The 61,350-nt window shown below is 49.2% G+C and overlaps 16 protein-coding genes across 16 annotated transcripts; 10 read left to right on the top strand and 6 right to left on the bottom strand.

The window, feature by feature from the left end:
* Positions 1-7,050: 7,050 nt before the first annotated feature.
* Positions 7,051-7,798, top strand: BKA55DRAFT_199660 (uncharacterized protein). The gene has a single exon (XM_046185109.1). It carries the CDS (start codon positions 7,292-7,294, stop codon positions 7,679-7,681), a length of 390 nt encoding a protein of 129 aa, XP_046043521.1. The 5' UTR covers positions 7,051-7,291; the 3' UTR covers positions 7,682-7,798.
* A 607-nt stretch (positions 7,799-8,405) lies between these two features.
* Positions 8,406-12,188, top strand: BKA55DRAFT_696332 (p-type copper atpase; the record flags this gene model as incomplete). Its single annotated transcript, XM_046200250.1, has 2 exons — positions 8,406-8,766; positions 8,818-12,188. 2 exons carry the CDS (start codon positions 8,406-8,408, stop codon positions 12,186-12,188), a joined length of 3,732 nt encoding a protein of 1,243 aa, XP_046043520.1.
* Positions 12,189-18,200: 6,012 nt separating this feature from the next.
* BKA55DRAFT_199610 (uncharacterized protein) lies at positions 18,201-18,828 on the top strand. The gene has a single exon (XM_046185108.1). The coding sequence runs from the start codon at positions 18,257-18,259 to the stop codon at positions 18,452-18,454; it is 198 nt and encodes a 65-aa protein (XP_046043519.1). The 5' UTR covers positions 18,201-18,256; the 3' UTR covers positions 18,455-18,828.
* Positions 18,829-19,413: 585 nt separating this feature from the next.
* On the top strand, positions 19,414-22,764 carry BKA55DRAFT_696328 (uncharacterized protein; the record flags this gene model as incomplete). The annotated part of the gene is made up of 2 exons (XM_046200249.1): positions 19,414-22,622; positions 22,680-22,764. 2 exons carry the CDS (start codon positions 19,414-19,416, stop codon positions 22,762-22,764), a joined length of 3,294 nt encoding a protein of 1,097 aa, XP_046043518.1.
* Positions 22,765-23,804: 1,040 nt separating this feature from the next.
* BKA55DRAFT_696327 (uncharacterized protein) lies at positions 23,805-24,420 on the bottom strand (the record flags this gene model as incomplete). The annotated part of the gene is made up of 3 exons (XM_046200248.1): positions 23,805-23,843; positions 23,904-24,130; positions 24,180-24,420. The coding sequence occupies 3 exons, from the start codon at positions 24,418-24,420 to the stop codon at positions 23,805-23,807; spliced, it is 507 nt and encodes a 168-aa protein (XP_046043517.1).
* Positions 24,421-24,564: 144 nt separating this feature from the next.
* Positions 24,565-26,277, bottom strand: BKA55DRAFT_667571 (long-chain specific acyl-CoA dehydrogenase; the record flags this gene model as incomplete). Its single annotated transcript, XM_046197844.1, has 7 exons — positions 24,565-24,874; positions 24,932-25,190; positions 25,240-25,561; positions 25,598-25,675; positions 25,725-25,888; positions 25,945-25,995; positions 26,041-26,277. The coding sequence occupies 7 exons, from the start codon at positions 26,275-26,277 to the stop codon at positions 24,741-24,743; spliced, it is 1,245 nt and encodes a 414-aa protein (XP_046043516.1). The 3' UTR covers positions 24,565-24,740.
* A 904-nt stretch (positions 26,278-27,181) lies between these two features.
* BKA55DRAFT_715073 (uncharacterized protein) lies at positions 27,182-28,419 on the bottom strand (the record flags this gene model as incomplete). Its single annotated transcript, XM_046200871.1, has 3 exons — positions 27,182-27,357; positions 27,411-27,845; positions 27,900-28,419. Coding segments are annotated over 3 exons (1,131 nt in total), but the record flags the coding sequence as incomplete, so codon positions are not given.
* Positions 28,420-31,112: 2,693 nt separating this feature from the next.
* Positions 31,113-32,045, top strand: BKA55DRAFT_582701 (uncharacterized protein). Its single transcript, XM_046194140.1, has one exon. It carries the CDS (start codon positions 31,434-31,436, stop codon positions 31,857-31,859), a length of 426 nt encoding a protein of 141 aa, XP_046043514.1. The 5' UTR covers positions 31,113-31,433; the 3' UTR covers positions 31,860-32,045.
* An 887-nt stretch (positions 32,046-32,932) lies between these two features.
* Positions 32,933-34,366, bottom strand: BKA55DRAFT_582700 (uncharacterized protein). Its single transcript, XM_046194139.1, has one exon. The coding sequence runs from the start codon at positions 34,338-34,340 to the stop codon at positions 33,279-33,281; it is 1,062 nt and encodes a 353-aa protein (XP_046043513.1). The 5' UTR covers positions 34,341-34,366; the 3' UTR covers positions 32,933-33,278.
* Positions 34,367-36,673: 2,307 nt separating this feature from the next.
* On the top strand, positions 36,674-37,152 carry BKA55DRAFT_582699 (uncharacterized protein). The gene has a single exon (XM_046194138.1). The coding sequence runs from the start codon at positions 36,775-36,777 to the stop codon at positions 37,117-37,119; it is 345 nt and encodes a 114-aa protein (XP_046043512.1). The 5' UTR covers positions 36,674-36,774; the 3' UTR covers positions 37,120-37,152.
* A 114-nt stretch (positions 37,153-37,266) lies between these two features.
* Positions 37,267-37,578, top strand: BKA55DRAFT_696320 (uncharacterized protein; the record flags this gene model as incomplete). Its single annotated transcript, XM_046200247.1, has 1 exon — positions 37,267-37,578. One exon carries the CDS (start codon positions 37,267-37,269, stop codon positions 37,576-37,578), a length of 312 nt encoding a protein of 103 aa, XP_046043511.1.
* A 4,773-nt stretch (positions 37,579-42,351) lies between these two features.
* Positions 42,352-43,455, top strand: BKA55DRAFT_582691 (uncharacterized protein). The gene has a single exon (XM_046194137.1). It carries the CDS (start codon positions 42,444-42,446, stop codon positions 43,359-43,361), a length of 918 nt encoding a protein of 305 aa, XP_046043510.1. The 5' UTR covers positions 42,352-42,443; the 3' UTR covers positions 43,362-43,455.
* Positions 43,456-43,757: 302 nt separating this feature from the next.
* Positions 43,758-44,879, bottom strand: BKA55DRAFT_582690 (uncharacterized protein). The gene has a single exon (XM_046194136.1). It carries the CDS (start codon positions 44,787-44,789, stop codon positions 44,082-44,084), a length of 708 nt encoding a protein of 235 aa, XP_046043509.1. The 5' UTR covers positions 44,790-44,879; the 3' UTR covers positions 43,758-44,081.
* A 426-nt stretch (positions 44,880-45,305) lies between these two features.
* BKA55DRAFT_199486 (uncharacterized protein) lies at positions 45,306-45,979 on the top strand. The gene is made up of 2 exons (XM_046185107.1): positions 45,306-45,341; positions 45,391-45,979. Exon 2 carries the CDS (start codon positions 45,427-45,429, stop codon positions 45,739-45,741), a length of 315 nt encoding a protein of 104 aa, XP_046043508.1. The 5' UTR covers positions 45,306-45,341; positions 45,391-45,426; the 3' UTR covers positions 45,742-45,979.
* Positions 45,980-48,577: 2,598 nt separating this feature from the next.
* BKA55DRAFT_582678 (uncharacterized protein) lies at positions 48,578-49,339 on the top strand. The gene is made up of 2 exons (XM_046194135.1): positions 48,578-49,054; positions 49,107-49,339. The coding sequence occupies exons 1-2, from the start codon at positions 48,909-48,911 to the stop codon at positions 49,330-49,332; spliced, it is 372 nt and encodes a 123-aa protein (XP_046043507.1). The 5' UTR covers positions 48,578-48,908; the 3' UTR covers positions 49,333-49,339.
* A 906-nt stretch (positions 49,340-50,245) lies between these two features.
* Positions 50,246-51,074, bottom strand: BKA55DRAFT_582676 (uncharacterized protein). The gene is made up of 2 exons (XM_046194134.1): positions 50,871-51,074; positions 50,246-50,815 (listed from the first exon to the last, which is right to left on the bottom strand). The coding sequence occupies exons 1-2, from the start codon at positions 50,928-50,930 to the stop codon at positions 50,330-50,332; spliced, it is 546 nt and encodes a 181-aa protein (XP_046043506.1). The 5' UTR covers positions 50,931-51,074; the 3' UTR covers positions 50,246-50,329.
* Positions 51,075-61,350: the final 10,276 nt, after the last annotated feature.

The raw sequence follows: 61,350 nt of genomic DNA, 5'->3' as shown, positions 1-61,350 counted from the left end.
TCTTACTGCAGTACAAAGATGGATTAATGCGGTGACTGGAAAACCTAACATTTCACGGTTTACCTCGTACAACCTTGAACAACGCACTGTTGCGGCTGTTGAGCTCTTTAGGGAAGGATTTTACACTTCTCTCGCCATAGCAAGCAGAGAATGGAGAGTTCCATATAAAAGACTATGGTCACGACATAGAGGAAGCCATCCAGTTACTCAGAATGGTGGGAATTATACCTTATTCTCTAAGGAAGAAGAACAAGCTATTCTTACTTGGTGCTGGCGCCGCGTCACTCAGGGACATCATATACAACAACGTACGCTTCGTCAGTATGCCAATTCCGCACTCAAGGCTACAGATCGTGATGCCACAGCTTCACGATACTGGGCACGACGTTTTCTACGACGTTATTTACAGTTCTTTCATAAAAGGAAGTCTCAGACTCTCTCAGCACAACGTAAAGCTATGTCAGACCGAGGAAATATCCAAGAATGGCTCAGGAAGTGGAATATTGTCAGATATTAAGGTGAATCGTGTATATTTTTTTGATTCTGTCGCAATCGAAGGACTATTGAGACCTTATATCTTCGACTAGTTCCTTCTAGGACTTGAGTCCTAGAAAGTCCTAGATGAAAGTCCTACGATCTAAGTTTAGGGCTTCAAACTTTAATCCTGAACCTTAATCCTGAAGTTGAGGGTGAACCCTCCAACATTCAACAAATATCATTACTGAGAACGAAGAAAATGACGTAGACTTTGAAAATGTATGGAATGGCGATGAGACAGGCTTCCAGATCGGTTATCTAAAGAACGGTATCTTCCTATGGACTTTTGGGGAAGTTGAGGAGCCCGTTTTGACCGACGCACACGAGACAATAAGTGTCACGATCGTCGAGTCAATATCTGCAAAAGGACAGGTTATTCCACCGTTTATCATCATGCCCGGTGTACAGATTCCGTCCCGGTGGGTTGACAACGGCCTCGAAGGAGAGGCAACGATCGCCACAACACCAAAAGGCTATATCGACGATGTCACCGCGCAGGATTACTTCGACCACTTTGAACGACATACACGTCCAACTCAAGAATTATCAGCAGAAACGCATTGCGTTTCCTGTTTTTGGCCAATCATCGTCTAGCATTTTCGCCCCATATTTTTCCCGACGGAAACGCACTGCGTTTCTCGTACGGCACTCATGAAATTAGAAAACCTAAAACACGAAACGCGTCGCGTTTCCGTCGGCTGACCCCTGTAGAGTTTAACAACTTGGCTACCCTAGACCTAAGCAACAACATTCATTACTATCGTCTACTCACCTTCCTTTGTCATCACACTTTCTTGGCATACAAGTGTTAAGAAAGTGGCCCTGTCTACACCTAAATCCTTAACAAGTGCACAACAAACATTCCAATCTGCGCTTTGCGCAGTCGCAAACCGCGGCGATGGCCTCGTCTACGACGATCCCGCCCGCTGCCTTGGATCCCTTCGATCTGGGGATCCACACTCCCGTCAACCTGAACCGGGGAGCCCGTGCAGCCCTCTTGCAGAACAGTCCGGCAGCCGTCAACGGCACCATTGGTGTTTCAACCGGTCCCGGCCGGATGGCCCAGACACCATCCTCACCACTCAACCCCGCCACCATCGCCGCAGTTACGGAAGGAGCTGAGCGTGCCAGTCCCGCATCCATTTTTGAACAACGACCAATCTCTATCGTTGAATCAGCCAACGATCTCGCGCGAGAACACGTGGAAGAGTACAACATCAAGCTGGGGGTTTTCCAGGCCTTTTGTGCCAAATTTGAAGAAGCGGCCCAGCAATTCGTCACCGGACCGCAACGACGTTTCGCCCAGCAATTTGCCGATGATTTCCTCGGTTTTTGGAAACGAGAGCTCTCCTGCTCCGGACCTGCGATCCCAAAGCCTACATACAGCAGCGTGGCCGCTGCCGCGCCTCCCACTGACCATGACCGTCTGACCCACAGACAACAACAACAACAACATGGACGCCGACAAACAGATCCACCTCATCGCCAAGGGCAACAGACGACTATCGCCCCACCCCGACAAGACCTCCGTGTCTTCATCCGTCTAAAAGCCGGAGCTCCGGCCAGGGCCCACAGTAGCTATGCCATCCGGACTCTGATCCGGGAAAAACTCGGCGCCGTCTCGGACAAAATTCGACAGGTGTTCCCGGTCAGATCGGGATGGGCCGTTCTGGCCGCCGACTCTGTCACACGCGACTTTCTGGTAGATAAGCAAGCTGAGTGGGCCGCTGAACTGGGAGCTACAGCAGTAGAAACGAACAAGGAATGGTTCACCTATGTGGTCTCAGACGTTCCTGCAAGGCTGACTGACTTTTACGGTAATGAGGTGGATAGTGACACCGTCGTTAGCGACGAGATAGAAATCCAGACTGGGCTCAAGCCCATTGACGTACGTACCGGAAGACAATTATCGGATGACCCCTTGACCAAGGCCCTACTTGTGTCCTTTCTGAAGCCCACAAAAAGATTCTGGTCTCTTTTCGGCAGTAGCGCAGCTAGACTTGTTGACAAAACCGACCGACCTAGACAATGTGAGAAGTGCTGGGGCCACCATTTTGCCCGCAACTGTCACAGACAGCCAGTTTGCCGACGCTGTGGTGAGACCGGCCACCTCGTAGACGATTGCATCGCACCAGAACAGTGCGTCAACTGCTTGGGCCCCCACCAGGCCAACTTTCGTAGGTGCCCAGCTCGGCCAAAGACAGTGCACGGCGTGCTCCGCCGACTGACTAAAGAGCAACGAAAACATGTCAGGGCCGTTGGTGCGGAGACATACCGACAACGACACCAAGAACCACAGTCGGGATCGCATCAGGAAGCCCAGCAGGGCATGGCTGAGCGACAAAACGAGGATGTCCCATCACAAGAACGACCGAACGCTCGTGCTCCAAGCCCAGCTGTATCAGGAGCACGTTCGTGCATCATGGTGGCCACGACCCCTCATGCTAGCTATGAAGCAGAAGAAGAACCCGAACAGCCCAGACCAGGCTCACCGCGAAAGCGCCGAATAGTTCTCATTAATCGCTCGCATGGCCAGGAATAGATATTCTCAAACACGAAAGAACGACAGGAAGCCGCTCAGGATCTTCCAGGCCAACGTCGGCAAGATCCCTCCGGCCCACGACTGCGCCCTGGCGCTGGCCGACTCGGAACAATATGACGTTGTGCTCTTGCAAGAGCCGTGGACGGCTCACACAGAGACCCGCACTTTAACTAAGACTCACCCTGCATACGACACATTTACGCCGGTCGACATGTGGAACAGCAACGACACTCGGCCTAGAGTGATGACATATGTCCGACGAGACCCAAGACATCTTGCTGACCAGATTCGGCCTTTTCAGACTCGTGATATCCTTTGGCTCACAATCAACGACCTGACGATCGTCAACTTCTATCGTCAGAACGACGAGAGGGACGCCCTAGACACGCTATTTCAATGGTCTGTCCCGGAACGTTGCCTCGTAGCTGGCGATTTCAATGCCAGACATCGTAGCTGGCAACCAGGCCAAACTACGAACCGGGGCCAAGAGATAGCAGGATGGGTGTCTGAGAATGACCTCAGCCTTCTCAACACTTTAGATATCCCAACAAACCCGTACGGCAACACAATCGATCTTGCCTTTACTAACCTACCACTTGCTGAAGCTATCGTCGAGGACCATCTCGCCACCAGCTCTGACCACTTCACGCTCAGCCTGACTTTCCCAGACGTCAGATCGACTCCGGTGCAGCCAGGCAAGATTCGAGTGACGACGGAAGACGAGCTTAAACGATTCGTCGAGATCGTGGAGCTTGGCGCTACAGGAATACCCCTGACAGATTCGACCCCCGAGGAGCTGGACGAGCTTGCCTCTTCACTTGTGAGTCTACTAACATCAGCAGCAAAAGCGTCTGGGAGGCCCGCACGGAAAGGCGGACGTCCGGCTCCCTGGTGGACGGAGGAGTGCGCCGACGCCGCGGCTGCTTTTCGAGCCATCAGAAGAAGCTACCTGCTCGGCTTCAACCAGGACGTTCAGATCGCCAAAAGAGGCTTTCATCGTGTGGTCCGTCGGGCCAAGAGGCGCTATTGGCGTAACCTCATCGATGGCTTCTCCAGCAGTAGTGATGTTTTCAAAGCTGTCCGGTGGCTAAAGTCCCCAGGAGCCTTCCAGCCGCCACCTCTACAGGTCGATAACGTCGTGTACGAAAGCCAGATGGATAAAGCCAACGCACTCCGACAGGCCACGCTTGAACGAAGAACTGCGGAGGACGACATCGCAAACGCATGGACGCCAGTATTCCCACCTAGATCGATCCCATTCTCTCCCGAAATCTCTCTGGAAGAGGCGCAATATGCGACTTGTCACACAGGCAATACATCCCCAGGGTCAGACAACATCACAGTCAAACTTCTTGAAGCAGTATGGCATACCATCGGTACACACGTCCGTCGTCTCTTCGAAAGATGCCTTACCATAGGCCATCATCCAAAACCATTCAAGGAGGCGGAGGTGGTCATGATCGCGAAACCGGGACGGAGAGACCTCACAGAGCCACGAGCATGGCGACCCATCTCACTGCTCTCCTGTCTTGGTAAGGGACTAGAACGACTGATCGCGCGCCGCCTAGCCTGGGCAGCCGTTCACTACAGCGTCCTTCATCCGCAGCAAGCTGGGGCGCTCCCCAAGAGGTCGGCAACAGACTTGGTAACTGCTCTGGTCCATGATATTGAAGAAGCGTTTGCACGCAAGAAGGTGGCAACTCTAGTCACAATGGACGTCCAAGGTGCTTTCGACACCGTTATGCGCAACAGGCTCATCCTGCGTCTTCGTGAGCAAGGCTGGCCTAATCATCTGACTCGCTGGGCCGGCTCCTTCATGGGCGGCCGGTCGGCGCGTGTCAGGTACCAAGATACAGTCACGCCCTCTTCTCCCCTTCAGTGCGGCCTCCCTCAGGGGTCGCCGGTATCGCCAATCCTCTTTCTGCTTTACACTGAGCCAATCTATCGATTAGGGAAACCTCAGGGTCGCTTCGGCTATGCAGACGACACGGCCATCCTGTCCATAGGCGACACAGTAGACGAGACTTCTGCCATGGCATCTAGTTCCATCGCCGAGATGGTGCGATGGGGCGCGGAGAATGGCGTGTCCTTCGACACGAAGAAGACCGAAGTCATGTATTTCTCCCGCAGCAAACTCAGGACTGCGCCGGCAGTACGCCACGGCGATGTCGAGAAATACCCTGAACCAGCTCTACGCTGGCTTGGTGTCTGGTTGGATAGCAGACTATCTTTTCGACTTCATGTCGAAAAGTGGGCGGCCAAAGCAAAGGCAGTGGCTTATCATTTGCGGGGGCTCACCAACACGGTACACGGCCCTCTACCGAGCGCCGTGCGAGGCGCCGTCAGAGCATGTGTCGAGCCAGTGCTGCTCCACGGCTCAGAGGCGTGGTACCCGGGCAAGACCAGGCCGCGGTGGACCCATCCTACGAAAGATCTACCATCGAGTAACCAGCATCTCGTGCAAATAATGACAAAAGCCATGAAACAGGCTATGAAGGCCATTCTTCCCGTCTGGAAGACGACACCCATCACCGTCCTCCACAGAGAAAGCGGGATACCACCAGTCGATCAATTGCTTGACGCGAGGCGACTTAGGTTCTCCGCACGACTCAAATCGCTGGATGAGGCTCATCCTCTGGCGATCCGAACGCGCCCGCCCCGACAGCCTACTTACCACGACCTCATCAAACGAAGATATCAAATACAGGCAGAGAGCAGCTTCAGGACGCGCCTTCGACGTGCAAACGAACTCTTTGCACCCTGCACGTGGCCGAAACTCGTCTATCGATGCTTCCATCAAGAACAGATGCCTCCACTGCAGACAGCGTCTAAAGAGAAATCGGCTGACGCCTTTTCCCGTTGGGTCGAGTCTCTCGACCCGCTCACCTTGGTCGTATACTCGGATGGCTCTCTTTCCTCAGAAGGGGCTGCCAGCTATGGCTTCACCATCCATCAGAACAATATCCCCATCTTTGACGGATCAGGTCGCCTCGGACCTGCTGAGGTTTTCGATGATGAAGCTACCGGGGCCTTAGAGGGCCTGAAGGCTGCTCTAAACCTGCGAGAATTAGCAACACAGAATATATTCATCTGCCTAGATAACCTGGCAGCCGCCACGTGTCTACGAGGCACTCCTTCTGAATCCTCTCAAAAAGTCTTTCTCGAGTTCCAAGCTCTGACGACATCGCATGGAGCCATCCAAGTTCGCTGGGTGCCAGGGCACTCCAACATCCCTGGCAACGAACAGGCCGACAAGCTGGCAAAGGCAGCGTCATCGCTCCCCGAGCCCGAAGGTGCTCAACCGACGCTGGCTTACCTACGAAGAATCGCAAGACAGAAGCCGAAAGAAGCGTTCCAGGCGTGGTGGTCCGCCTCCGCTCCTGAGCAGTACAAAAGACTCAATCTCAAGGCGACTACAGGCTGTTCGCCGGAGCTGTCGCTCCCGCGTGCAGCGTTGCACCACCTCCTGGCAGCGAGATCCCTCCACGGGGACTTCGCCGCGTACCACGAGAGATTCGACCACGACGATGCACGCCTACTTTGCTCATGTGGCCGACGCAAAGCACCGGATCACATCTTCTACTGCAGAAAGGTACCGCCACGTCATCGGATGAGGCTGACACCCTCACCGAACGCAGCAGTCAATCTAGCAGTAGGAAAAGACTTCACCAGATTCATCGACCTGTCCAAGAACAGCGCGTTCTTTGGAAAGATCTGCCCTCGTCATTAGGCGACGACGACCAGAGAAGCACTTGCGACTCTCATTCCTTCTCTTCTCACATCTCTTTTGTAGACCTTTTCTTTCTCTCTTTATCTTTCTCTTACCTGTTCTCGACCAGATGAAGGGCGTTACCACGCCCTCCATCTGGTCGTGACCACCTTGAGGCAGTCTCGGGCTGCCGCATGCACAGGCTGATCCCAGCCCTCCTAACACCAGGCTCCATAAGCGACTGCGATATGCCAGCCGCGCCTTGTCATCCCGCTGACGGGTAACAGGCTCGATAAAATGCGCCATTTGTGCCGATGATATGCTGGATCGAGTGCGGTTCACTGACGCGTTTGCAGAAATTGTATTCTGAGGGGAAGACTAATTTCGCGTCGCGAATGACTAAACCTTTATGTCCAATAGCATCTCTGTAATTAGCGTGTAGATAGATTCCGACTTCTCTAGCCCAGCACATCCTGTGCCCCAGTAGGGGACTTTCGGGGCCGATGGCCCCCCGGACGAAAAATACACATAACGTTTGCTTCTATCCGCTCGTATTGTACATAGGCTTGCCGCTGCTCTTCCAGAGTCGGGCTTGCGCCGGCATAGACCAGGAGAGGTTGCTCCCTCAGCGCAAAGCACAGGTCCCACGCATTTTGAAGGTCCGCAAGAGTCCTCCCTCTTTGAATGACCTCTCGCAGGCTAGGTGGCAACCAAGACAGCTCAGTCGGCTGCTGTGTGTAATCCGAGTCGACCTTATTCGACCTTGTTCGCCTCAGACGAGGAACATCGCGCTGCAGGTCATGCTTATCCCCTACCTATTCTTGCGCTTGAAGGGGTGGGCTATTGGGTTCGGTAGTCGGTCGATAGCAAGGCGTTTGCTCGCGCGACGATAATGGCCTCGGATCGATGGCTTCGGGTGGTGTTGGCGCTGGGGTCGAGTAACCGACTGGTACTGATGCTGGCTGGAATGTCGGGGCTAGGTCAGTGCGGATTCGAGGATCAGTCTTGTTAGCGTGCGATATTTCGGAAATCATGCACATACGACACGCAATCTAGTTTCGTGTTAGATGTAAACGAGTCCCAGAGAAGTAAAGAGGGGCTGGAATTTGGACCTCGTTGGTATCCGATGAAACCGCAATCTCGCGTTGCAACCACTCGATGTCAAGATGCATCATTACAGCGGAGAGCTAGGAAGGTAGCGGGGGGAAAAGGAGATTTGGGGGAGCGCGAGGACCCGGACAAGCAACCTGTTCGACCTTCTGCATCTGTGTGTGTTGCGTCATTCCTGAGTAGGACACGGTGGCATGAACCTGAACGGGACTCTGGGAGATAATTTTAGAAGTATTGGATCTTGCTGGCAATCAAATTAGCGCCTGTTAGTCCCTCGGAGGACCCACATGCCGACTCGGGCACGGACGTAGGAAAGGGCCACGGTGCTCCGGGCCACCACTGACCAGGGGGGTAGTCGAGCCATTCACGTGACAGCGCGGCGCTGACTAGGTATCCCGAGACCGGTCTCGACAGGCGAACAGAATTCTTGAACCTTCAACAATTTCCAACACCATCTCAACCCCAACTCACGAAATTCGACCTGAAAAGCAAAAAATTACTTCAACAATGGGATGCGACTGTTGCGGTCCACCGGCTCCAGCCACTGAGCCGGTTGCTGCACCAATCGCGGCTCCAATTGAGGAGACGAGCAGTTGTCAGGATTCTTGCTGCGATAGCGGTGACAGCGACGTCGAGCCTCTCGAGACCAAGGACCCGGGTCAGGGAGAGCCCAACCAGGAGAAACCGGACGATTGCTGCTCCTCTGGCAAATGCGCGGACGAGAAAGCCAAGGATGATACCGACGCGCCTGATTGCTGCCGTGGCAAGGTAGGCCCATGTTGCGACACGTCTTGCCTTGACCGCTTGGCTATGCGGGAATGCGAGATGAGTGCTGTCGCTGCCCCCGGAGCAAACGCCCAGATAAAGAGTGAGTAGTCACGCTTACAGAAAGACATTCGAGATTGCTAACTCGTCTCAGCTTGCAGTGGAGCTGCCGACGGCAAGGCATGCAGCCAGCATAGCAACTCCGCCCTCGACCGCTATGGCGCCACTCTCCAGGCTCTGGGATGCATCTGCCGTGCTCTCATTTCTCTCGGCCAGGAAACGTGCTGTGAAATTCGCGAGCGCCATTCGCTGGACGGGAAGCAGTGCTCCAAGAAGTCGTCTGCTCGCTCCCTTCTTCGCACTTCGCTGGATTCCTGCAGCAGCAGCGGCTCCGTCACACAGGACCAGGCTGCGCAGAACCGCCTTCGTCTGTACAAGGGCTCTGGCGAAAGCGTCAAATCTATCAAGAAGTCACCTACGGTTGCCTGCGCACGCTCTTGTTGCTCCAAGGACAAGCCCGCCAAAGAGCCTTCCATCAAGGGCAAATGCTTCAAGTCTTGCTGCTCAGAGGGGAAACTTGCCAAGGCTCCATCCATCAAGCACAATTGTGCCAAATCGTGCTGCTCCCCTGACAAGCCTACCAAGCCGCCTGTCGCCGACACTGGACGCCTTGACTCTTGCTGCTCCGAGACTGAGCGTTTCGAAGAATCCCCTCCCAAGGTCGGCTGCCCCGGATCTTGTTGCCCCGGAGACAAGCGTGTCAACGACAATGATACCAAGAGCATCTCTGCGAATTCATGCTATTCGAAAGTCAAGCCCGTTGTTGAACCTCCACCTAGTGGATGTACAGGATCTTGTTGCGGGACAGACAAGATTGCGGTTGTCAAAGAGACCCTCGATGCCGCTTGCGCTGGTTCTTGCTGCAAGCCACCCAAGCAGGATATCGTCAAGGCACCAAAGACTAGTTGTGCGGACTCTTGCTGCTCGGAAAAGCGACCGGTCAGCTCTCAGGGCTCTTGCGCTGATGCCTGCTGCTCCTCTGCTGCGCCTGATCACAGGTTGGAGGTTGAGAAGGCCCCGATTCAGGCTATCACCGACATAGAGAACCAGGGTACCGGCAAGGAGCATGTTGTTCTCAGCATTTCCGGCATGACTTGTACTGGCTGCGAGACAAAGCTCAATCGAACTCTCGCTACAGTTCCCGCTGTCAAAGACCTGAAGACGAGCCTAGTTCTCTCACGAGCTGAGTTCAACATCGACCTTCGCCTGGGCTCGGTGGAAGAAGTCGTGAAACATCTGGAGCGAACCACCGAATTCAAGTGCGAAAGAGTACAGAACCAGGGATCAAGCCTGGATCTTATCGTCCCCCATGAGCCCTCAAAATTCATGAGTCAGACATGGCCGGAAGGTGTCATTGATATGGCGCTTGTGGACAAGCAGACCGTACGAGTCGCGTTTGATTCGAAGATTGTGGGAGCCCGAGACCTCACCGAGAAGATCTGGGGTCCACCCATTGAACTTGCTCCCCCTCGTGGCGATCCTTCGCTGGAGGCTGGCAGCAAGCATGTTCGTCATGTTGGATACATGACGCTTCTCTCCGCTGTCTTGGCGATTCCTGTTCTTGTCATGGCATGGGCTCCTCTTCCCGAGCGGGAGTTGGCCTATTCCTCGGCTTCACTCGCGTTGGCAACCATCGTTCAATTTGTTATCGCAGGACCTTTCTACCCTAAGGCTCTGAAGGCGCTTGTTTTCTCCAGAGTTATCGAGATGGATCTCTTGATCGTCTTGAGCACCAGTGCTGCCTACATCTTCTCTGTGGTCTCTTTTGGGTACTTCATCGCAGGGAAACCCCTTTCGACTGGACAATTCTTCGAAACGAGCACTCTCTTGGTCACTCTAATCATGGTCGGCCGATGGGTTGCAGCTCTCGCTCGTCAGAGAGCTGTTGAGTCCATTTCTATCCGGTCACTCCAGGCATCGACAGCCATCCTTGTCGACAAAGAAAGTGGAACGGAACGTGAGATCGACGCCCGACTTCTTCAATATGGCGACACATTCAAGGTTCTTCCAGACACGAGGATTCCGACCGATGGCACCGTTGTCACCGGGTCTTCTGAGGTCGACGAGTCTATGCTCACGGGTGAATCCAGGCCGGTGGAGAAGTATCCCAAATCGGTGGTGATTGCTGGATCTATCAATGGACCTGGAGTCATGACTGTTCGGCTGAACCGTCTGCCTGGTGACAATACCATCCACGCCATTGCTGCGATGGTTGACGAGGCCAAGCTGTCGAAGCCCAAGTTACAGGACCTGGCAGATCGGGTAGCATCCTACTTTGTCCCTGTGGTGGTGGCATTGACGATCATTACGTTCGTCATCTGGGTCGCAGTGGGCATGACTGTCCGTGGTTATGGAGGATCTGAAGCTACCATTCAGGCCATCACCTACGCCATCACTGTTCTCATTGTCTCTTGCCCATGTGCAATTGGATTGGCTGTTCCGATGGTCATTGTGATTGCCAGCGGAGTTGCGGCGGAACGGGGTATCATCTTCAAGTCCGCGGACGCTATTGAAGTCGCCCATAAGACTTCGCACGTCGTGTTTGACAAGACGGGAACTTTGACTCGAGGAAAGCTCTCCGTTGTTGGAAACGAGTGCGTCGACGAGGACAAACTTCCGCTTCTTCTGGGTCTGGTTGAAAACAGTCGACACCCGGTTTCGGTTGCTGTAGCTGCCCACCTCAAGGACATCGGAATCATGACTTCGACTGTTCCCGAGCCGAAGAGTTTGACTGGTAAAGGTGTCGAAACCACCCTAGGCGATCAGAAACTTCGAGCTGGCAACTCTCGCTGGCTGAATCTGTCGGACCATGAACTCGTCCAGCCGATGCTTGTTCAAGGCTGCACTGTGTTCTGCTTCACGATCGACAATGAGCTAAAGGCGGTCTATGGACTTGAGGACGAACTTCGACCTGATGCTGCGGAAACGGTTGAAACCTTGCAGAAGCGTGGTGTCTCGGTACATGTGGTTTCTGGCGACGATGACGGAGCCGTTCGCACCTTGGCATCCAAGCTTAGCATTCCTGGTGACAATGTGCGCTCTCGAAGCTCGCCTGCCGACAAGAAGGATTACATCCAGACTCTCCTCGGTACTGCCACAGAACGCAAGAAGCCGGTTGTCGTTTTCTGCGGCGACGGCACGAATGATGCCGTTGCTCTCGCGCAGGCTACTATCGGCGTCCATATGAACGAAGGCACAGATGTCGCGCAATCCGCTGCGGATGTTGTTCTCATGCGTCCTTCCCTGGCTGGTATTCTGACCATGATGAACGCGAGTCGGAAATCCGTCAACCGCATCAAGTTCAACTTTGGGTGGAGTTTCGTGTACAACACCTTCGCAGTTCTTCTTGCTGCCGGTGCCTTTGTCAACGCGAGGATTCCTCCAGAGTTTGCGGGACTGGGAGAGTTGGTAAGCGTGCTGCCAGTCATTGCTGCCGCGGTGCTTCTGCGCTGGTCGAAGATCTAGACTCAGAGCGCCATCATTGCACGAGTGACGACAGCTGAAGTTCCAAACTCTCATTGATGTCCGACTGGAATTGTTGTCACCAAAGACGGGATGCGACAGCTCCTATCGTGGTCGAATTTTGAATCGCATCGCAGAATGCTGCAGTCCTGTCGCTATCGATCGTTCCATGGCTTGCTTCCGTATCAGAGAAGGCCCCGTTTGACACCAATCGTACCGTTCTACACATGTCCTATCCTATAGGACGTACTCTTAAACAACCACGACTCCTCGATAGATTGAGTTGCAGAGGGGATTCTGTGAAGGGACTCACAGTTTCTCATCTTGGCTTCATTCTCATCGTTGAAGTTTTTATACAACTATCTATAGCTGCCTTTCATGATTGGTTTGGAATCCGGTGAAATCTCCAGCTAAGATACAGGCATCAAATATTACACTCGCTTACAGGCGAAGCTTTTGATACCTCCGCTCATTATCTCCAGAAGTGACTCCAAAGTTATCCGTACCATACCATGCAGGACCACCTAATGCATAGCCCCACCTAGTGCATCACCAAAATTCCGATGCCCTCATACAAAATCTAGATTTTCAGCAACGCCGCATTCGCTCTGGAATGAAGTTACTTACAGACTGAGACATGTTCCGTATTAATATCTTCGTGGAATTCATGTGTCGAATCTCCGAGCTCCCGTACCGATGCGTGACGTAGTTGTCTGGCCCTTTGAAAATTTTCCATTTCAACCACATCTGCCCTACGCAACTCGGTACATCCAAGTGGGCATATCCCCTACTCGGGTAGGGCCTTGAGACCGGCCCCCCTTAGCCTGACCCATTCCACCTGTGGTGCCAGAGGGTCAGGCACGGGGGGTACGTTGACTAGGCACAGGGGCGGTTGACTGAGGAAATCTAAGATACCTCTTTTTCTTAGGTCTTTCCTTATTATCAGAAGTATCCTTCATCTCCAAATTTCCCCGCATATATCACGTGACTTTGACATATTAACGGTACTTCTTTTTCCTAGGCCTTGCCTTACTATTAGAGGTATCTTAAATTTCCTCAGTCAACCGAACCTTTTCCTAGTCACCGTAACCCCCCGTGCTTGAGGCACGGTCACTGGTGACTGAATGAAAAGCACGGGGGGCCGGTCTCTAGGCCCTACCCGAGTAGTCTACACACTTGGACTCCTACTCAAGTATTCACGACAGGAACGGGGCCCGTTCCTGTTTTTGACTCTTAACAGCAAACGCGAAACGGGGCCCGTTCTCGCGTCGCTTTGGACCGTGCCACCCTTGCTAAGTCCATTGAAACTACTTTCCATTTCCCGTTTCCCATTTGGCCCATGTCAACCCATATGAACAACTAACCTATACTATATATACAATGAATGGATCTCGTCAAACTCACACCTTCCTTTGTCATCACACTTTCTTGGCATACAAGTGTTAAGAAAGTGGCCCTGTCTACCCCTAAATCCTTAACAAGTGCACAACAAACGCCTCAATCTGCGCTTTGCGCAGTCGCAAGCCGCGGCGATGGCCCAGACACCATCCTCACCACTCATCGCCGCCACCACTGCTGCAGCTACGGAAGGAGCTTCGCGCGCCAGCCCCTCATCGACTTTTGAACAGCAACTAGTCTCTATCATCGAATCAGCCAATGATCTCGCGCGCGAACACGTAGAGGAGTACAATGCCAAACTCATGGTATTCCAGGCCTTCTGCGCCAAGTTCGAAGAAGCCGCACAACAATTCACCACCGGACCGCATCGACGTTTCGCTCAACAGTTTGCCGACAGCTTCCTCGACTCCTGGAAACGAGAGCTCTCCAGTGCCGGACCTACCATCCCAAAGCCTACCTACAGCAGCGTAGCCGCTGCCTCGCCTCGCACTGACCGTGGCCGTCTAACCCACAGACAACAACAACAACATGCACGCCGCCAAACAGATCCACCTCATCGCCAAGGGCAACCAAGGACCATCGCCCCATCCCGACAAGACCTCCGTGTCTTCATCCGTCTAGAAGCCGGGGCTCCGACCAGAGCCCACAGTAGCTATGCAATCCGAACCCTGATCCAGGAAAAACTCGGCGCCGTCTCAAACAAGATTCGACAGGTATTCCAGGTCAGATCGGGATGGGCCGTCCTGACTGCCGACTCTGAGACACGCGACTTTCTCGTAGAGAAGCAGGCCGAGTGGGCGGCTGAACTGGGAGCTACGACAGTCGAAACGAACAAGGAATGGTTCACCTATGTGGTCTCAGACTTCCCCACAAGACTGACCGACTTTCACGGTAAAGAAGTGGATAGTGACAGCATCGTCAGCGACGAGATAGAAATCCAGACGGGGCTCAAGCCTGTTGATATACGTCCTACGCGACAATTCTCGGACAACCCCTTGACCAAGACTCTACTTGTGTCGTTTCTGAAGCCCACAAAGAGATTCTGGTCGCTCTTTGGCAGCAGCGCGGCGAGACTGATTGACAAAACCGACCGACCCAGACAATGTGAGACGTGTTGGGGCTACCACTTTGCCCGCAACTGTCATAGACAGCCAGTTTGCCAACGTTGTGGTAAGACTGGCCACATCATAGACAATTGCACTGCACCGGAACAGTGCATCAACTGCTTAGGCCCTCACCAGGCCAACTTTCATAAGTGCCCAGCTCGGCCAAAGAGAGTGCACGGCGTGCTCCGCCGACTCACCAAAGAGCAACGAGGACATGTCCGGACCGTTGGCGCAGAGGCATACCGACAACGACACCTGGCACAACAACTAGAGTCGCATTTGGAAGCCCAATAATGCGACGATATCGCATCACACGAACAGCCGAGCATTCGTGGTCCAAGTCCAGCGGCATCAGGAGCACCCTCGTGCATCATGGTGGCCACAAGCCCTCAGGCGGGCTACGAAGCGGAGGAGGAGCCCGAGCATCCCCGACCAGGCTCACCGCGAAAACGGCGTATAGTTCTTATCACTCGTCCTCTTGACCAGGAATAGATACTCGCAGACACGAAAGAACAACAAGAAGCCGCTCAGGATCTTTCAGGCCAACGTCGGCAAGATCCCCCCGGCCCACGACTGCGCCCTGGCGCTGGCCGACTCGGAACGATATGACATTGTGCTCTTGCAGGAGCCGTGGACGTCTCATACCGAGTCCCGCTTTCTGACCAAAACTCACCCGGCATACGACACATTCACGCCAGTCGACATGTGGAGCAGCAACGACACTCGGCCTCGAGTCATGACATACGTCCGACGAGACTCAAGACTTGTTGTCCAGTGATCGGAATGGTCTGGTCTGGTCTGGTCTGGACCCCCAGACCAGACCAGACCAGCTGCTTACATAATAACCGGTCTGGTAGACCGGTTAGACCAACAAGACCGCCAAGAATGAGGCTGTCAGGGTTCCACCTGACAGGTCACGTGGACGCTCGGATAAATACGGTATTGTCGCTCAAGGGCAGAACGTTTTCTGCTCCCTGAGCCGACCTCTTCGTCAATACACGCTATGCTTGCTGCAAAGCCTCTGGCCCCGTGACAGTTGAAGTAGTGGAAGGAAGAAAGGAAATGTGTTTTACGAATAGCTATCAACCCATTCATTATCATTCTCACTATCCTCGCTATCACTGTCATCCTCAACCTGGGGCTTTCCATACCAAGCCCGGAGACACTCACAAGCTTCTATGATATCTGCTTTCAGCCTACCACGGCGATCAACTATAGTAAGCTTTGCGCTACTAAAAAGGCGTTCGCACTCATCTGACATGGGTGAGATCGCAAACAGATCCAGAGCGAAGCGAGCGAGATCTCTCTGGGAGTCATAACGAGATAGCCAGTACGCAATGGCGTCATCGTAACCTGCCTCGTCGTCATGGAGCCTGTCGGTAGAAATATATTGTTCATACAAATCTGTTGTGGAGACCGGAGCGTCTGTTCGAATACGCTTATGTTCCCGCTGGCGATCAAATGCTGGGCCAGGAGCTCTCTCCTTCCTGGCCGGTGGTGGCAGCATCTCAACAGGGTGTCTTCCCTTATACTCTGTCTCCCAGAGATGCTTCACCGCTGATTGTGCGTTATCAAACCACCTCTTCTTCTCTTCGTCGCCGTGAAGAACCCACTCTTGCCTGAACCACGCCCACTTGCGATATGGATCGAGGATTTGAGCCGCATAGTATGCCGGTGGAAGGTCAGTATCTTCAGGGAATCGATTCTGCCAATTTAGCTGCTGGTTGTTGTAGTACTCGGCGCATTTTGACCACGCGGCATCTGCGCAGCTTTGAAGGTACTTCCATGTAAAGTTATTATCGTCCTCAGTGTGGATGTCGTGGTAGTGATCCTTCGTCTCGCTTACCTCTCGAAGAAGGCAGTCCAAAGTTGAAAACCAGTCAGCAAGTGACGTCTTCTTACCTTCAGAAAGCAAAGTTGCAGCGTAGAAGTCTTTTAGAGCGAGTTCAATCTTTTCAAGCTCGAACCAGTGCTGTCCATCAAGTTTAAAGTTCGCAATCCCTTGAGAGCCTTTCCCAGGTACATGGCGAGCTGAGAAGATCTCTAAGCGTTCCCGAACATTCAATGCCCGTGTAATTGAATGAAACCATGAATTCCAGCGTGTCGAGTTGTTCTGGATAAGCTCGAGCCCGTCGAATTCAGAGAGATCTCCGCCGATAATGATTGCAGCAAACTCCTCACGGCGTTGTGGAGTAAGCCTAATGTATCGTACGAGGTTGTGAAGCCGACCTAAACATCCAAATTTTTTCCAGAGCTCTTCCACCTTCACATAGTCTCCGCGTTGATAGTGCTTTTCAAGCTTTGCTAGATACTTCTCACAGTTCCGACCCATGAGAAACGCCTGGCAGCAGAGGTTGACAATGTGGCCCAAGCAGCGAAGTCGGCGATGGCGACGTTGTTTCGAGTCCATCCATGGGCAGAGCTCCTTGAGTATGAATCCAACAGCGGTATCATTTGACGAGGCATTATCCAGCATGAAATATCCAATCTCATCTCCGCCAATATCATATTCTTTTAGCAATTCAAGAACAACTGATCCAAGATTCTCGCCAGTGTGTTCGCCGTACACACGTCGTATACCCAAAACGGTAGTTCGTCGCTTGCCAGTAGTGTCAATCCACATGGCGATGACACCTAGAATAGCGTAAGGGTTTGGCGAGGTCCAGAGATCAAAGGAGATGGAGATTCTACTCCGCGAGCGCTGGGGGTCCTCTCTGAGCCGTTGCTTCTTCGACAGAAAGGCGTCAATAACCCAACTTCGAATAGTTTTCGCTGCCTTTGGAAGGTGGTTGAGAAGTGCCGGATTCAAAAGAAGAGTAGTTCTCGGAAATACCGATTTTCTAGTTGAAAGAAAGCAATATGACAGTACACAATCCAACGAATTAGAAGCTCTTTGAACTTCTCCATTGAGTCTTTCCAGAAGAAGGTATTAGTAGCAGCCGCGCTCTTCTGCTGATCTAGTACAGACTTCCGTGTCGAACTATGTTTCTTGATACCACTCTGGGGATCAATCTGGTGCTTTTGTTCTAGGTGATTTCTGACCTTAGAAGTGCCATTGATAACGAACAATTCTTGCTTGTTCTTTCCAGCCGTGCACTCGTGACAGTAATACACCTCTTTCTTATCGCTACCTCGAATGTATTGGAGGCCATACTTCCAGATGTGTGATGAACCTAGACGAAATCCCTTCTTTGTAATTGTCGCGCGTTTCACGTAGGTGATACGGTCCTGTACGAACTCATCCGGAGGTTCGTGATATCGAATAGGGGCTGGTGATAGAGTAGGGGTGGGTGACGACGTAGGGACAGGAGATGGTGTAAGAGACGTTGAATTTGGTACCATTATAGTCAATGGAGACGGTAAGGGTGGAGCTGATGACTCCATAACAATAGCATACAAGCAGGTTGTTATGGACTTGATTGTTTTATGTGAGTGGAAAACTCAAGCTGTTCTCAGGGGCTCATAATTTCATTCCGTACTCAATGTTCTAACTGCATTAGTCTAAGATTCAGCCACCCCGATCTATTTATAGCCAGACCGGTCCAGACCATTAAGACCGGTCCGACCATGGTCTTGAGAAATCCTCAGACCAGACCAAGTCTTGGCGGTCTAGACCAGACCAAGACCAAGTCAGACCAGACCATTCCGATCACTGGGCTCCATTTCGGGCTTTTGTTCTTAGCTGCACTTGCTGACATTCTAGTCCTACGTACCAAAAGCAATTATCTCCTAAGGGCCCACCAGGCCGGAATTAGGTCACGATGACGGGTAATAGTCAATTAAAATGCAAAGAACAAGAGGTACTTCTACCGCCACCTAAATTATGTGGTGGTATAAGTACCAGCAGGTCTCATCATTACAAATCGGTACATCGCGCACCTTGCACCTATCCCATCGAGTGCTAACTGACGCCAGATACAATGTGAGATACGCAGCTATACGATGGGGTGAGTGTATTAAGATGTGGACCCGAATGCGGTGATGTTATTGATTGTCGACTTGATATTTCTGATCAGTCTGTCAGGGAGGGGTTGGTACTATTCCCCCTCCTTTTCTGGATACAAGAATAATATTGTGATAAAGGAAAGTGGAGCCCATTCCTGCTGGATTAATGATAGCGCCTCGATAAAAGAAACGTGTATTTTGTGGGTCCCTGGATATATCAATACCGGGTGGCGGGGAAAAACACTTGGAAGAAAAAGAACAGAGACAAAAAAGAAGGGCGAGCTCCTGGGGACTAGATTGATCCTCAAGTGTGAAAATTAACCTCATTTTAGTTGGACATCAACCCCACTCGCGTATTTAACAATTCCCGTCCGCCAATCTAACATCTTTCAACCCCACTTGGCGTGTCCTGAACGCGCTTTAACTCAGATGCATTCCACATCAGACGCGTAGCACGTAACAGTTCAAATGACTGCGGACGTTCCGCGTCGGCACCAGACATCTCCGTCAGAAATGGCACTTGGGACGTTTAATGCTTCTTATGCCCGAGCCACCGCCTAAACATCCACAGCTATCATAGTCCAAGCCTTGTCACTACATCCCCTCGGCATTCAAACTCCTTCATTCGACGCATTCTTTCGTCTAATCTTACTCCTGGCTGACCCTTCCCCCTAGCTCTCTATATCAACTTCTCTCCTTGCTTCATTTTGAGCAAGCTATCTTCTGAGCACTGTTCCTACGCTACAAGAACGCATCGAGAGCTGTGAGCTCCTCGAAAGATGGCCACAGGGGAAGATGTCTGGGACTCTCTCCCAAAGGGGGAGCAAAAGGCTATCTGGGATGAGACTGAACGCAATTTCTGGGTTAACCTCCGCAGCAAGAAGGATGCCGAGAACAAAAAGATCGAGAAAGATTTCCAGCTCTCAATTAATGAAGTTCGGTTGAAGTTCAGTGATCTCACAGGGCAGCGAAGTCAACTGGAAGAATCTCAATCCCGATTAGCCAGAGAACTCGCCAAAGTCGAGGCGGAACTGGCACGCACCACTGAGGAGTGTGAGGAGAAGGCCAACCGACTTGAGCGCATTGAGCAAGACTACCGCGCGTCGCGTCAGAAGAGAGAGGAAACGCTGCATGATATTTGGTTCAAGATGCGCCGATTCTTCAGACAAAAGAGAGGGGAGGATCCTGGTGCACCAGACCATCTCGGACCCGAATCAGAAGGCATTGTTCTGCCTGAACTGTTGCCAGAGCTATCCTCAGCTTATAACGGGCCGATCCCACGAATAGAGCCTACAAATGGCACTGCAACGGGAGCGGACAGACCCGACGAAGTAGATGATGAGGATCGTATGGAAGGCATTGAGCACCACGACAATGAGGCAGCCGAGACCCTCGTTGATGTTGTTGATGCTGATGGCAATGTGATCGGACCCGTGGAACAAATTGAACCTTGGAACCAATGGGTTGAGGGAATCCAAGCATTGGAGATACGAAGACCTGTCAAGATCCGCCGAGGACGACGCTTCAACGCCACACATCTTGCAGGCATTTACGAACGAATTGAGGCGAAGGGGGTCAAATGGCTCTCTTGTATGATTCAAGCTACAGGAGAAATTCAGACCAAGAGATGTCAGTCATGCGACAAGAACCAAGGCGCCTTTGATGACTGCATTATTGTCGGCGGAGATCTCTTTCAGAAATGCGGCAACTGTGAATGGAATCGTCAGGGATGCCACGGTGCTTCAGGGGACACAATTGATATACTGGCCTCGAGGGAGAGAGCACGGCGGAAGAAACAGCTGGAAGAAGGAGTTCAACAGACTCCCGCAGGCCGTCCTTCGGAAACAATACATCCGACAGTTGAAGTTCAGCCAAGGCCTGAGCCAGCATGTCAACCAGAACCACAGCAAGTCGAGCAGGAGATCCCTGTGCCCTCTCGACCGCCTTCACCACAGCCCGTTCTACAGCGTACACTTGAAAGATTCCCTGAACGACAGCCTGAGAGACAACCGGATAGACAGATTGAGCCACAGCCCGAGCGACAACACGAACAGCAACCTGAGCGACGGCCTGAACGATCAATTGAGCCTCACCCTGTACGAGTGACTGAGTGTCAGGCAGAATGGACTACAACACGACAGCCAGAACGGCGCCCTGAGCCCCAAACCGAGCGAATTCTGGACCGATCCAATGACCGGTTCCATGATGTGATTGCTGCAAGGGCCCCAGAACGAACTGCCGAAGTAGCACCAGTGCAAATCGCTGAACGTCCTCGTGAAATGCCCCATAGACCAATTTATGGTTCACCTCACGGATCTCCAAGCCGTCTGACAACGGCTCCCAGGTCGGATTATGCTCCGGAACGTATGATTGACCCCGTGGACTCGCCCTTACCGACACCAATCTATCCTCAACCCAGGTCCTTGGAGACACCACGCTCTGTGCTTCCTTCGAGTGCCCCCCGCCACTCCCCTCATGACATTCTCCACCCATCAACAGAGCTCGATGGCTCTACCAAAGACCATCGCGGTTCTGTTCAGGTCCACACACCACGAGAACCTGAACGGATGAATACTCCACAAGAGTATCGTATAACTCCTGGGTTTACGCCGGCCAATATTAGAAGTCGACCTCCATCCAGCGAACGAGGAAGACCAACTCCACCATCGTTGCCCATTGATCCTTCATCACAGCCTCCTGAGTCTCCTCCTGCTCTACTATTGGAAGAGATCACCCGAGAGAACATGGTCCTCAAGAATGATGGAGTTGTTTACACTTATCCTGAATGCGTTGCGGGGGTGCCATTGGTCAAGATTAACGAGGAACACCCCTATTGGGAAGCCAACTGGCCAAACGTCAAAACACTTATTGAGCCACAGCTTGCTCAATGGCGCGAGAAGCATCAGGCTGCTATTGAAGCAGGTCCTAAGCAGGATAAGGGAGGCTCTTCAAAGTATCAAATTGGCAGACAGGTCAACCGTGGTATAAAAATTCTCGAATTCCACGAGAAGGGCCCCATCAGCCCTTATCAGTTGTTAGGTAAAAGATATATTCAGGCTGGCAAGGGTGGAATAACCTCATATGACACCCTATTTCGCCTGTCAGAGACAATATCGGAGCTCGAAAAATTCAATCTTGACATATCGCCGGCTGACTGGATGCGACAGCGTCTCCACGAACTGATTCAAACTCAGGGTCGCAATTTCAACCTGCCACGAACAATTCACGACTTCTATCATGACTCAAAACTCACAAGTCTTCGTTATAAGCATGGCTTCAAAAACATAGGACGCCCTTCTGGAGCCATGAAGGCTCGCTTGAGCCATGGCAGCCCTAGCACTATACCCAAACCTCCCCAAAAGCGCAAGTCTATGCACTCGGTTCCTACTACGCCTCGTAAAGATTCCTTCGTCAACCACTCTCCTCTGCCTGGTCAAATATCCTCAGGCTACAGAACTCCAGCCTCGGTCCCGGCCCCTGCTCCTCAGCCAGTCTTCAGCACCCACCTCAACAAGAAGCCCAAATACATGCCACCTGCATATTGTCGCCCCGATCACGACGAATTTCATTTTGAGGCTTGGTCCGATACAGATTCATGCAGTGGTGGCAGCATTACTAAATATGATTGGCGTCTTGCTGTAGTCAAGACTCGATTATATACCAGCCACATCAATGTTACACAGTATTGGACCTGGGTAGGTCAGATACAATGCTTTCAACATCAGGTACTCAAAGACGTGAAACCTGCGAAGTGGGGCCTGTTTAGGGACGAGATCGATTTCCATGTCCACATCGCAGAGATTGAGGAGATGGAGTGGAGTATCGAAGCACTTCGCGTTCACATCATTATGAAAAAGGGTGTCGGAGAGCTTGCTCCAGATGGCATGCCTCGAGGCGATGTCATGGCATCTTTCCCACGAGCACGTACAATGCGTCGCTTTCTGTTCTTTTGCAGAGAAAGGGGTATGAAAATGGCTAAGAAAGAGCCGTAAGTGTAGCCCCAGTGATGGAACTGTGGCAAGCAGAGAACTAACCTGGACGATAGTGAGGAACTTAATAACCTGTGGGATTCCATGATTTCTGAACAGTTGCCTGGTCGAGGCGATTCTAATCAACAGTTGGTGGAATGAGTTCGTTGACCACGAGCGGTGTTCATCGAGGGGTAAAGATGGCCCTGTTCTGTATGCCTATGTTTAATCATAATGCGATTTCTTACAGTTCTCTATTATTTTCTTCTTTCTATCGATCAAGCAGATCAATCCGCATATATCAGCACAGGAATTTGTGTGTTTAATGGAAATCGTATATGTCGACGCTTTAGCTTCAAGTGGTCGCAATGCGATGGCTTAACTGAGCGTAGGAGACGAGTAAGGAGACCGAACCCAAGTCTATAGCGTTTGACACGCCGGCGTTTGCGCTCCTCGGGGAGGGCCTGGTAATTTTCGGTGTCGATGGTGTTGCCAGCAAGAAGTTTGCCCAAGATGATATCGTGCTCCATTTACCGGTCAATAAGAGGATGAGTGATGTTAGTTTCAGGGGCGGAGTACATCGACTTGACAGTCGCGAGACTTTGGGAAGGCTGGGTCTTGATCCTTACCCACGGAATAGACACATCCGAGTTCATCGTCTACACTAGATATATAACAAAGGAATTTTTAGAAACGTTCACGATCCCCTTCAAAGCCCCGCTCGACAATGTGTTGGAAATTCCGGGAATCCCCCTTCCTTTCAGGGTTTAGACTGTTAGACTGAAAGTCCTAGATTTAGAGTTCAAAGTCCTAGATGAAATCATCTAGAGATATAAACCCGAGAAGAACTCTCATCTCAATAATTAACAATCAAGTTTTACAAAAAAAATTTTTTTTTCACCCAGCACTACTGCGCAATATAAACAACACTATAACGCAAAGGACTTTGCTGTAAATCCACAGCGCTCTACAAAACTGTAGCAGGGCAATAGCTTAGATTCTTAAGCTAATAAGTGAGGTTGACCATAACGGTCTTGGTCTTAGTAAATGCTTCCAAAGCATACTTGACCCCTTCTCTGCCGATGCCACTTTCAGTGTCAAAGTCTTAGGATAAAAGTCTTTGTGATTCTAGAAGCTCTATGTGACTTATTTAGTGAAACTCCAATTGTGGTCTTTGCGTCTTGGTTGCACAACCTGTTTACTCATATCACATCGTCGTCATTGCCTTGGCCCAAGGAGCACTATCATATTACCCAAGTGTCAGCACAGTACCTTGAAAAGACGGGAAATAAATCACGTACACCCCAGACCTGGTACAGAGACGCTTTCGGGTTATTCTCACTGGCCTCTTCAAATAAAATACGTGCAATAAACTCTGCCGTAGCCGAGTTGCAATTTTTGAAGCCCATAGTAAGCTTTCCCACCTGGAGTACATCGCTATAGTTGCTGCTGGCAGTGTAGACTCTGAGTACCTTATGATTACGACTCTCGACGTAATCCCATGCTGTTTGTCGGCTTTTGATGATAGCTTTACTTGTAAGCTAAATATCCATCTGAGTTCTATAGGCATGGCAAACCTTCAGTTCCTTCGGACTTTCCGTGCAGACCATAGACAACGACATCCGAGGTATACAAGTTAGCAAGTTTAGCCCCCGAGTCAGGTTCTTTTGCACCCACTGTGGCAAAGAGAGTGGCAAGCCAGGTCTTGATCCCCTTGGGAGCGGGTAAGTCAAGAGGCCAGATGCTGTTTTGCAGTGCCATTCTCGTTGTAGTCTTGGTAGATTGTGATGGTGTGTTATCTGATGGTTCCGGAGCCATTGAGTTCTGGCCACTAAATAGATACTTCCTGCCATACCATCCACTGGCGCTGGGCTTAGTTTGATCCGGCTACTTATGGATAGCTGGCACGGTTCGGGCCGAATTGCCAGGCGGAGCAGCCATGCTCCGGACGATTTATAATCTCTTTTGTTTATATTCTGGACCTCATTTGTAGTATCTACCTCTCTCTTAATGGGATACTTAATATGCAAGGTTGTGTAACATTTTCTTTAATAAAAATATCCAACGCAAGAGCGAGATCCTTCTACTTTAGTATCTATAAACAGAAGGGGTTCATAACCCGATTATGGAGAGCAGGTTTAAATCTTGGCTTGGGTTGTCTCCTTGGCCAGTTGTGCACGGAACTGCTTAGTTAGTTGCCTAATCGCCAAGTCCAACAGAACATCCTCGCTTCCACCAGGAATCCTGGCCCCAGGAACTTCTCGATAAATCTCTATATCGTCGTATCAGCTCTCTGTCTCGGTATAAAAGTATCTGCTGAATAGCTTACTCTCGGCAATCTCGCCCTTGCTCGTATGCATATAACCGTTGCCGCCGAACAATAGAACAGCGCATCTCGCACACTCGTCAAGAACAATGCCAGCGTTGGCTTTGCACAGAGCGGTCAGACCACCGAGTTCTTGGTCTGCTGTTTCCTTGGGCATCTTGGAGAGCTGGTATGCGAATGATTCTACCCAGGACCATTGCGCTTCCAGGATTGCACCACATTTAGCCAGTCGGTGACGTACCACGGGTTGTTCCATGAGAGTCTTGACAAAGTCAGCTGTGAATCACATCCACTCCATCTTCTGAACCCACCTTATTGAATGCCTTACGCTGAAGACAATATGCGAAGGCGCTGCTCAGGGCAACTCGAGCCTGACGGGTGACACCAACAGAGATGAACATACGCTCGTGGTTAAAGTTGTGTATGATGTACTTCATTCCCTCGTTCTCACGCCCGATTAGGTTTTCCCGTGGGACTCTTATATCATCAAGTTCGATAAAGGAAGTTCCAGCTACAATCTGCCCCGTAACTTTAAGTCGTCTCCTTATCACGCCAGGATGGTCCTTGAGCGGGACTAAGATTAAAGAAATGCCTTTTCCTCTAGAGTTTTCCCCACCAGTTCGGACTGCCATGCTAGCATAGTCTGCCATCATTCCATTGGTAATTCACTTTTTGGTCCCGTTAATGATATATTCGTTGCCACTCAGAGTAGCCGTCGTGGTGATGTTGGCGACGTCAGAGCCAGCACTAGAGATGAGATCAGTAAAGCTCTCATTGAGTGATATCTTGAACCCACTCTGGCTCCGTAATAGCAATACAGATTCTCTTTCGCCCGACTAAGAGATCTGGGAGAAATCTTTCTTGTAGCTGAGGCTCTGCATAATGCAACAGAGGGGGGATACCAAAAGCAACGCCAGTGGTGATGGAGCCAGGTGGTCCAGCAAGGCCGGAGCGGCTCATCTAGTGTTCAATACAGTCAGAATCGCGATTGATAATGCACCCGTGTGGTGCCATACCTCATCTGCATATATCATCGTATGCAAAGTGTCCCATTCCTCCACAGGTACCTAGCCGGGTATGTGAGTTATGCCTAGCTTTCGAAGCCATTCTACAGGTAAAGGCGCTGGCAAAGACGGCAGGATAAAGTTACCCTTTGCAAAGACCTCGAATAAGTTAGATAGTACCTCCTCTGCTGTTTCCCAGTCCAGGGCATTCTTGTTGAGGTTCTCATCGACGAATTGGCGACAAGCAGCCTGGAATCTGCGATGCGACGCGTTGAAGTACGGCGACGGGGCGCCTCTAAGCCACGGGGGGTCTGCGAAGGGGACTTGGTGAATGGCAGGGGGCATTTTGGAGGTGGTTTTGGAGACAGCAAGAGTTTTACAACAGTTAGGTTAAGGTATATTTAATGAATTGTAAGCTTGCATATATAAACAGTATTCCAAGGCTTCCAACCTCAGCGGCGGGCTTTTCCTATTGAGGAAACATGCCTCGGCATAACTATCTGGACTACCCCAAGCCAGCCGAGGCTGATTTTCGAATTGAGTTGCACTATTTGGCACAACAAGGCCACGTGACTGCAAAATTCTCTTCAAACTTTGAGGGAAATTCGACTTTTTCCCTTCTACACATACAAATTAGCATATAAATCAAAGAGTTATGATAATCGAAAATAAAGGCTGAAAAGTCAAAAAGTCGGTCTATTTAATTGATCTAAATTGCCGGCTGATAAATCGCAGCTCCTTTGGTGTTGAGGCCACCGTGGCTGCAACACCCCTGCCGCCAGATCGACTGACGGTTCCCTGTGACGCTGTATTGCCACCAAAACCCGAACCTTGTGATGATCGTGATGAAGATCGTAGCAAGACCTCGTCTTGCGAGAGGATTTGTCGGGCTCGGCTTTGCGGTCGGTCGGTCGGTCGGTCAGTTGGGCAGGCGGCTTTGATGAAGCTATCGCGAAAGGGGCTCTAGCTGTATAGGCATAAGCTGCTTGGTGTTGATGAATAATGTGTAAAATCGCGTTATTGAGGTTATCGCGAAGTTGATCCTTGGAAATTGAAAATCATCCGGAAGAATGTTATTGCAGGCGGCGCTAAACCCCTTTTGGACTTATTGTGCCAAATAGAGATATTTGTTGTGCCAAATAGTACAACTCTTCGAATTTTCCTACCCACTCAAGTGTCTCATTCCGGGTCTAATCAACATGGACGCGCCAAACGTCAAAGCTTGGACCAGGACTGAGAGTCATTTCAATTAATTGCTGGCATTAAGAAGTTTAAATGGCGTTTTAGCATTTGTCAGTGTCTCGAATCCAATAAATAGTGGATGTCCACTAATACCCGCTGGACGCTGACTCAATAATACGTTCTTAGTAAAAGGCATTCTGTGACCCAAATTAAAGGCCAGTGCATTATAAGCTGGCTCTAACACTGCTGAAGTTAGCGGGCTAGTTAATATTCTCAATGATAGTATAGACACTAACTTGGATTCATAGTGTCTGGAATAGTGCCATTGCACAGCCACTTAGGAATGGGTTTCTCTTTTGAATCCAATGCAGCATGTAACTCGAGGGCCGCCTTAACACGCGCACCAACGTCTGTGGATCTCCACACGTCCATACCTTGGATACGCAGCGTCTCGGCGATGTGAGAGATGGATGAGATGCCAAAGCTGGTGTGGGCAAAATCTCGGCAGGTCTCCTGCGTGATGCCACTAATTGGGAAGGTTTTTTGATTGTGCCAGAATTTGATAATCTCCGCGGTGGTATTGATCCGACCACGGCCTTGCACGGGATACTTCCCATCAGAGGTCAGGTAGATGTACGCGGGAACCCGGCCGGAGAACAACCCCAAGGACTTTTCGTACAGAGCTGCATCTTCAAGGAAGACGGCAGCCCCTATGGTAGACTCAATCATCACTACGAGCGTCAGCAGATCCGCTAGTGACAGTAATACAGAAGAAGTGGACCCACCTAGTTCCCAGTTTCCATTCTTCTGCGGGGCGCCGTCCTCGATGATGGGGATGTAGGCGTGTCGTAGCATGTCAGAGAACGTCTTGATACTCTTCTTGGACCAGTGTTCATAGCTCGAGCGCATGATTTCACCTGCACGTACCCAATTAGCGGACGACCAGGCCGCCTGCAGTGGTGCGTTGCTGTTGTTGTGACCTTGGATCGTGCTAGACCAGGCATCCATATAATGGATGGATTTCTCAGCATAGTGCTTGTCCTTCGTAATCCACCATGCCAATGCGTTCATGTATGCCGCCATGGAATCCTCGCGCTCCTGATAACACCCAATGTTGGGCGTCGATGTCGGTCCGCACTCGACCGTCTCATATGGCTCGGCCGTTCGCGTAGGCGAGATGTACGACATGTTAAGCATGGAATCCAATGCCTCCGTCCAAGGATTCTCCCTAGCCTCGATCCTCTTGGCAATGTGGTCGAGCTGCGGCCCGGAAACGAAAACTCCTGGATGAACCCATGTCTTGGGCGTAGTGATGTTGTACAGTATGTACAACCGTGTTGTACGTACGTACGTACAGAAAGAAAAAGTACGTACACGTACTATGTACGTACAATGGGATCCATAATACTCCTAATAGGGGAATTTGTGGGTCATATTGTACAAATACGGGGGGCTGTACAAAAACTCCGTTGGCTGAGCAGCTCAACACACTCTGCCATTCTCTCCCGATTGAAGGTGTTGAATGTTGGAGGGTTCACCCTCAACTTCAGGATTAAGGTTTAGGATTAAAGTTTGAAGCCCTAAACTTAGATCGTAGGACTTTCATCTAGGACTTTCTAGGACTCAAGTCCTAGAAGGAACCAGTCGAAGATATAAGGTCTCAATAGTCCTTCGATTGCGACAGAATCAAGAAATATACACGATTCACCTTAATATCTGACAGAAGGTATCGCCAAAAAGATGGCGCCCACCCAAGCTAACGCTGCCTTCGTTTGGCGACAGTTTATCGACCTCGGCCGCTCTAACTCCAAGAAAAGCAAGCGATACAGATGCCGTCACTGCCAAAAGGATTTTGCAGCGACCTCTGTTGGGAGGCCGAAAGAGCATCTCGCTGCGTGTGAGAAATGGCAAGCCAAGCAGCGACAAGAGCGTCAAGCTCAAGATAACGCTGGCTATCTTCCCTCATATTCAGAAGCTATACAAAAGAAGATAACCGAGGTCGGAATTCAGCATATCTCGCAGGACGAGAGTCACAGTTACGCCTATGATGCCGCCGCTGCTGTAATCGCCGGCGGTCGGCCCTTCAGCCTCTTCGAGAGCCGCCGTTTGCGTTATTTCTTCACTCGCATTAAGCCTGGCTGGAAGCCTCCTAGCCGCGCCTCCATCACGAGAATTCTTCCCGACTTCTATCAGGAACTCTATGACGAGGTTTTCAAACGCATTACCAGCTCAGAATGGTTCAACATCATATTTGACGCTTCCGATAATATCTCGGTACAGCTACCAGACGGCCCAGCCTTCTACTGGAAAACGTTTGACACGGGAGACGAACAGCACACAGCGGAGAACTGGGTGAAGCTGATATGGGGAGAAATGCAGCAACTGTGCGGCGGTGATCTCTCCAGAATCAATTCTATCTGTAAAGATACCGAAAACACGATGCGCTCTGTACACGGCTTGCTAGGGAGATTCCCAGAGCTCTCACATATCAACTTCTCTCTATGCGATTCTCACGGCCTTCAGCTTCTAATTAAAGATATCCTTCTTCTTCCATTCTTTGAGGATCTCTGTAATAACGTCAGCACCCTTCTCAAGTTCTTCTCACGGTCTAAATTACAATTGCAAAGATTGAGAATGTGCCAACGCACAAGGTGGAACGGAGTAACTCGCGCGCTGATCAGAAGGTACCGGTAAATCGTTAGCTGTGACTGAGAAATCGATATACTAACTCGCTCGTTCCGAATAGTATAATTGCACGCTGGGGTTCTCAGTACAATTCTTTCGTCTCCCTCCTCCGTTCTCGAGACCCTGCCAGAGACTGGTCTATTCGAAAAGATGTACGGGATGAGCTGCGATCTCAAGATTGCCCCGTTCTCCTACCCGAAGCGGTTCGAATCATCAAAGACAACAGCTTCTAGCTAAAACTAGAGGCTGCGATCGCTGTGCTAAAACCCGTGAACGAATTTCAACACGCTTCCGAGGCTGATGGGGCGGGAATCGCACACGTTATAAATCGCTGGCTGCAAATCAAAAGCAGATGGTCTGAGATGGGAGAGGCTGATCAGTTTCCTGATATTCCGTGGGACGACATTGACGCTATATTCAAAGCCCGGCTCGATAAGCAAACGTACGATATACATTGGATCGCCGATGCCCTCCGGCCTGATACAACAGGTCCAAATTCGAAACTGCCGCCTAGCGTCTTTGCGCGCGTACAAGAGTATTTGCAGAAACAGCTGAAAAACGACGACGAATATCACCGTGCCCTTTCCGAATTCACACACTTCCGAATGCGTACAGGCGGCCCAGACGGCTTGTTTAATAAGCACAGCGCTGTATACGATGATGGCTTCAAGCCAGCAATGGCGTGGCAGTGCCTCCTCAACCAGGGCTCGATTCTGGCTAGGGTAGCCGTGAAGGTAATGAACACGCTTGCGCCCTCAGAACGAAGTTTCTCTGCTATTAGTTTCATACACACGAAAGCTCGAAATCGCCTTACGCCCATGCACGCTGACATGCAGGCCTTCATTTTTATGAACGACCGCGTATTAGATCGCCTTAAGGATCAGAAGTACGCCCATAAAAAGCGCTGGGCGGATCTTGAGGAGAAGGACTGGCTAGAACTCGAAGATTCATATCTCGAGTTATTTGTGAATGCGCAGGGCAAGAAGGTCTGGATGGATGGTGTGATGGCCTCCACCAGTGGAGATTTTGAGTGGGAGGGTGTATTACAGTCGACGGGTGATATATTGGGGGTTGGCACTGAGGTGGAATCAGAGGTTTGAGGCCAGAATGGCAGAAGACGAGGACCGTGAGAAGCCTGCTAAGTTACCAGTATTACCTAAAAAGGAAGGGGGAAATTTGTATGGTACATATTTGTACGTACAATAAAGTTGTACGTACGTACAGCGGCTAAAATACAGTACGTACGTACGTACGTGTACAAGAAATTGCATCACTACAATGGAGACGATTTAATTCCACCAACACTCACGGTCACTGCCCCGCCCGGCTGGTGGGGCCGCTCCACCAACCACGGCGAAAAGTGGCTTTTCGTCAATGGGATTGGTGGAGAGTACTTCTGGCTTCAGTTGTACTGCGAAAAGCTGCGGGACACATATCGAAGGAACATTCAAGGCGTTTTCAACAGGAGCGACGGTCTCCTCTGGGACCTGGTCGAATGTGCGGGGGAGAGGAATATAAACGGGGAACCAAACCCTCTCATTCAAAGGACACAGAGCAGCATAGCGGCCCAGAAAATTCTGAAGCGTGAATTGTCCGTCGCGCTTCAGGACAGGGGGTCCGACGGCTTCGTCGTGATGATCGCCTACTCTCAGGGCTGCCTCTTGTTGAGGCAGGTGTTGCAAGAATTCGTGAAGGGGGGCTGCTATCGGGAAGCGATGGCGGATCGACTGAGAGTCTTCACGTTCGGGAATCCGAGCATCGACTGGATGGGCACGGACGCCCAGGCAAACGAGACCCCTCTCTGTGAGCGCGTCAACTACACTGAGCATTCTGCGAATGAGCGGGATTTCGTAGCAGCGCTCGGGGTGCTGAGGACTAACCAGGAAGAAGCCCTACGTAAGGCTGGCTACATACACGAAAGATCGTCTGTCTTCATCAACCATGGCGAAGACTGGGTCGGTCACCTGTTCGGGACCCAGTACAGCCTCAGAATGGAAGACTATGAGTATGGGGAATGTTCCAGGTTGCTCGCATGTGCTGGCGGACGAGAAATGGGGTGATAAACCGTTGACCTGTACAGGAAGTGTCGTGAAGGGTGGTAAATGGAAGAAGTGATAAAGTTAAATCAGTTGAGCAAAGTATGGCTGGGTTCTGCCTGTGTCGCATGGGACTTGGTCAATCGACCTTGCATTATCAAGAGCTATCGTTTTGGACTCGGTGTATAGCGGCCAAAATTCAATCTCCTTGCTGCCGGCTTCAACGTCTAGACCCTCAAACAGGTGCTGTAGTCGTTCCAATGGCTTTCCTTAACGCAGGGTGAGTCAGGGTGTGCGAATCCATTCTATAACTTACACCATGTTGTAGGCGCTAAACAAAACGATCGGGTCAGCCAAAATTACCCTTTTGAATTTCGCGGTCATTAAGCTAGCCTCTTCGGCTCTTAGCGTAAAATCCATCTAGCCAACCAGATTTTAGCGGTCACGCACTAACTTCGTTCGAATTTCGCGGTCATCATACTAACCTAATCAGGATTTAACGGTCAATTCAGGGGCATCTCATTCCCTAATCAAGCATGTAGACAAGAAATGCGCCGCATTTCCACTTCTGCACCAATCAGAACCTCCATATTCTTACCCCGAATTTCTCCTCTGGAAATGCGCCGCATTTCCATCTAGGCCCGTAAACCAAGAACACGAAACGCGCCGCGTTTCTTCCACGAAGGCCCGTGCCAACCATGTAGAAGACCGCGCTCTTGGACTTCACAGCGTGTAGTAATTTCCGTTGTGTCAATGAGGAGGAAGGGAGCAGCGATTAAGCTCTTTCTTTGTTCTTGGCTAAATGTGACTTCATAGAGGGTATTCGACCCTCTTGGTGCCTTCGCAACTTTATTAATATGACAGGCCTCGCGACGTACACGGAGCCTATTGTCACGTTGCGGCCAAGTCCGCTTCAAAAGCTCGAGAACCTCGACTTATACTATAATTCACCAGAGCCAGCAATAATTTGCATCAAATGCGGCTTCGCCATTAACCCTACGCGCGCGCCGCGGCACCCAGGCGACAAGCATCATCTACCTAAGTCTGCCCGCCGTGGTTTGAATCCTAGTAGCTAATGACTAAATCAACTCTACTAGAGTTGATTTTACTGACCCACTTTAAGCCTAGTAGAGTTGATTAATGCCAGGGTGTAGAGTTGATTTTGCATTATTCCATATACAGAAATCATTAAGCTGATCGAAACCGGGGTTAGCGCAGAACCCGACAGGACGCGTCGCGTAAATTACCAACTATGGCCCGTTACGAGTGTCGAAAATCCATGTCAATTTCTAGAGCCTTGATTGGTCTAAAAGTCGTAATGGGCCCCGTTACCAACTGGAATCCATGAGTAGAAGAAAATCCCCTCTCTTTTATCTCATAAGCTATATCTTTAGTTAGAATGAAAACCACACTCGTTGCCTGCCAAAGGCAGAGGCCATCACATCAGTTCCTGACCAATCGGGTCAACTCTCGCTGCACATCCTTAAACGATCTCACGGTATCAACTACACTTTCCTCCAATGTCCTGTACCTCAATCCCAACTCCTCCGTCGCCCGACTATTGTTAAACCCATAAACACCCTCCTTCGGGTACCCACCAGCCTCTCCCTCGCAGCTCGGCAGCGCATCTTGATACTCCGGGAACCACCTTCCAATGATCTTACAGATGTCTTGGTTGGTGAAGTATCCCTCTGTCAAAAGGTACCTTCTGTTCCCTCGCGCGGTAAGCTGAGCTTCCATGGCTTTCACGTGCGCCACAGCCAAATCCCGCACGTCGATCCAGAGGAAGAAAGACAAGCCTGTGTCTGGAATCTGCGATTTGTAGGCCCCCGAGATGAAGTTATAGATGCGCTGACTTGATATATTTATCTCGCCCAGACAAGAGAGAGGTTGAATGACGGGACCAAACGCTAGCGTTGGGCAGATTGTTGTGAGGGAGAAAGCGGGCTTCCGAGTATCCATCAAGTCCCAGGCAGCTCGCTCGGTGAAGAGCTTACTGGCCCGGTACCCGTTCAATGTATTTTGAAAGGCGTCATCCATGGTAAGCGGGTTCCAGTCTGACTCGGTGTACGTGTGCTGTGGAATAGTGTTGGGCTTGTAGCTGTTCAGGATTGCAGCAAAGGAGGAGGTGAGGATCACGGTTTTGACTGATGGGGCGTGGTCGCAAACCGCTGTTAGTAAGGATGTGGTGCCGACAATGGACGGGTCCAGCAATTCTCGCTTGATGTCAGTCGCCGAATAATAGAAAGGTGAGGCGACATGCATGACGACGTCCAAGCTTGTGCTTGATTGAAGGCATTCATCGAAGGCTCCATGTGCGGTGAAGTCGGGGATGACACAAACGGCGATTTCGGCTTTAGTAGTATTTTTGTATCGTGCGAGTACTTGGTCACCTTTCTCCTTGCTGCGAACCGTAATCGTTATGGAATGTCCATTACTCAGGAGGGCATCAAGAATGTGGCTGGCAACAAAGCCATTGCCACCCGTGAGGAGGACGCGAACCATTTTTCTGACACGTGAATCGGGTTAGACTTTCAGAACGAGATCCTATCGTCTCCTGGACAAGCACATCATTTTATATGGACACACGTGGAGCTATCACAGGGCACGTGGGTGGTACTATCTGGTATTGCTCTTGATATGACCAATCAGAGTTCGAGATGTAAAGTTCCGTGCATACTTCTGGTCAGTCGTGGGCGGGGTAATAGCGCCTCGATAGGCCAATTTTTACAGCCTAAGGGTGCAGAGTTTGGCATTCGAGTACCTGCCGAAGATGGGATACGTGACGACGAAGACGGTATGACTCATCTTGCCGATATCGTAAGCAAATTATGTGACGGTTGTGGTTTCCAAGGGATAAACTAGTCCGTTCTAGGTTTATGTTGGCAGATAACGTAGGGCGTGATGCTGAGCGGTGCGAAGTGTCACGTCTCTTAATGATCAAGTAATGCGTGTTAGGCTTATTGATGTAAAGAAGTCTTATTGATAGCTGGTGAGCTAAGATCTATGAAAGTGCTAATGAATGTGTTCTATATACTAATGTCGTAGAGTGAGGGACGACGGTATGTAGGGACGCAGCGTTCCAGGGACGACGGCGTTCTGGTGTTGGTCGTCCTTACATGAACCGTGTCATGATTGGTGAGGAGGAAAGTGAAATTGTGGGGTACACGTGACGTAACCGCGGGGGTCGTAACACGTTAAGCCTTTAACAACTTACGGGCTTTAACTCCTGCGGATCGGACGGAATTTACACCGTAGATAAGTCTGGGGTGCCTACTGTACCAATTACCACTGGTAATGGCACCCAATACCATTTTTTGCAGCCCGTATACCTCCCTCCTTTGGTTTTTCTAAGGGATTTGGGTCTAAGTCGGAATATAAAAAATATTTAGCCTATGCGCCTTCTCATTTTAGGGTTAGGGTTAGGATAGGGTTAGTATTCACTATCTAAGCTATCTTTGCCCAGTTGCTTTGCTCTAGCTACAGACTAGCAAGTAAGAGTGAGTGGAGAGGTCTACAGATATAAGGAAAGATAGAAAAGAGAGATATAAGGAAAGATAGAAAAGAGAGATATAAGGAAAGATAGAAAAGAGAGATGATAAGAGGCCTATAGGAAAAGGAGGAAAAAGAGGGATAGCTATAAGGTAAAAAGAGTAAGAAAATAAGCTATAGGGTAGGAAAAGAAGGTAATAAGAAATAGGAAAAAATAAAAAATAGAAATAAGAAAAGGTAGAGAAGGTAGGTAGGGGTTATAGAAGCCTTAGGGAGACCTTCTAGAGAGGTTCCAAGGGTTACAGCTAGGTCAGCCCGTAGGCTAGATGCCTTATCCACTAGATGTTCCTTCTGGACTTCTAGAGTAGGCTGGCTAGCTAGGGCTCTATAGAAGGCTCTTACAGTGGCATCATGCCTTGCAATCCACCTTCTATTAGCACCCTTACAGGTATCCTATTCCTGTATTCCGTTCATCCCTTGCCTAGCCGATGTTCTCTAGATCATTGGTTGCAGGGATTACATCTCCTCAGCCAATCATAATAGCCCAATGCAACACAGCCAATCAGGCACGACCCAGGTCGAGATCATATATTAGCAGCAAAGGATGGGAATATGTAGCTGTAATGCGGAGCCTTATAACCTGGGAGAAATAAAACTCTAATTTATGCGGTTATAGATATACCGTGAAAGGAAGGAAAAGGCTTTTCTTCTGTTTCTTATATTCATCTCGCTAATTGCGCAAGGATGTCAGCGATGAAGCGCGCCCAAAATTGCATCGAGTGGGCCAGCTACAATGGGTGGGTACGAGAAGAAATAAGCCACCAAGACTCGGGGGCCAGCGACAGTTGATTTGTGCGTAAGCAATCGGTATGAGTCACTAATCAACCTCCTTCTTTCGACCTCGAGCGTCAGACGTCTGCAGTTTGTCACGGAATCTCGGAATTTTGGGGTAACACGGAGATTTTATCTTACCATGTGGTAGGTGAGGGCATTGTCGTGATTCGGCGAGACGATTCTGGCTTAGCGTAACGAAGCGTCCCACATAACCAAAACCTACCCTACATCCTTATTGTCCGTCCCATTTTCAGTAAAAGAGGAAATTCTTTATCTCTCATTGGCTTATACCCCTGCTAGTTCCTCTTTCACTGAAAAAGGGACAGTGTTTTGGAGGTCCCCGCACATTTTTTGATTAAAAGTGCGTGATAAAACTTCCTTATTGGCTATTTTGTTCTTTCGTTGCAACCCTCATAGCTAGCTTTACTTTTATGGCGCAGAGCGATACTACTTCATGGGCGTCTACGCGTAGATCGATATTTTAATCGCGTGTGTTTCGTGACCGCGTTTTAGAGGTATAGATAGCACTTTACTGATCGATGCTTAATCATGTCAATCGTTCATTTTTGCTATGATGCATTGACCTTTCTAGTGACCCTGACCATCTTCAAACATGTGGCCTCCAGAGTTCCGTGAACATCAGCCTGATGATCACGACGTCGAACAGAATGAAACAACTCCATGGTTACAGCATACCGGTTGGCCTCGCTTGTTTCACAACCGACCGCTTGGCATCATCGCGGCCACCGCAAAAAAGCCCAAATCAGCATGGAACGAAGACTATCTATTAGGTCAATGGAACGATACAGCGCTCCGGAGTCTAGCTGCTGTGGAAGCCCAGCTACGAATCATACTCCGTGGTGTTGACCTCATGGTAGATCGAGCCACGTTCACGCTAGCCCAGACTTCATACCGATCTCGATGCTGGTTGAATACATACTGGAAAGATAACTTTTGACCCCACGAGTTTAAAATTGTGAAGTGCTTGAAAAGATATGTTGACATATGGAAAAGGTTCATTTGTTATGTGTTTAGGGTTCAGCATTTTAAATCATATCAACAGCAAGACATCTACAACTTATGACTGGGACGCGACGAAACCATCATGATGCGTCATATACTATATCTGGTTACTCTTCTACAGCGCGATGCAACGAACTATGATTGGAATCCGGACGAAGGATGTGAGGGAGATGGAGATGAGCCTAGCGACTGTGATGATGAAGTTGAAGATGAAGAGGAAGACGATCATGGAACTGATGAGGATTATATCAACGAGTACGACCGAGTCGAGACTGAGATTCATTCCAACGGAAATGATGAATATCACGATATGAATGATGGCGAGGATGATTTACCTGTAGATCCGACGTTCTCTCACACTTATCTGACGACGACGTCTGTTAGACCGCATTGAACAATCTACTGTACGCAGTCGTGGCGGTAACATGACAGGATACAACAAAACTGGCCCGTGCACGATGACAGTCCTATCCGTGCACACACTCTTATCCCTATAACATGACAGGATACAACGCAACTGGCCCGTGCACGTTGCTGGGTCATCTATATTAGTTATTTCACATAACATAGTTACCCGTTGGCTCGAGCCCGAGGGGGGGCCACTAAGCAAGCTTAGTTGGACACAAAAGTGCGGGACACGCACAAAAGTGAGGGACAACCCCGCTCGGCCGGCTGTCGTGAATTTCATTGATTTTGTATGTAAAATCAACACAAATCTAGACACCAATCAGTGAAAAAGGCAGTAATCTTGTCTAAGTGCATTATGCATACCAATCCAAATATAAGAGCTGCTCAAGCAGTCGTTTCTTCGCGCCAACGACTCCAAAAGAGCCTCTCTCGTGATGCTTCTAATAAGCCGAAGAAGCCTCTTTCAATCCGCGATGCTCAGAGTCAGTATAAAGGCTCTAACAAGTCGTCCATTGCGCGTCTTGTTAAGAAGCTTGAAGATGCTAAAACAACGGATTTTAGCCGCGTTCCTGATGCAAATATGGGCCGGCCGCGACTCCTTTTGGATGATGAAGAAGAGGCTATCGTATGCTTCATTATTTGGATGCAGAAGTCTGGTCTTCCGGCCGCCAAGAACGAGATTGAAGATGCAGCGGATACGATAAGAAGGCGCCGTAATCCTAATGCTCCTCCGGTCTCGCGGATGTGGTATAGGCGCTTCCGGGACGACCATCCCGAGCTTGATATCTCGATTTTGAAGTCGAAAGAAGCGGCTCGCTATGAGTATGAAGAAGCCGGCGTGGAGGAGACGAAGCAGTGGTTCAAACGACTCTCTGAAGTCATCACCAGATACAGAATCGGCGCCTCAGAGTGTTGGAATGCTGATCAAGCCGGAATTAGAGTCGGGATACTGCGAGAGCGGGTGCAGTGCCTTGTTGTACGTACCAAAAAGAAGACTCCAACCGAGGTATTCTCGCCTGAAGATAGGGAGACTTGTACGGTGATCGGTACGGGCAACGCCGCAGGAGCAACTACTCCTCCTTGGCTTATCTTCAAAGCTTTTCCAACGATCGAGTGGGCAGATATTAACGGCGATCCTGATATGCGCTTTGCACAGTCGGAAACAGCGTTCTCTAACGCCGAGATAACGCTTGAGTGGGCGAAGCACTTCAACCGGTGGTCTTGGGGGAAATCTGCTACCGTACAACATCATCAGCTAGAATTTGAAGAGTGGTTTGGGGGTAACGAGCACCTAAAAAGCGATTCCAACCCTCTCACTCCATATGACACGCCTCCGGGCACGGAAGGAAAGTCAGAAGAAGAGCTTGTGTGGCGGTTGCTCGTTATCGACGGCTTCTCCGGTCACGGCTCCTTTGCCTTTCGAGAATACTGTATAAAATTCAATATCCTCGTTGCTTTCCTTCTTCCTCATTCAACTCACATACTTCAACCAATGGATCTCGGCGTTTTTCAGTGGTTAAAGAATGCACACCAAAAAAGGCTGCGAGAGGCTTTACGGAAGGGAAAGTTGACGTTCAACCGGCGTGACTTTGCGGGCTCCTTCAAGGTAGGTGTTAGCAGCTTGCATCTTCTCCAAAATACCCCTCTTTTTACATACTAATCCTCATAATATCAGGAGATCTTCGAAGAAGGCTTCACGGCAGCCCACATCATCACAGGCTTCGAAAAGTTAGGAATTTTCCCGCTGACCGAGGTGCCTGTAGTTAGTTATCTGCTGAAGAAGAAGCTGAAGACTCGTAAGGCCATCGATCCGGCGTTATCCTCACTCCTCCCGGCGGAAAATCGCTTCCCTCTAGCTTCTGACGTGGCGAGCGATGTCCGTAACCGCTATCACGATATTCTAAGCTCCCCAACGCGCCGGGGACTTGAAGCTGTACAGAAAATCGTCAGCGACGCTATTGTGCTTGAGGATATCGTGAGGAAGCACGTTGATGATCGCCGAGAGCGTATTGAGAAGAGATACCACCAGAGAAAGCGCGGAAAGCGAGGAAAACCGGTAGGAGATTATTTTCACAATATAAGCTTGCAAGAGCTTCGTGATCAGCAGGCTGAATTTATTGATGTAGGAGCAAAAGCTGAACAGAAATCTCAGCTTCGGAATCTTCGATCTTTTGCAATCCGGCAGATGGAGGAGATAAAAGCCGAATGGCGGAAGAAGAAGGAAGTTATCGTTGACGGCGTTGAAAAGAAGCTGCGCTTTAAGCAGTGGCTTGAACATACTAAAAGGGATATAGAATATGCATCTCTCGATGCCTCACGAGCTCAGATATCCTATCAATTAAAGGTAAAGGAAGATTTCTATACGATCGATACCCAGCTTGCCCCGGAAGTCCGTGAGGCTATTCACGAGGCCGGCTTCGCAGCAAAACCCCTCTCGGCAGTAGATTTATCAGGGCTTCTCAACAGCGATGATTCCGTTGATTTCCACCTTACACAACCGCCGGCCGATGCCGCGTTTAATGATGAAGATAGCCTCATTGATTTATCTGATGAAGAGGAAGTCGCGATGCCCTCATCGCCGCCTTGCTTACCCGACTACGAGTCTCCCTTTCCAACGGTACCCTCAACACCATGCCCGGCTCAACACCAAGCCCAATTTCGCGATGCCCTCATCAATCTCATTGAGGAAGAAAGAGCTGCTACAGAAGCCAGTCTCAGGCTAGAAGAACAGGAAGGCTCCCAATTTACAAGAGAAAGCGTTCTCAATTAAGCAGATAGCTTGCTGCCACAGCAGCTATTTCCCTTCTTCAGATACAGTCAATAGCAGATATATTATCACGAGAAGCTTCCTTTTCACAATACAGCAATTTCCCCTCCTTTGACGCCTTTATGAATGAGGAAATATTGAAAATGCCGCAAAACACACCAAAAATCAGGCCTTCTGGATGTCCCTCACTTTTGTGCGTGTCCCGCACTTTTGTGCCCAACTAAGCTTGCTTAGTGGCCCCCCCCGGGCTCGAGCCAACGGGTATAGTTTTATTTACCCCCCTTTTCTCTTCCTCTTCTATTTCCCTCTTCTCTTATTTAGCTCTATTAATAATACTATCTAGATCTCGCCAGATCCTACTCCTTACTATTATAATAGAAGCAATACTCAGATCTGGATCCCGCCATACTTATATCCTACTATATTGCTTCTGTCATGCCTACCTCTCTCTACCCTCTTCTTGATACTCTCCAACTCTTCTATGATACGAAGGCTTGTCTCCTGATCTGCACTCAAGAAAGCTGCAAATTTGCACTATCCAATGGCCCTTCACAGGTAGTAGCACATCTCCGCGATAAGCCTAATATCCCCACAGAGGCAAGGAAGGGACTACATCGCCTTCTCAAGTCTCTATCTCCTAAACTTCTTGACCCTACTCTAGAATACTAGATATTAACGGGGCCCGTTACGGGTTTTATGCCAATCAAAACTATTGAATTCGACATGGGCTCCTCAAACTCGTAACGGGCCCCGTTACTGTCCAGGTCGTGTTTACAAAAACGCGGAACGGGGCCCGTTTCATAACACGGTGATCCGTGCCATCCTTGCTGAGTTCATTGCTTGTGGGCAAGAGCCAATCATAGGTAACTAAAATAGTTAGTCGATTTGACTTTAAGTCTAATCTCTCCTTGACTGTCGCGTCTTGTACTTATATTCAATGGTTTAGCAATTGGATTTATAGTATTTCTCTTCTCTGAATATTTCACCTTCTCAGTATGTCTACTTAAGTACCTTTAAAAAACCGCCTTTATTAACAAACCATCACGCCAAGTTAAGTTTTGACGCTCAGGGGACTAGAACTTTACTACAATATTTTATATTAAACTAACTAACCTTAATTGAAAAATATTAAAGAAATATAAAGCTTCTTAGGATTTACTAATTATTATTAATAATTTATTAAAGTTTTTAATAAAATAATAAACCCTCTTATCAAATTGCCTATAATCCGTTGAGAATCCTTCATAGCTTTCCGGGCCTGCCGACAGTCCGGTCGAAGAGCAGGACGAATGGATGGAGGAGGGGCGGAAGCATATTGAGCGTCGCCGCAGCTTTGAAGCACGTGATGGTGTATGTCTTGGTGATTTGAAGCCATTCTTCATGGCGACAAAGCTCCTCACCTAAGAATACGCGAGAAGAGATACAGGCAATCAAGTCCAAGATATCATCCTTAAGAAGCCGGCCCCACCGCCGCCGAGATTGGGTCGCACGGGCTGCGTACGGAGAGTCCGAGAGTCCGAGAGTCCGAGAGCCTGAGAGCCTGAGAGCCTGAGAGCCCGAGCCCCTTCGAGGAGTTCGATGCCTCGCAATAATAAGATGTAGACAACTATCCACACGCAACGGTCTACACGTAACGGTCCACACGCAACTATCCACATATAATTGTCGCACCTCCTTCGAGCTGCTCTACTGTGATAGACTTTGAGCTTAGCGGTTGGGAAAGTCGGCAATATACAGTTTAACAAAATTAGCCGGACCAAGCTGTACTCTATATTTGTTCATTAGCATGACTGTGAGGCTATATGACTGTGTAAGTATGAGTAAAAATACACTAAAGTTCTTCGGACCCCGAGATTTACTCCGTTCCCGGAAAAGCATCGTTGCTCTTATAGAAAGATGTCGGGGCCCCGGAGCTAAGTTGTGTCCGTAGACAGCAGCCCCTTAAATAGACCTCGCAACCGGGACAGGACTCGTCGAGTATAAATAGCTCCCCTTTCTGTTAAGAAGCACTGGGGAAAGCAACTTTAGTTGATGTCTACTTTACTACCTACAGCACTTCATTAAATAAATAAAAAGATTAAATTATGTCTACAACCTCTACGAAACTCCGATTTGACGGGAGGGTGGCGATCGTCACTGGCGGGGCGCAGGGCATGGGAAGGGAGCATTCGATGCTTCTCGGTAGCCGTGGCGCCAAGGTCGTCATTAATGACCTCGACGAGAAAGGCGCTGAAGCGACAGTCAAGGCTATTCAAGCTGCAGGAGGTGAAGCGATCGCTGTCGCCGGGTCTATTTCGGAGCGAATTGTCGTCGAGGCTCTTGTCGATGCTGCGATCAACACCTGGGGTCGGATCGACATCCTGATCAATAATGCGGGTATTGACTTCTCGAAGCCTTTCACTGAGTTCACCGACTCTGACTTCAGTCGCTTCTTGGGCGTTCATGTTTGGGGCACGTGGCTGTTGACGCAGCTGTCGTGGCCGCATATGCAACGCGCAAAGTATGGTCGGGTCCTGATAGTGTGTTCCCATTCTATCTTTGGCATGCCTGGCAACGCAGCCTACACTACAGCCAAGGGAGCGCTCTTTGGATTAGGTCGCACATTGGCACTTGAGGGGGAGAGTGGTGGCATTCATGTCAACCTTCTTGCCCCGGTTGCGGCAACAGCTATGACGAAAGAGATGTTGGGAGGTAACGAATCGATGTTTGAGTGGGCGTCGCAGCAATATCCACCTTCTACTGTGTCTTCAGTGGCATCGTGGCTTGTTCATGAGGACTGTGAAGCTAACGGCGAATTCATTGGTTCCTACGGTCGGGGACTAGGCAAGATTGCACTGACGCATTCTAGAGGCGTGGTGTGTGATGGCCAAGGAGAGTTTACTCCGGAGGTTGTTAGAGATAATTTTGCTAAAGCTTTGGAAATGGAAGGCGCTGTGGTTTTGAGTTCGATGATTGAGGTGCAGAATAGTATAATTAGTCCTGGGGAAAATGTGTCACTGTGAGCTGATGCACAATTTAGAGTAGGGTTCCGTCGAGGTAATTTACCGAATGGTAATTTACCTATCTGACCAAAGTTTTTGACGTCAGAAACTTCTAGGTATTTTACATGTCAAAAACCTCTCATTGGCCGATGTCCATATCATCTCCACTAGTTTTCAAATCGGTCTCTTCCCAACCCCAGCCATCGACAACAACATAGAGTCTTGGAATCAGTGAAGTAAATAGTGCAAAATACGGCACGTAGAAGTCGGCAGGTTGGGACTCCTGTACAGAGTGCGTACAGTAGTAGTAAGACATGTTTTAAGACCTTATTACGTGTTTATGATATATATGGTGTATTTCTATTGCGTGTGAAGCTTCTAGTTTGAGCAGTAAATATTGATTAGTTAGCGTTCATTGACGCAACATCTCATTGATTTTGCTCACACCTTGATAGTCGCCCTCGAGAGTTTCGGCTTTGTCTTCATCAACCCAGCCCGGGGTGTAACTACCACCGAAATCAATAATCCACGCATTTTCGTCCTTATCTATGAGAACATTATCTGACTTAGCATCGCCCCAGACAATTCCTTCTTCGTGCAACCAGTGGACTGATCTATTAATTTGCGATAGCCAGCGTTCCCTCAAGGTACCTGGGCTTTTCGCTGCTCTGGCCTTCGATAATACGCACTCCGCATCTATCCAGGCAAACAACATCCCTAGTAGCTTGTTGTTTTCCCACACTACACCAACCAGTCGACAGATAAATGTGTTGGGTGGGGGGGAAACAGGGCCAGAGTAATCTTCTTCATTGCCTCAAGCTCCTTTTTTGCATGCGATGAACCAAATGACAAGCCGAATTGTTTGAAAAAACAGGTGACTGGCTGTCCCTTTTGATTGAATATAATCGTTCGTTTGGGTGTCTTAATAAGACTGTCTTCGGGGCGATCGTAGCATAACTGCACGTTGGACGGTGCATAAGATCGAGTCCACTGATCAAGTTCGCGTAGGAAGTCATCATCTACCTCGATAATGGAATTAATCCAACCGTGCCCTTCGAAGTCGACTACTTCAGGCTTCAACTCATCATCCACAGCAAGAAGTTGAATGTTGTATGTTTTGGAAGGAAATAGATAATGCGCCAAGGTCGGATTCACAACAGCGTCCATGCCCGAAGACTGTACCAGCTGAGTGATCAACGGCGCAAAGGATTGAGACAGCCAGTCGTAGGCATCTTCGTCATAAAAATCATCGATCTCCTGTTCACCAGTTCGCAGAATCTGGAGACATTTGAGATATTGTCCAAGAACAGTAGGAGAATCAATGAATTTGTCGGGGTTAATATGACAATAGAACACCTGTCCTAAGGTTGAACGAAAGATCAGATTACAATCTGTCTCGGTCTCATGCACTTCCCAGCGCGTAAAATCAAAGTTTGCGTTTGATTTCATCCTTGTAAGATTTATTTTTTGTGGTACGAAAGTAATGAGAAAAACTTTGCCTTGCGTCCGACGGAAGGAAAAGTAAGGTTTGAAGGGAGGTTTGAGGACAAAACGAAAATAAAGTGCGAGCGTGAGATTACTATTTAAGGAGTGTGAAACCTGATAATTAAGGCCATAATCGACCAAGCTCCGTTTGGCCAAGCGCCACAAAATTGGCGAGGTTTCAATAGCCGCTACAAGTACACCAGTTTTACTTAACGAGCGCTTAAGATGAAGAGACTCGAATCCTATAGGGACAGATAAGTGAGAGTAAGCAGCCAAGCAATTTCTGGCCGCATTGGCGCCGGCCCCTAGAAGCTAGCAGATGTCGATACATGATCGGCGTTTCGCCCTCAAATCACACTCATGTCTGTCAATGTGATGGGGCGCGAAGATAAGCCAGAGCGCTTCTTCGAGCAATTGTGCCAGGTGGGCTGAAAGCATATAAGAGAGATGAATCCGATCGTGATACAGATACAAGTGAAAAGCAAATAACACCTTCTAGCCGTTCTCTATTTATTTGTAAGTCTCCAATAAATATAGTTAATACACACTCGTACTCATTTTTAAGCACAGTCAGGACTCGAGCATCAGGTGTCAAACATGGATGTACAAGTTGGTTTGTGGTCACCAACAAGGAGAAAAGTGGTACAACCCTGAACAAGCAGAAGATTGTCCCTATGCTGTTGCGGCAAATCGGCGCCATAAACGAACCGGAGCTCTCCTGCGTTGCACCCCCTCTTCAACACAAACAATTTCTGCTCAGGGTATATGTGATAGACCGGAGTGTTATGTCAGAATTTACCTTGATCCTAACGGATGGTGGTGCTACTGCTGTGGGTACACAAATGAACCTAGGCGGGATAAATGCAGGGGCTATGTCTTGGGCCAGGAACGTTGTCGGCACAAACCGTGTAAGTAGTGCCTACCATATGACCCTGCTCAACGCTGAACCTTTTCTATTTGACATATTTCAGGTATTATACAGTTGAGTTCATGAGATCAATAAATGATGATCTCTAAGGTTAGCTTCCTCGCTACCATTCTTGGCTACATGGGTGTCGAACTTTGCTTTTGCGAGAATTAGGTGCAAAGTTAGGGTATTTCTCAAAAATATGCTTTTCTGCTGCCCTGGTGGCTTTTCCAGTGACCTGTCTATAACGGTCGGCTATCTCGTTGTAGCTGATCTCGGTGATGAAAGGATGAAAGGAGTTTTGTTATCCAAACTCAACCATGAATAGTCCCCATGTCGCCGAATCATAATAGCGTTTACCTTTGTTATCTGCAAATGAGCGATTGTAATATAGCATTCTCAACTTATCGTCTCCCACCGGCTCCCTTCCGAATAGCTCTCCATAGAGCTACGAGACAACAAAAATGGAGAATCAATTAGATGCTTCATAGATAATCTTGACTCGATATTGGCCCAGCTGAGCAACTATCAAGATTATCCATAGCATTTCCTAGGTTGCTTGTTGAATCGACGCTGCCGCGAACGACAAGAAAACATTTTTGTGAAGCTGGGAGCACTAGCCATGTTAGGAAATGTAACGCTTGATCGAGATTCACTCTACCATGCACAACCACCCTTTCGCCACGCAAAAAAAAAAGGAGCACCACCAAAAATCAACAACTTTACTTACACAGAACTTGGCCAAAATGATAGATATGCGCAAAATTATTCAACTTATAAATAATAATTGCACATATCTATTGAATCCTAGGTCTTTTGATAAGCCGCCCTGATCGCGTGGTTGGTTGACGGGGTATGGTTTCCTCTCTGACCTCAATGACCGAGACAGCCTCCGATTCTGACTCCGGCTCGCCTGAGCAGCCACCTTCCACCACAACAGGCATATTTTGAGTCTCCTCTTCTGCTATGGCTTCTCCACCAGCTAGAGTCTCCCCAAGAGTCATAAAACGTTTGTTAGGATTCGGCACCGCCTTCCTCTTCTTCCCTCTCTTCAGGCGAGCCAATTCTTCCTCTAGGCTAGCAATCCTCGCAGTATGCGCCGCTACCGTCTGCTGTTGTGCCTCAAAGCCCTTGGCTATTACGTTGTATCGCCTCCGTGTCTTCGGTGTTTTGTTCAACCCAAGGTCACGAATTTGACGGCTCGTTTGTGGTGTATCGTCCGAGTCAAAATACGGCCTAGGTTCGGGAGTCGCTCTTGGGCTGCCATTTGGCTTATCTTCCTGGATTTCAGGGTGCCGTAACGCTTTCGCACGTGAAATTGGCCAGTTTCCAGTGACCCTCCAGCCAGACAGTATGTTCTTCTTAGTCATTCCAACTCGGCGAGCTTTGGCGTAGGCCCTGATGAAATTGACCTTGTCCATAGGAGCGGAATCAGTCAATGAAGCGAACTTTTCCAACTCTCGTCGATATGCGGCCTTCAACGCGTTGAAGACTCCATTGTCCAGTGGTTGGAGTCCATGAGAGCAGTGTGCTGGCAGATAACAGCAATAAACGTTGTTCAGGAAGCACGTGACCATCCATTCATCGTTTCATCACTCAGTACTGATCTTGAGGCGGGTAGAATGAAGAACATACTGTTGCATGGCTTCCATGACCATCTAAAATGATCAGTCTAGCGTCTGACTCGTCAGCAGGTGTTGTCTGGGGCAGATAAACTCTTTCAAGCCATTCAATGCCTATATGGTCATCAGTCCACCCGTTGGGCGAAGTTATGTAATACCAGTCTGCTATCTTCTTGAATTCCTCAAGAAACCACTGTTTCTGGAGTTCTTTCCCCTTAAAGATTATACCGGGGATTAAGGCGCGGCCATCGGCGGTAATAGCTTCGATAAATGAAGTCCAATTTCGAGCTTGTGGTCCCTTGAGAAATGCCTTCCGCTTTGGGTGAGCGCTTCCAACAACCAGGCTATCTAAGCCTAAATAAAAAGGATTAGTCAGTCAATTTCAAGCACTGACAAGGTATACAGATAGATACTTGCCGAAACCTGTCATAATACCCCCTTCGTCAACGTTGACGGTGTTTTCAGGCTTGATCCAGCCATACTGGCCCTCCCTGATATCAAAGTACCAGTGAACTGCCTTAGGCGTGAAAGAGTCGAACCTATTGGCTTCTTGACGTCTACCCATCTTGGTCTTGAGGTCTGTGCGGCGCTTGATAAATCTAGTCACCCAATTGCGTCCTAACTCGGAATGTTCGCCCTGCTGTCTCAACAAGCCTATGACACAAGCGCGGACCTGATTGTGGGACGGAGCATAGCCTAAGGATTCCTGACGGAATATCCAGAAAGCCAATCTGTCCTCTTGATTCTTAGACAAACGTCGGCGAGGCTGGATCTGCTCTTTCACGGCTGTCTGGCCGTTAAGTCTATCGATTAGAGTCCTTCGGGGTACTCCCCGTCTCTGAGCCGCTTCAGAGGATGAAAAGCCATTATCAGTAATGTCCAATATAGCCTCAGCCATGTCGTCCTCTGTATATTCCCATCGAAGTCGCGACATAGGCATTTTTTTGTCGTTGTCCAAAACAAAGACCAAAAAACAAGGCAAAGAGCGGTGAGGAATTTGGTCATCTAACTAACAACATTTCCATAGCACAGCATGCATATATCGCATACCCCGCACAGCCTTACAGATTCAAAACAATTACCTCCAATCATTTCTATAGTCAATAACGGTAACTTCATTTAGGTAGATATTTATTTTGGCCAACTTTCGTGTAAGTGAAATTGACGAGTTTTGGTGGTGCTTTTTTTTTTTGCGTGGCGAAAGGGTGGGGTTGGCGAAAGGGTGGTTGTGCATGGTAAGCATGAGACATTTAGGTATAAAGGCATTGTCCTGATCATCATTCAGGCACATATCAACACAGATGCCAATACTCAAACAGATTTCTCAAGTGTACTCCTCTTTTACGTATCTCGCAGTTTTTATGTCGTTTGGACAGCAATGTATGCCATTGTTCCCTCCATTTGAAGCTTCCCACACGTGGGCGGAGGGAGTCAATGGCAACTCAACAAATACCAGCTTTACCAACTTCGACGTTGATTGCAGCAATGTTGACTTGACTGACAGCGAGTTGGAAGCGCTCCAAGAGTGTGTCAGCGCGTCTGCAGTCACCGGAGATGTCACTGATGGTGACTTCGAAACTACCCTTGACGCCAACGCTATGCCTGTCTTCTACACGACTAGCTCCAGCGAAGAGGCATACTATCATGACAACTCGCCTTTTCCACCTAGCGGTCGGTTCTGGAGGACTGTATGCCACAAAGTAAGTAAGCCATCTCGAAGACATTGGACTACTCCTTCTAACATTAATTTAGTTTGCCTCCATCTGGCCCAGAGGCTCTCATTTCTTGTCGTCTCTGTGGTCATATGGCTCCAGATAGAGATTTAAAAAGACATTACCAATCACATCTGCCTAAGAAGTATAGGGAGCGGTATAAATGTTCTGAATGTTCGGGAAAAGACTCTGCTAGACCGGATCTCCTACAAAGACACCAGACGAGTGTCCATAGACGTCTAACGAAGTCTTCAGCGAACAAGTAATCCTATACCATAGAACAATATAACTTATCTTACTTCTACTTATAGCAAATCCTATCATTACCTACTACTTCTACATCTATCTTCGTCATTGTAATATAAATCAGTATCCCACAGCCGCTGTCAGTAGCCAAGTTCTATAATGACAGTGTAACAGTCATTTAAAAGCACTCTTTCTAGAAACCCTTAAGGTTATTATAATCATAAGTAGCACCTTCGAATTATTACAACTGAATCTACCATCCCATTTGACAATATGTGTTACGGTGGCTGGAAAGAGACTCGCGAGAGTCAGTGAAGAAACTATCGTTATTATTATTTAAGGAGCTCAGCAGACAACTTGCGTGGCTGGCTGAAGGCTAGCCATGCACCCTGAAGGTTACTCCTTACCAGATTGTGCAAGCACGGAGTTCGGAATGATATGTACCGTTTTCGAGATTCTATTCGTCGCACATCACTCCAGGTTTCTCCATGAGTTTCTCCACTTGCCTTTTCCGATGATCCCAGCCACGAACCAGTCACTGATCACACGTTGTTAAGCCTTTCATACACATCGAGACCACATTGATAGCCAACAATGCGAGTTCTGTTTTAGTAAATGTTGCTTTTGCTTAGCTAAATTAGAAAGCAATGATAAAAATACATGTTTAACTAAATACTTTATAACATATATTTTAAAAACTAAGTTTTTATTTAGTTATTTTTTAAGTTATATTTATAACTTTATTGTTAAAAAGTAATTAAAGTATATAACATTTTAAGTCTAGGATAATACTACTTTATATTTCTTGCTTATTGATTTATACTTATATGTCCTAATCTTTTTTCCCCTTATATAGTTATATACTTTTTTACTTACTTTTATAAGTTATATCTTTAGTTAAAAGAAAACACTAGGGCAAATACACTCAAATAGTTAATACTAACCCTATCCTAACCCAAGTATTATTATTTAGTACTCTTATACTATGGAATAAGAGAAGCAAGCTCTTAGTAACGCTTACTCGCGCTTTATCCCAGTAATAGCAAACTTTCTCCCAACACCCACTACCCACAACATCCGCAAAAGCATCCACGCGGTCGGAACCCAAACATTGACCATGGCGTATATGTGCCTATGTGGTCCAGGAAGTACCGCCGCCACACCTGTGACAGCCAACGTCGCACCTGCGTGGAAAATGTCGAACGCTAAAAACGCAAACAAAACCGTCTTTATCACCTCCTCCGCGTCACCAATGTCTCGCAGTTTGTACCGAGCCACGTACAGGAGCATCGGCTCAATGACGCCACTGAAGGCAAGAGCGGCGATATATGCGTACCAGAGGCCGCGGAGTTGCGGAGTGTTCCAGGCCGATTCAGCGTCGCATGGCTTGTGCACAGGAGAGGGCGACCAGAAAGGCCCTGCACTATCGGACGGGGCGAGGGAGTGAAAGTGGTTAGAGGGTGATGCTGGGACCAAAAAAAGGGACGTGAAGATCACACTTGGCTGTGGAAGAGTCAATAAGCTGCCCATTGAGCTAAGAGTCTGTCAGAATGTGTACCTCGAGAACCATGAAGAGAATCTGATAGTGCCATGGAAAAACCTCGGAAATTCGCGTCATGATGCGATCCTCTCCTAATATCCAGCTGAAGGTCGATTATGAGGTAGAAAAAGATACGAAAATGCTAATGAGAGATCGAGATTTGCTACTGAGAGATTTTTTAAACGGCGAATCCAGGCGGTGTAATCGTGCAAACTATATTACCTTCTGTCACCCCGAATTTGCCCCTTTTTTAAATTGTCTCGTGATGATCCTAGGTTTAGGACACGTAATGCGGACCCATATGTTTTTACTTGATCTGGCTAGCGTTGCTTGGAGAATGAAGTGATTTGCGTCGCAAGGTCTTCTTGAAAATTAGTGTGCTAAGCGTTCAATTTTCTAGATTTATGCCTCGATATGTCTTTTGCGGCGTTGCGATGATTTCTTTAAAATGCAGTATAACCAAGATATCATTACTGTATACAGGGTACCATTGAGGGTCGTGTTTGAGCTCATGCTTTAATGGAGAAGTGGGAAAGCTCCAGCGAGCGATTACGCGCCTAGGAATTATGGAGACCAATGCAGGCGGGTGGACTGACCAATTACATTCGGCAAAACAAAGATGCACGTTTCATTCAATTGATGTGCCGATGAGGCGACTGCAAGTTCCAGTTATAGCCCACGATTGACCCAAAGCCGAAGAGACTTTACCATGTACATTGTCCTCTGCTTCGGTTCCCCCTATCTTCGCAGTGAAGTCTTTGGAACCATCAGCAGTGTCGAGATAGTTCACCTCTTTTACACAGTAGATAAGGGTTGGGTGGGGGGCCAATCTGTAGAACACGAATTTCGTTGATGGCGAGCGGCTTGGAGTTAGAAGTAGTTCAAAAAGTTCGCCTACTCAAGTATTCACGACAGGAACGGGGCCCGTTCCGGGTTTTAGACCAATCATATAGGCTAGAATTGACAGGGATAACTCTATCTCAGAACGGGTGTTGTTTATATTGCGCAGTAGTGCTGGGTGAAAATATATTTATGAAACTTAATTGTTCATTATTGAGATGAGAGTTCTTCTCGGGTTTATATCTCTAGATAATTTCATCTAGGACTTTGAACTTTAAATCTAGGACTTTCAGACTAACAGTCTGAATCCTGAAGATAAGGGGGATTCCCGGATTTTCCAACACGCCCCCATCTACCTTGTCTTCAGGGCACAGAGTCATCGTGGACGTCAGTACTCCAAATAATACGACCTGCTTCCTCGATCGGACATGCACTAACTCGAATGGCTTCTAGAAAGTGACCATGGCTGACGGCGTTCAACGGTTTAGTGAGTCCGTCTGCTACCTGCTCGTGTGTGCTGACGTATTGCACATCAATGTTCCCGGCTTCAACTTCTTCTCGGATATGGTGCTCGGTTAACGGAATGTGCTTTGTCCGTTGGTGAAGCTCAGGGTTTCTGCATAGCTTTAGGGAACCCTGGTTGTCGCCGTTCAGTGGAATAGGCATGTGTAGTGGCAGGAGCAGTTCAGAGAAGAGGTTCCTAGTCCAGGCCAATTCTCTGGCACATTGGGAGAGTGCTGTGTATTCAGCCTCGGTGGTCGATAGTGCTACTGTTTCGTGCCGTTTGGCCCTCCATGAGACTGTAGATCCTTCAAGTTGAACGAGCCATCCAAACGTCGATCTTCCCGTAACTGTGTCGCCTTTCCAATCCGAGTCGGCCCAAGCTGTGATGCTCCAAGCGGATTCAGGATCTTTCTTGACGCCCCCAAGCACCAGGCCGTGGTCTCTTGTCTGCTGTAGATAGCGAAGACCTCTTTTGATCAATCGTGAATGTGCTGGTGGTGGATTCGACATGTATCTTGAGAGTACCGAGAGTAGAAAAGCTAAATCGGGTCTGGTTTGGGTCATTCCATACATCAGCGAGCCGGTTTTCGAGCTATAGTCTTCTCGTTCCTCTGGAGAAGCCGAGTCGCCATTGTCTCTTGGTTGCAGTGTCGAGAGTGAATTTCGCTCCATGGGGGTCTTGACCGGTCGGCAATCTTCCAAGCCGAATTTCTTTAGTATTCTGGTAAAATATGCATCCTGGGAAAGGTAGATCAGCCTTGAGTTCCTGTCTCGGGTTATTCTTACTCCAAGAAAATGGCTGACGGGACCGAGATCAGTCATTGTGAAGATCTCTCCCAGGCGGGCTTTGTACCCTTGGATTGCTTCCTTGTTGCTGCCCATGATTAGGAAGTCATCCACATATGTGATGATGATCACTCCCGTTGTGGGATTGTGATATACGGCCGTGTCAGACGTTGCTTGTCTGAAGTCAAGGGATTCCAAGGTCTCCTTCAGCTTCTTTTGCCATTGCCGAGGCGCCTATTTGAGTCCATAGAGGGATTTGATCAGTTTGCAGATCTTCTCGGTTGAGAATCCTGGCGGACGGTCTTCTGGGTGTTGGTCGAAATACTCGACAAGCCCTTCCGGCATTTCGATGAAGACTTCTTCGTCGAGGTCCCCTTCCAGGAACGCCGTCGACACGTCCATCTGCTCAATCTCCCAGTCAAGACAGGCAGCAACGGTGAGGAGAATTCTCCAAGTCGCCGCCTTGGCAACAGAGGCAAAGGTCTGGTTGTAGTCAAAGCCGAACTGTTGTTCAAAGCCTCTGACCACCAGCCGCGCCTTGAACTTGTCCAGGTTGCCGTCCTCGTTTTTCTTGACCTTGAATACCCACTTGACTGTAAGTGGCCTATTGTGAGCTTGGTTGCGGTCCAGCATGCGCCAAGTTCCTTTCGTGAGGAGACTGCGCAGCTCACTGTGTATTGCTCTGAGCCAATGCTCCCTTTGCGGACCTTGAAGCGCTTCAGTCATTGTTTTGGGCTCAGTGATCACCTCTTTTCGGAGATCGGGCAGCTTAGCTGATGTCATGGATGTTGTCGTCTGTCCATGCTGGGGATTATGCACCTCAGCATGCTGAAGATTGTTCACTTCAGACCTTTGTGGGCTTGGAGTCTTTGTCTGCTCCGTGACGGACTGTGGCCGGCTTGAGATGGGAGCTCCGTTCTTGCGGATTTCCGGCTCAACATCATGCTCAGTTTCGGTCAGGAGTTCTGTCTCCCTAACCTTTTCGTAGAATTTCACATTTGCAGAGCGGACGATCTGATGTCCCTTTCTGCGAGAGGGCACCCAGCAGGTGTAAATCTGTGAACCTTCCATGCATAGGTAGATTCCAGCCTCTCCTCTTGGACCAAACTTGTGTGATCTCAATCTTCGTTCTTGCGGTATGTGTATCGTGACTTGTGAGCCGCAGATTCGTTCTCCGGATAGATCCGGCTTGTTGTCTTGTCCGGGCAAGGCTTCATTGAGAAAGCTTTCCATGGGAGTGAGGCCATCAATTGCCCTGGTGGCTGTCACGTTTGTCTTGCGCACCATGTCTTCCAGGACCAATGGCCAGAGCTCTATCGGGATTCTTTCTGATTCCATGGTTGCTCTGACTTTGTCAAAGATGATGCGGTTAGAGCGCTCAGCAACTCCGTTAAATTCAGGAGTATATGGTGTCGTCTTGATGATCTTCACGCCGTGAGTGTACTCGAGGTTCTTGAGAGACCCACCATAGAGCTCAGAGCCGCCATCCATCTGGATTGCATACACTCGGATGCCATACTGAATTCGTATCTTGGAGATGAGCTGGCCTAGAAGTTCCGAAGCCATCCCCTTCCTCGTGAATGTGTAGGCCCATCTCATTCGATGCCTGTCATCTGTGGCAATCATTCCCCATCGTTCGCCTCTAATGCCCGGTGGATTGACTTTGAAGGTGTCAACATGGATGAACCCGGCCCTCAAGGCTCGCTTCCGTTTATTTCGTGGAGTCCATCGTAGGGCCTTCGCGATGTCGCAGGCGAGGCAGTAATTGAAAGGCTGATGATCGTGGTGGTCGTCACATTACATTCCTCTGGTTATTTTGGCAGTCTGCGATACCTGATATATGTTGACGTGGCCGAGTCTTCGGTGCCAAAGATCGACATCCAGGCATTGCTTTGATGAAACAATGTGGTGATTGCATGGTTCTGGCTGGAGTTCGGAGACGGCCTGGTTTGGAACGGCAGTCTTTCCGACCTCAGTGTTGACGTATAGACCGTCCCTTCCTATGCGGAGGAGACCAAAGACGTCTCCTGTTGGGTCGTATATGTCGTTACCGTCAATCCAGCCGCCGTTCTTGTACAGCCTGAGCCCTGACATGACGTTTACCGGAAACTCAGGGATGAACAGCGTGTCTTTGAGGTTGACTGGGACCTGATCGCCCCATTTGTTTATGAAGCAAATTTTGACTGTCCCTCGGCCGGATGGGTACACCTTCCCACCGCCCGTAACGAGGACCGTTCGAGTTGCAGGCTGCAGCTCTGTGAATAGGCTTTGGTCGTTGCAGATATGGACTGACGAACCTGTGTCGAACAGCCATTCCGCGGTTGAAAAGATGTTATCAAGGGAGACCTTACATATCTCTGTATTGTCCATCGGTAGCTCGTCTGAGACGCTGTCTTCAAGCATCAGAAAAGATCGCTCGACTGTCATGTGATTTGATTCCTTGATATGGAGATTCTTGGTGTTGTCGCGTTGAAGATCATGCTCCATGAGTTCCAGTGTTGCTAATAATATAAACAATATGATATTGCCAATATGAGCATGACTCATATTGTATTTATTGCCAAGAACCCAATACATTGGCAGTGTGACAGTACACCCAATATATTCCACGTGACCCCACCACTATACCGCTTCTGCACAAATCTCGTCACCCTGAAAATCACGTATCCCAAACCATGACTTCAGGCACTCCAATGCTTCAATTACATCACTCCCAAGTCGATTTCGACGGTCTGTAATGGTTATCTTTGCACCAGAGAAGAGTCTTTCAGGCTCCGCAGACATTGCAGGAATTGACAGGGCTGCCGTCAGATCAATCAAATCAGATTAGGGCGTAAATCTGAACTGAACTGATACTTTACTCTCTGCATCTGATCTGATTGATTGATTGATAGATATCTGATATAAAATAGGTCACGTGGAGCTATTCCCAGCCTCACGATTCTGCCCGTGGGATCTGACTGCCTTGTTGCTTAAGCATAGGCCCCCCAGAGTAACACACCCTCCCCTTATCCAGTTCTTCAGTAGTTGGATCGACTCAATGCTCGATCCAAGTAGAGAGTGTCGCTGTGAGCTGACTGTAAGCTTCGCAAGACTGAATGCTCTCTCACAATCGGTTGACATGGCCGGGATTGCAAGGACATCCAATGCAAATCTACTTAAACGCGGAAAAGCATTGCTATGATCAATCCACCAAAGAACAGGGTTATCTACCTGTTCCGGCTCGAGCCTATAGTATCGTTCAAGCTCACTGCCTGTTACCGAGAGCTTAGGCTGCCGACTTTTCACCCACTGCTCAAACCTACTTTGCTCAGGTCGGGGCGTCAACGAGGAGGTGGCCGAAATACTCTCAGAAGCATCATCGTCGTTTTTCGAGTACCAACGCTCAAAGTAGGCTTTGATGCCATCCTTTGCATCCCGAAGCCATTGTAGCTGCTCTGGGGAAGTCCAATTAGTCTCCAACCACCGGAGGCCAAGGTCCGGATTCAGAACAATAGAGGCCGCAAACAAAGGCGACCGCCCCAGAAGAGTATAATATTCGTTCAGCTTAATCCAAGCCGCGTTTATGCTTGCCCTGATACTAGCACGCTCTTGACCCTCCATACTGGCAATGTTACTTACGGAGCGAGCATCGTCCTGCAGGTAGTCTCCTCGAGAATGTACAGGAAGAGCACCTTCGTTAAACAATGGGCTGGTGGATGGACAAGCCGAAAGAACCGTTTCGCGATGGCGGTGTAACGGCGTGATCTCAAACCCTTGGAGTCGGGATGGTAGTCGTGACTGGCGCAAGGGTCGCTCTCGAGTTTGCCCGACTACAGAAGGCCGCGCAGACATTGACTTCGTATCTGCAACCGATTCAAGCCCCTCCCCCTGAGCTCTACGTCTTTCCTCCGTAGCATGATTCGCAGTTTCATCCTCGTAGAGAAGCTTCCAATCTTCTAGATGTTCCAGAATATACTCCATCCCTGTCATGACCTCCCAGAGCCGGCCGTGGCCTCCACTTGTACCCCATCCTTGTGTTCTCATTGTCATATTGTAGATTGGCTCCAGGATATGACTGACTTCCCTAAGGACCTTCCAGTCATCGGAGGTCAGGATATCGGCCGCGGGAACCCTTTTTGAGGCATCTGCTTCCAGCCCTAAATCTTGGATGAAGCTATTGAGCTCAGACTGCTTGATCAAGGCGCGCTCGATCATCATGTAGGTCGAGTTCCATCTCGTAGCGTTATTTTGTATCACTTCCAGCTCAGCTGTTGACTCTTCCGCAAGCTTATAAATGTCTGCCTCTTCCTGCTCCCTAGCATGTGCTTTGAATGCTTCAGTGCGCTGCGGAGAGGCCCGGATGAACTTGACGATATTATGAAGCTTCCCAACTGGGCCCTTAGCTCGCCAGTGTTCGAGGTCTTCCTCGACCCGCTCCAGCATGCCATAAGCCTCAGATTGAAGTTCAAAAGAAGCTGCATCGTCGCCATAGAGGAAAGCTTGGGCAACAAGGTTTAAGATATGCCCGAAACATCGCATCCTTCGTGCCTCCGCATCCGCTCGAGTTATCGAGGCATCGAGGTTCGTGTAGAAGTTTCGCAAGCAAACGTCATTGCTAGCTGCATTGTCACAGATCGAGACCCCAATCTTGCGATCAATCCCCCAATCACGGACAACATTTCTTACAGTGTAGGCGATATTCTCGCCAGCGTGAGATCCAATCTGCCTCCTGAAAGCAAGTAGCCGGCTTTGGTGTGAGTTACTCTGATCAATGAAGTGGCCAAATATCGAAATGAAAGCTAGTCTGTTTGGAGACGTCCACAGATCGAAGCTGATGTGTATCTGTGTGACGGCTTCGTCAAGCTCCTCCCTGACGGCAGCTTTCTTCAAAGAGAGTATGTCTTCCAATTCTTTCTTGGCTGAAGTTCGACCCCAGGGTATCTGAGCATAAAGATCAGAGTCTAACTGACGAAACAGCTCTTGTAGGTAGGTACTCTCGAAGGTAGAGAAGGGAAGATTGGAATCAATAATATAGCCAACTGAGAGTTCTCTGATCCGTGCCATCTTCGCTCGGGGATGAACCAGGGAAGAAGAGGCTGGCCGTTTCTTCGATGCGCTTCTTCGAAGATCAAGAACTGACGAATCGTCAAATGAACCCGGTTCGAATGTCTCGGTGGTCCTATGAGCTCTGAAACCGTCAGTGATAGCCTGGAGATAGGAAAGTCTGACAACTTGTAAAGATGAGCTTGTGCCGAGGATGTCGACTGAGCATTAAAGAATCGTGGCGCGCCCTTGTCATCACAGAGTCGGCAACACCAAATATCTCCGCTAGATGTATTGTCTCTCTTTAATTCCGCGAGGAACCAGCCATGGTTTCCTATCCAGCTTCGCCGACCTCTGCTCTTCCTCCTATCTAAGAGGCTTGCAATAACGAAACGTCGTTGGCCCCAGGTAATCTTGTGAAGGTCGTCAACGGAAGAATCGGTAGTCGAGGCCAGAGCCAAAGCTGCAGCATACTGCTTGGCGATGCTCTTAGGTCGGGACCCGAGACGAGGAAACGTAGGTGGTGGCGATGGCGACGGGCTGCTGACAATACTGCCTTTCAAAGCGGTTTCGGACATTATAGATCATAGTTAGCAAAACATGTGGATGGCTTGAAACTGAACAGCCGAGATGCGTTCCTGACGACTCAAGGCTTGCTTTGTTCCTCTGGCTAAATCTACATCGTATCAGAGCGAGAGGTAGAAAAAAGGGGTGATCTACCTTCGTATTCGCCTCTACCTGAGACCCCGGCAGGCAAAGGTCCGGGACCAATCAGCTCGGCTGACCCCTGTAGCATCCGTGGCTTCCTAGGGAGAGTCACGCTTTCCGGAGCCGGAACATACAGATAATCCGGTGTATCTAGGGTAGCTGCTCTCCATTCAGATATATCAGATATACAGACGTTGTATTTGAATTGATTGATCTGACAAAATTCCATATCTGATTTGAATTGATTGATCTGATTGATATATCTGATTGTTAATCTGATCTGACGGCAGCCCTGGGAATTGACAGTATATCCACGGCCATCTTGCTCAGGCTCGGGTAGGTTTTCTGCTGCGTCTCCTCTAGCCACCATGCAAGGGCGCTTGTAAAGCCATAAACCCGTTCAGAATTGCAATATCGCTCGTATTCGTCCATGGCGAGCGACGGCTGCAGATGCTTGTTCCTCCAATTCAAGAACTCGTTCGTGGTTGTCGATGGGACCTCGCAGGGAGGAAGCGGTGATTCCACAGGTTTATATTCGTTCCACAGCGTCTCAATCAACGTCTTCGATGACTCAGCCCACTCCTTTTTCCAGTTCTCTTGGATGTAGTGCCATTTGTGCGAAGGGTGGAGCACAATAGCTGCAACATACGCAGGCGATTCTTCAGTAAGACGATAGTACTTATCCAACTTGGCCCAGCCCGAGTTATACATCGGTGCCATCACCGGATCGTCGATAGCTGCCTCCTTGCCGGCTTCGAATTGTGCCAGTACGAAGTCCATGGCCAAGAGGACATTGTAGAGTGTTGCAAACGATGACTCGAGAGCTTTGGTCGTCATCTTCAGCTTCTCCAGGAAGGACTTGATCTTCTCCAAGATGATCCAGTCCTCTAGAGAGAGCTCGTCTCCAGCGCAATCTGTGTCCATCCATTTGTTAAAATAGCCGTCAATTGCATCTCTAAGATTCAATGCCGCCCTCAACATGGTATACCACGAGCTCCATCTTGTGTCATTATCTCGCGCAAGCCTACGGTTGTGGCTGATAGCAAGAAACTTTTGGCTGCGCTGAACACTCCGTTGGATGTAAACGACGAAGTTGTGAAGCCTGCCGAGAGGACCCTTCTTCCGCCACGCTTCAATATGCTTTAGTGTCACATTATGCAGGCCAACATCGTCACGTTCGAGCTTCTCATTGTCGGTGACGAAGAGGAAAGCTTTGGCGGCGAGGTTGATGATATGACCTTGGCAGCGGAGTCGGTGAACTTTGGGATCGTATTGGATGTCATATCGACGTAGGAGGCCTATGGGATGTGAGGGACAATCATTAGAAACAGTGAGTTGTACTGACCAAGCGAAAGGGATCTCATCATTGTATCGTTATTGCCAGCATTATCCATCACGAAATACCCAAGCTTGGAAGCAAAGCCCCATTCGTCAACCACTTCCAAAATTGCCGCAGCGTAGTGATGCAATTTCTTGTACACGTACGTACGTACGTACTGTATTTTAGCCGCTGTACGTACGTACAACTTTATTGTACGTACAAATATGTACCATACAAATTTCCCCCTTCCTTTTTAGGTAATACTGGTAACTTAGCAGGCTTCTCACGGTCCTCGTCTTCTGCCATTCTGGCCTCAAACCTCTGATTCCACCTCAGTGCCAACCCCCAATATATCACCCGTCGACTGTAATACACCCTCCCACTCAAAATCTCCACTGGTGGAGGCCATCACACCATCCATCCAGACCTTCTTGCCCTGCGCATTCACAAATAACTCGAGATATGAATCTTCGAGTTCTAGCCAGTCCTTCTCCTCAAGATCCGCCCAGCGCTTTTTATGGGCGTACTTCTGATCCTTAAGGCGATCTAATACGCGGTCGTTCATAAAAATGAAGGCCTGCATGTCAGCGTGCATGGGCGTAAGGCGATTTCGAGCTTTCGTGTGTATGAAACTAATAGCAGAGAAACTTCGTTCTGAGGGCGCAAGCGTGTTCATTACCTTCACGGCTACCCTAGCCAGAATCGAGCCCTGGTTGAGGAGGCACTGCCACGCCATTGCTGGCTTGAAGCCATCATCGTATACAGCGCTGTGCTTATTAAACAAGCCGTCTGGGCCGCCTGTACGCATTCGGAAGTGTGTGAATTCGGAAAGGGCACGGTGATATTCGTCGTCGTTTTTCAGCTGTTTCTGCAAATACTCTTGTACGCGCGCAAAGACGCTAGGCGGCAGTTTCGAATTTGGACCTGTTGTATCAGGCCGGAGGGCATCGGCGATCCAATGTATATCGTACGTTTGCTTATCGAGCCGGGCTTTGAATATAGCGTCAATGTCGTCCCACGGAATATCAGGAAACTGATCAGCCTCTCCCATCTCAGACCATCTGCTTTTGATTTGCAGCCAGCGATTTATAACGTGTGCGATTCCCGCCCCATCAGCCTCGGAAGCGTGTTGAAATTCGTTCACGGGTTTTAGCACAGCGATCGCAGCCTCTAGTTTTAGCTAGAAGCTGTTGTCTTTGATGATTCGAACCGCTTCGGGTAGGAGAACGGGGCAATCTTGAGATCGCAGCTCATCCCGTACATCTTTTCGAATAGACCAGTCTCTGGCAGGGTCTCGAGAACGGAGGAGGGAGA

Source organism: Fusarium redolens (assembly GCF_020744475.1).
Source record: "Fusarium redolens strain MPI-CAGE-AT-0023 chromosome Unknown BKA55scaffold_21, whole genome shotgun sequence".
In the NCBI taxonomy this organism is placed as follows: Eukaryota; Fungi; Ascomycota; class Sordariomycetes; order Hypocreales; family Nectriaceae; genus Fusarium; species Fusarium redolens.
The sequence above is the reverse complement of the archived record's forward strand: the minus strand, read 5'-3'. Positions and strand labels throughout refer to the sequence as shown.

What these genes read in the sequence shown, in the direction of transcription:
- BKA55DRAFT_199610 (XM_046185108.1), top strand. Translation starts at nt 18,257, where the DNA reads ATGGTCTTGAGAAATCCTCAGACCAGACCAAGTCTTGGCGGTCTAGAC.
- BKA55DRAFT_582691 (XM_046194137.1), top strand. Translation starts at nt 42,444, where the DNA reads ATGTCTACAACCTCTACGAAACTCCGATTTGACGGGAGGGTGGCGATC.
- BKA55DRAFT_582700 (XM_046194139.1), bottom strand. Translation starts at nt 34,340, where the DNA reads ATGGTTCGCGTCCTCCTCACGGGTGGCAATGGCTTTGTTGCCAGCCAC.
- BKA55DRAFT_582690 (XM_046194136.1), bottom strand. Translation starts at nt 44,789, where the DNA reads ATGAAATCAAACGCAAACTTTGATTTTACGCGCTGGGAAGTGCATGAG.
- BKA55DRAFT_582676 (XM_046194134.1), bottom strand. Translation starts at nt 50,930, where the DNA reads ATGACGCGAATTTCCGAGGTTTTTCCATGGCACTATCAGATTCTCTTC. An exon ending in TTCTCTTCATGGTTCTCGAG is followed by an intron (nt 50,816 to 50,870) that starts GTACACATTCTG and finishes ACTCTTCCACAG; the next exon opens with CCAAGTGTGATCTTCACGTC.
- BKA55DRAFT_582701 (XM_046194140.1), top strand. Translation starts at nt 31,434, where the DNA reads ATGATCGCCTACTCTCAGGGCTGCCTCTTGTTGAGGCAGGTGTTGCAA.
- BKA55DRAFT_199660 (XM_046185109.1), top strand. Translation starts at nt 7,292, where the DNA reads ATGGCCCCCCGGACGAAAAATACACATAACGTTTGCTTCTATCCGCTC.
- BKA55DRAFT_582678 (XM_046194135.1), top strand. Translation starts at nt 48,909, where the DNA reads ATGTCACTGATGGTGACTTCGAAACTACCCTTGACGCCAACGCTATGC. An exon ending in GGAGGACTGTATGCCACAAA is followed by an intron (nt 49,055 to 49,106) that starts GTAAGTAAGCCA and finishes ACATTAATTTAG; the next exon opens with TTTGCCTCCATCTGGCCCAG.
- BKA55DRAFT_582699 (XM_046194138.1), top strand. Translation starts at nt 36,775, where the DNA reads ATGTGGCCTCCAGAGTTCCGTGAACATCAGCCTGATGATCACGACGTC.
- BKA55DRAFT_199486 (XM_046185107.1), top strand. Translation starts at nt 45,427, where the DNA reads ATGTACAAGTTGGTTTGTGGTCACCAACAAGGAGAAAAGTGGTACAAC.